Below are 60,958 nucleotides of genomic sequence, written 5' to 3' on the forward strand. Positions count from 1 at the left end.
CTTGAATGTCAGATTTCGTTGGACAACTATCTGCCGTAGGTAGAACTGAATTATGCCATTTCCGCCATAACTGGCCACTTCGAAAGCCTGGATGTGAAAGCCCAGGCGTCAACGCGGAAAGCAGGTTTTTGTTCTCAGACAAAGATGCCTTTGCTATGTACATCTTACATCACGTCCCTAGTTAACACTGTCATAAACGAATAGCTTCCACTTTTTTGCAGAGCTTTGTATCCTGCAAAGCATAGTCCGTCTGCTGGCACCCTTCTATTTTCTAGTGCCTCGACTCGAGAATGTTAGGACTCAAGAAGCTGGTACTGCGGCTACCAATTCAAACGGCGTAACGGGACCTGGTTAATTGAAGTTACTCGACACTTCGAAAACAGAAGGTTCACGCTGACGCAACTGCAGTGACCTTCAAGTATCAAATAAGCTACGGCACCTAAGGCACTATAGATGGCATTCGCAAATGCGCGAAGGTGGGAGCTTGTAGCTTTGGCAAGTAATAACTTGGTTTCACATCTGGGGAGTGAAAACAACCGAGAGCATACCATTTCATTCGACGCAGTTTCGCCATCATGCCTAAGGAGCTCGGGCATACCTTCTTTCCCCGCAATGCGATGCTCCCACAACCGTTGACCTACGCAGACCGAGCTGCATTTGCCGCCCAAAGCTTCTAGCTTACAGTGCGCTGTTTTTCTAGGCTCCAAATTCCCTGAGGTGTGCGCCGCCTTGGGTTTAACGGTGTCGGCTGAATCGGCTTGGTTCCTGCAGATTGCCGTCCAACGCGACACGTGCCCTATTAACTCGTGCCGTGTTTTGAAATCGTCATCTCATCTGGTACAATCAGCAGTTCAGCGGTCCTGTTACTGTTCGTCGCTTGCAGCACCCTCTAGTCAGCTGTCTTGTATAAAAGGATCATCTACGCCGGCCGAGCGGGATTTGCAGCCGAAAGCTTCGAGCTAACAGTGTGCTGCTTTTCTAGGTGCGTGCTTCGTGATGGGCCGCTTTAAGGTCTTGAATCGCTAGCTGGCTGCAATTCCCCAGTGTGTCCACTGTCATTGACGTACTAGTTATGGGTATTTATTTGTGCACTTACCGCGCCCGCATCCGCTCTTTCGTTCAACCGAGAAAAATTGCGGAGCCATGTAGCCTTGTGTGGCTCCGGTCGTTTTCGTTTGGTAGGCGTTACTTCGTGGGTGGACGCCTACTACTTGTACTTTTTCCTCTTGCTGAATTATTGATCAGTGCGGGAGACGTTAAGGTTAATCCGGGTCCGCATAACGTTCACCAGCTTGTGACATTATTGAAGTAACATACAATGTCGAATGAGCGATTTCACAAATAAACTTAGATATTCACACAACTGTCAAAGACGTCAAAAGGCGACTCTCGGAAATTGAAGTACGACTTGAGACTGTGGACAACTTGAGAGAAAGCGTTACTGCTGTCAGTTCTCTTCTTCAAGAATCTCAAGTTCAGTTGAAGAACATAGAGCAGAAACCGATTCAACAGGCAAACATCATGTTGAATGAACTGAATATTCCAATGAGATGAAAAACTCTCGTATTCAAGGGTATTCCTGAACAAGCTGCTGAAAAGTGGAGTGATACGGAACACCTTATTTCTTAATTTGTCAGGGCAAACCTGGGTAATGAACCAGGTGAAATAAAGCGAGCCCATTGAGTCGGTCAACGTAAACCTGATCACACTTGGCCCACTGTAGTTATATTTCTGAAATTCAAAGACAAAAGCAATACCATGAAAAACAATTTCAAACTAAAAGACCTCGCAGTCCATCGCGTCTGGATCGAGCAAGATTTTTCACTGAGGATACAAGTGATCAGAAAAGCGCTCCGTGATTTCGCACGCGCGAAGCGCCAGCAGAACGGGAAATATAAATTGCAATTTGACAAGCTGATGGGCAATGGAACTTTCACAATCGACCCTCAAAGCAATGAAGTGGTCGCCATCCCTAGACACGACGCTCCCGCGAATGGCAATTAACATTTCAATGCAGATTACAAATAACTCTATATTACTGTGGCAAATTTTACAAGTCTTTTTAGAAAACAGAATCACCTTTGTTCATTTGTCGAGTCCTGCTGAGCTGATATAATACTGGGAAAAGAGACATGGCTGTCCTGCGATGCGTCCGACAATGAATTACCTCTTTCTAGAAAACTTCATTTTGTTTCGAAGAGACAGGATAGTAACACAAGGCATGGTGTATAGATTCCAGTATAGAAAAAAAATTCAAAGCAAGCCTACTTGACAAGGGTTCCTGTGTTGAAATTTTGTTGATCATGCTTCAGCTTTCATGTGTCTCTTGTGCTGTTGGTGTTTGTTACCGTCCTCGAGACACGCAAGACACGTTCATTAAATGCCTAAATAATTTGCTAGCCTTTCTATCTAACAAATTTCGCGGCTCACCTGTTGTTCTTGCTGGTGACTTTAATTACTCTGGAATTGACTTGTGGACAATTACAGCTGAAGGCGGCCCAAGGAAAGCTGAATGTAAGGAGTTTCTTGACGTCATTTCTTCTAACGGATTAGGTCAAATAGTTTCCTTACCAACACGGGGGGATGCTATCTTCGATCTTGTGCTGACCACTCAACCTGTCAACGTGTCCATGTGTTAGATTGCATTAGTCACCACTACGTCTTTCATTGTAAATACAATATAAAGCGCAAAACAAGTGTACAAGGAAAGAAAACAATTTATGATTACGCGCGAGCAAATGTTGAAATGATCATCAGCGAGCTCTCGGCTTTATGTGTAGAATTCTTGAGAGGCATGCATCATCATGATAGCAATTATAACTGGATGGTTGTAACAAGCTGACTGAACATAAAGAAAAGTACATTCCAAAAATACAAATAACTCTGTCTACTGGAAGAGCGTGGTTCACCACTCACGAAAGGCGCTGTATTAATAAAAAAAGTGCGCTTCTTCACAAGCTACAATTTCTATATCTGATGATGCCTGGAAATGCTATCGGGAACAATCTAAGTTATGAAAACCGAAAGTGAAGCAGCTAAAGACAAATTTTTCTACTTTGATATTTCCAACATGTACGCAAACAAAAAAATTCTGGAAATTAATAAACACCTAACCGTCATCATCAGGCTGCATTTCCATAAAGAAAGACAATGAGTTCCTTTCATCATCAGAGGTCGCTACTGCATTAAATTCTTTAATATTTTCTGCTTTCACAAGGGATCTTCTCGTTCTCACTAACATTTAATTCTGTTCTGTTACCTCCATCATGAATGATATCATAATCGCCCGAAAGGTCAGCGAAGCTGCTACTGATCGTCTATCTAACAGCTCGGCTCGCGGTGCAGACGCAATCTGTCCAAAACTACTAAAAATAACTGAAGCAGTGATATCCCGCATTTTCGCTGCGCTTGTTCAACAACATGTAAACTATTAGAACACATTATACCACCACCAATTAGGAAATACCTAACCGAGCACAATCTTCTCTTCATTAACCAACACGGTTTCCAACAGGGTTGCTCATGCGAGACCCAGTTATTCGAGCTATTCTCTGATCTGCACCAAGCTATTGACTCCTCACAAATATAAGCCATATTTATTGATTTTGCCAAGGCTTTGATACGGTAGCTCGTAACAGTTTATTATTGAAACCTCACAATTTTAATATGAATATTAGGATTACGAATTGGATTACAAAATTTTAACTAACCGGTACCAATTTGTAACTACTAATGAATTTTCTTCTCCACGACCACTTTTAAGATCCGGAGTGCCGCAGGGCTTTGTATTGGGACCAATTTTATTCCTGCTATAGGTCAACGACATCAGCAGTAACATTACATCTACAATAAGACTATTTGCAGATGATTGCGTAATTTATAGAAGAATAATTAACTCTTTCGACAATGACATTTTGCAATCTGACCTCGCGAAAATTACCGACTGGTGTAAACAGTGGCAAATGGAAATAAATGTTTCAAAAACTAAGGCTACAGCTTTCACTATATCTAGTAACTCAAGGCTTACGCAGCACTCGATGAACGGCATTAGTATTGATCATGCACAAGCAATAAAATACTTGGGAATTCATTTATCTCCAGACGTTTCATGGAATCATCACATCAAAGCGTATACCAGCAGCGCATGTAAAACACTTGGCTACATTAGGCGTAACCTTTACTCGGCCAACAAGTCCACCAAATTATTAACCTATACGACACTGGTTCGTTCGAAAATGGAGTACGCATCTTTTATTTGGAACCCACACCAGTCCTACCTCATAAACAAGCTCGAATCAGTCCAAAACAAACAGCCTGCTTCATCGCGAAAAATTACTGACCAACGTCTAGCATCACTAACATAAAGATATATCAATATGTCCCCTCGCTAGAAAATCGAAGGCTGATAGGACTTCTTCCCCATTTGCAGAAGCTATATCACTGCGGGTCGTCTTTCAGCGCACGCCACATCAGGCCCGCCCATCGTATCTTCCCGCGTCTCGATCATTCCTTCAAAGTGCAGCCCGTTCTTGGGCGCACTAACTTTTGAGACACTCGCCCCTCTTTCTCACGATATATAATTGGAATATGTTACCAAATGAAATCGTATCAGCTCTATATCAAGATGATGTCCTAGCAAAACTAAGACAGTATTTTAACCTACTAACAGAGTATTATCTTGCTCATTTGTTATAGGTATCACTGTGTTACTGCACGCTTTTTTCTTATTTTACTCTTATCTAAAATTTTTTTCCTCACATATTTTGACGTTCCTTGCGCAAATGGTTTTGTTTTAGCTTAGCACAGAGTCACTTATACTGCATAAAATGTTCTCTGAATGTGCTTTTCATTGTTTATTGCAGTATCTGCTCGTATGTGTACCTTTTTAGCAAGCATCTTGCCTGGTATGAAGTGACCAAGTTACGTTGATTTTGTGTAACACCCATTTTAATTCTACAGTTGTCTTCACGTATAGGACGTGTCGTTGTATTGTTCTTACTGTAGTTTTCTTTTCCTGTTTTTACGCTTGTGTTATTTTTATTTTAGCATGCATTAACTGTTGAAATGCGTATACTGTATATATCACAAATTATTGCAACACCCCTATGTAATGCCCGTATGGGTCAGTAGGGTACTTGATTAAAAAAAAAAAGATTACTTTTATCCGAGCGACGAACGATGATAGCCTACCTACTGGATAGAAAAGGCGTACGGTTTTCTGAAGGACACGACTCTTGGCTTTCTCCTGTTTTTCGAGAATCTGCAAAAGCGATTCCATGTTTTGAATAGGCTTCAGCGATGTGATAAGGCGTTTCGATCAGGCTCTTGAATGCCTATATGAGGAAAAAAAACGCCTTTCGTGCATCACTACTGATCGCCAGTCTAGTGCTCTCTAAGCAAGCATTTTGATCATGTACACGTTCATCGCGGCTCTTTTCCTGATAATTTTTTCACAGACGTTCCTCCGCGTGCCTGTGACGAGGCATCAAAGAACACAGTTAGCCAAGTCGTCAAGGATGACTCTCTTGGCGATGCACTTCTTTAGAACGATCATCAAATTCATGCTGCCCGAGTAATTTGTCGTACTGTTGAAGGAGCTCCTTGTTACTGCCGTATCGCCGCAATAAGCCTTGAAGGCGTAGACCGCAATGCTTCGGTCATCTGCTAGATTTCTCTCGGCAGGCTTTCATGGAAGCGCTACTTCGTAGCTCCCATTCTTGAATGCTATTTTCTCCATGAATTCTGGGACCATTTCAGTACCGTCCTCGTCGTTGGAAGAAGGGTCAGAAATGTTTTTTTTTTCTTTCTAGATCCTAAAAGTACTGTAGCACTTGAGGCACCCATGGTAGAGTGTATAAGCGCGAATGAAAGAGGACGTAAAAAGAAACAGATAGACAGACACAGCGCTTGTCTATGTATCTGTTTCTTTCAACGTCCTCGGTCAGTTGCGCTTATAGACTCTACTATGGATTCTAACCAACTAGCCCTCCAATGTGTTTTATAACCAACTTGACGCACGTCAGCCTCTTTGGACATCGGGTGAAAAAAAAAGTGTGTGCGCATGGTTCTTTTAAAAATGCGGCCATCGGATGGTACAGATCTTTGATATGTCCTGCCAAACTTAGCGTTGGTCACAGCTAGTGTGGTCAGTTTGTCGTTCGACCAAACGTCGTTTAGCACGAGATGTCACAATTGAAAAGCTTCTATAAACAAGCTTATGCGACCTTATCTCTTTAGGTCAGGAAGCCATATAAAGACATATTAGTAAACTTCTCAGTGGTCAGCTTCTGCACAAACCTCTATGACTGAGGAAGCTCAATCAACTGCTCGGAAATAAAGCGACCCTCTGCAGCCTCGATTTCACTTGAGTTCAGTTCAGTTTATTATTATTCAAACGCAATGAATTGGTAAGAGACAATATACAGACCAGGGTCCCAAAGTCAAAGGGTGCAACGGGACCCTCGGTTAATAATAACAATGTAGAGATGTAATAAAGAAGAGCAAGCTAACTAAAAGAAACACGCACAATCGCGAAAATACAACATAGAAAGAAAGATCAATGAAAACAAATTCAATGTCAAAAAGCCTACAGTGCAAAACAAAAAACTGTCAATACACACAATTGATAAATGTAGTGTAATGAATGACGTAAACTTAGTTACACATATAAAACAACTTAACGGCATGACTAAATGTATGAGAGGACAAAGATTTAATGCTGACGGGTAAACCATTCCACAGTTTTGTAGCAGCGAATGATGATGATGTCATTTTTCCATAGTTAGAATGAACCACAGGTAGTTGAAAATTGGAGTTACGCGCAAACCTGGTATTACTGTTATTGATGAGGTGCCTGGAATCGACAAATCGGTCTCAGAGCTGTTTAGTAAGTAATTTATAAAAACTAATTATTAGATAATAGTTGAACAAGTTCACTACAACAAAGATGTTATTTTCACGAAGTAGATTAGTAGCACTCGTGAAAAACCCACTCTTAGTGATAATGCGTATTGCTTGGTTTTGTAAGTGCTGAATAGACGAGATATGATAGTTATATGTGTTTCCCCAGGAAACAATGCCATAATTAATATGACTGTGAATGAAGGCAAAGTATAATGCCAGTAATTCGTCTTTAGAGAAATATGTTCTTCACTTCATTATTGTTCTAATACCGAAGGCACACTTTGGCTCAATGAAGGCAATGTGTTGAGCAAACTGATAAAAATGATACACAGTCAGAGACGGGAATGTGATGACTATCTAGATTTATCTCAGGCAAGCTAGGTAATATTGTTTGGCTAGAACAGAAAAATCTTAGAGTTTTTGAAGGATTGATAATTAAATGACTGGACGAACACCAAGCAACAATATGGTCAAACTCATTGTTTAGTTGAATTAAGGCAGTTAAAGAATTTTCACGCATCGATATAGTAGTATCCTCTGCATATAGTACACAGTGTGCCGACTTAAGACACGTGGGTAAATCATTAATATAAATAGACAATAGCAAGGGACCTAATATGGATCCTTGTGGTACACCTTGGTTAATAACTTTAGTATCAGAAAAACCACCCCCAAAATGAACTCTTTGTTCACTATCACGTAGGTAACATTTTAGGGGTTTTAGTACTGGACCGGTAATTCCAAGGGCTTCTAGCTTAGTAAGAAGAATGTTAGGATTATTTGTATCGAAAGATTTGGTGAAGTCCAAGAATACCGAACCAACGAAGTTGCCCATATCAATCGAGTGACGAATGTAGGCGGTTAGGGATATTAAAGTCAAGTTAGTCGAACTGCCAGCTCGAAAACGAAATTGAGAAGATTGCAACAAATTAACTTCGTTTAAGTAATTATTTAGGCGCTTACAAAATAACTTCTCAACAACTTTACTAATCGATGATAGAATAGAAATAGGCCGATAGTTAAATACCTCCGTTTTATCACCTTTCTTATGTACAGGAATAATCTTAGCCCTTTTAAGCGAAGTGGGAAAAATACTACATTTAAAAATATTATTAATTATAATACAAAGTATCAGAAATAACCGGTGCAACAAGTTATAAATGAAATACAGCAATGTTATCTAAGCCAGGGCTAGTGTTCTTTAGAGCTAATATCATGAAACATACCTCATCTGCAGTTACGGGAAAGAGAAAAAAAGAATGATTGCAGCGATAAATGGGATAAGTAGTAGTCATAAGACGACTGTTGTATATATTATACAAGTAGTCACTGAAACTGTTTGCTATGCTAGAAGAATCAGTATGGGTTTTATTGTTGTAGTTTATGTTATCAATAGTATTACCGGACTTAGGTAAGTTCACGAATTCATTAAGAAGTTGACATTGTTTTTTCGGATTGTTCTTGTGTTTTGTAAATTCATTTTCGTAATACTGTCGTTCAGACTTCTTTAGTAAGTTATTCAGTATGTTACAATAATTTTTATAGCGTGCCGCTAACCGTACCTTAAAAAGTTTCTTTTTAGTCTTTTTGTATAGGTTTTCTTTTTTCTTTTTTTCTCATACTAGTCAGTAAACCTCTCGTTACCCAAGAGTTACCGGGAAATTTAAAATGTTTCTCGCATCTGAGAGTAGTGGTGTTAGCGCGAACGGCTTGTAAAAAGATGACAAAAAAATTTTCAGAGCTCCATCGGGTTCGTGCAGGGAGTTAATTACAGACCAATCAGTATTTGTCACATTGTTAACAAAACTGTCTCGGTCAAACTAGGAGAAAAAGTAGCAAGGCTCGGACTGCGGTATTTTGCCCTGAAAGAAGACGAAAATTGAGAACTGGTCTGTGATATGAGTACATATGACAACAGAGTTGGGAGTTGGTGCAATGTTAGTTAGAGCATGGTAACGAAGTGTGTTGGTACCACGGGCTGAACACCTAGTAGTAGAGACGATTAATGATGCCAGTCCGAAACCAGCAAGACAGTCTGTATAAGCTGTAACACTTCAGTTGTCGACGCCAAGTAAGTTGATGTTAATGTCACCGACAATTAGGACTTGCTTATTTTCAAGAGAAATTTGTTTCAAAACTATGGAGAGTTCACGCAGAAAATCAGGTAGAGATGAAGAAGGGTAACGGTATACGCAACCAACAATAAAACGGTTGCGATTATGAGAATTCATCTGTAAGTCAGCTTCAATCCATACCGATTCACAGTGAATTACATTAAAGACAAGATCAAGCCTACATTTGTATTTAATATGAGGTGAAACAAATATAGCAGAACCACCGTATCGATCCGAAATACGATGGCAGTGTTCTGCTTGGTATGGACAAAAAGCGTATAAATTGCCATCCGCATTATCAAGCCACGTTTCCGAAACGCAAATAAATGAAAACGAATGGTCAAGTCAGTAAATGCAGAAATGGTATCATAGTTTTTGCGCAAGCTTCGCGCATTGATATAAAAAACAGAGATAATAGATGTAAGCAATGGTTTGACTTCGGCAGGTGATAGCAAAGACATGATGGAAAGTATTCGGGGACGTGTGTGCAATCAGTCCGTACGACAGGAAATGTAGCATTCTCCGTGCTTGCGCAAAGATGCGAAAGTAAGCCTCCGAGTATATTCGGAAGACCCTGCTATCGGTTGATTTACGGGCTTTAATCTGGCAATTTTCAGTCCATAAAAACTGCCACCTGTTCTCTTTCATTTAGTGCAAGGACCTTGCTGAACAAACGTTTGTTATCGACTGTGAGGTGTTCATTATAGTAAATGGGACTATCTGTACTACTAAAAAAGTCAATCTGGGAGCATCGCAGACGAGCTTTGCGACCCTCGCGAAGAGATTCATTCTTCTTTTCATGGGAACGAAAACGAACAATGATGTTCCTGTCCGACATCTTGCCAGCCACGCGATGAACTATGTCAATGTATCCAGAAGAAATTGGGCACTCAATTGCATCGGCAACCTTCTTGAAGGTCGCGGAGAATTCGTCTCCTTGTTATGATCGAATGCCTTTAATTTCGATGTTATTCATTCTGCTGTATTGCTCCATGTCTGCAATTCTCTTTGTTAATGCTTGATTCTGAGAAGTTAACGCTTTGTTAGTAGTTACAAGTTCATTGAATGTCACTTTGAACGTGTCGTACTTATCACTCATGAAACGCATGAGTGAACAGTACGACAGCTAGAGCTAGAGAAGCAAGGTTGCCAATTCCCTGATTGTCAAACCTCTTCCCAATCTTGGCAGCCAGAGTGTAGACAAGCTAATCAAGCTTATCGTTAAGCAGCAATTCGAGATGCTCATAGCGAGTTCAGCGTTGGTGGGCATCGCAGAAAACAGACCAAAAACAAGAGACACACTTGTGAGCAGCAGCCGCAACAATAACATAGGACGCAGTGAAAAGTTTAAAAACTAACCTGCGGTAAAAATATTGAGTGCTTAGATTGCGTCCTGTTTCGTTGCAGCCGCTGCTCAGTAGTGAAGCTGGTGCCAGGATGGGCTGCTATATATGCTTCTTAAGTCCAGCAAGCGCAGGCGCCGTAGGTCTGAATCCAGGAAGGCACAGTCAGCCTGATGAGAGTGCGCAGAATAGTTCTTCTAGATAGCTGGCAGGATGAGGCCGTCTGCTGCGTCAGAGGGGAGGCACGGAGATATGGCCTGCGGTAAAAATATTGAGTTCTTAGATTGCGTCCTGTTTCGTTGCAGCCGCTGCTCAGTAGTGAAGCTGGTGCCAGGATGGGCAGCTATATATGCTTCTCCAGTCCAGCAAGCGCAGGCGCCGTAGGTCCGAGTCCGCGAAGGCACAGTCAGCCTGATGAGAGTGCGCAGTATACTTCTAGATAGCTGACATGATGAGGCCGTCTGCTGCGTCAGAGGGAAGGCACGGAGATATTGCCTGCGGTAAAAATATCGAGTGCTTAGATGGCGTCCTGTTTCGTTGCAGCCGCAGCTCAGTGCGCGTATCTGTCAAACTGTTTCATCTGTCACCCTAACCAAGGTGAGCTGCTTTTTTGGCGCGCCACTCGGACAAGCAAACTGTTTGACTCAAACGTCTACCTTCTTCAGAGTTTGCAGGCTCATTTTTCTGGCTATATTTTCTCTGATGAAAGTCCGCTGGCTCCCCTTGTCTAATACCCCTGCTATGTAGCAAAAATGTAGTCAGTTAAACCCCATATTCGCAGTGTCTGCCGTAATATGTCATTTCCAAGTGAATTTTCCCTAGATGCACCGCAACATGCAAGCTCGTTGTTTGGCGTTCGCTTAATGTCTTCGTACTAGCGTAGTTGCGGTCGAAAACAGCTGCTCTGTGCTTGCGGATACATATAGTGGAGCGGAGGTTGCATAGGCAATCTTTCGCGCGGTGGCCTAATATTCTTCACTTGAAACGTCTACCCGATTTGGCCAGGCGGCTCTCCTCATGCAGACTGAGTGTACAAGTGCACGTTTCCGCAGCATGTGTGGATGAAAGACCGAAAACGAAAGTAGCTTTCATCTTCCTAGCTGTGTTGTGCAACACAGAGGCGCTTGGTGTTCCTTTGGACCTCCTATCACGCGTTTATTTAACGCAAATCTCATGTTGCTTGCTGTTCTCACGGGCTTCGACCTACAGTGGTATATATTGCAATAGTTGCCGTAGCTCCGTCTATGAGGACTAGGTTTAGTCGGGGTTTTCTCTTGTAGTGTTTCACTACAATGTCAGTGAGGATCACTTTCGGTATAATCACGACTAGCCTCGCAGCATATGAAAGGTCTGACTATCGAAGAGCCTTGAGTCCTCTCTCGTTAATGTGTATGGTATCCAGGAGAATCCTCACGGCAGTCGCGTTAGTAAACAACCTCACCGGCCTGAGTATTCGAATATTCTCCTAGTACTTCTGCTCGATGATCCACTTGTTGCAAAATCGGTAAGTTAGAATTTTGATGAGCTCTGCATATGATGGGCCCGTCACCAAAATTTTCTCGATCGCTTTCGATGCTGGTCTAGCCAGAGGGTTTCCAAGTATCGGAAGCAATAGATGTTTGTTAAACTGACATTTTGGTGGATGTCATCCTTCATCATGTCCCAGAAAGGCTGCCACTGTTGCGCTCTTCCGATGAAGTGAACCAAGTCGAGCTTTGCAATTCTAGAATCACCGGCAACCGGTCTTGATGTATCGCCCAGTGCATGATGTCCTGAGGTTGTACCTGAAGCAGAGGCGTCGTTGGATGTAGGCAGGACACGGTCCGTGGTCGTAGGAGGCTGAAGCTGTTCGATGTGCTTATGGAGAAGGGCTAACGTAGCTGCGTCGTCTTCATATTCCACGACGAGATGAAGTCTTCGCATGCTTGCTCTTCCGTGACGTAGTTGAGCACTATCAGCCCGTCGTTGTTTTTCAACTGTCATGCATTACTCAAAGCGCTAAACTGGCTCGATTCTGAGTTGGCTAACTTGTTTTGGACTCGCGTGTACAAAGCTCGTTACGTCATTCGCTTGCCCTTGATCCGGTGCATCTTCGTTCTTGGCAATGTCTTTTCGTGGTCGGGTCACCTGGATTAGAGAGTGCGGGGTTTATCGGCACCAAGAAGTGTGAAAATATTAATTCTTCGCAATTGAAGGGTGGAAAAGTGGGCGTTTACTCCCCGTAGAATAATGGCAACGCGTCCATACTGGACCTCGGAATGAGTGAAGAAGCCTAGGAACACGAGCGCACCGCTTGCACTGAAACAACTAGCCCGTCGCCGACCTCTTCATTGAAAATTTAACACTAATATGCAGCTCATAGGTTCTCCTTCCTGCATTTCGGGTTGGCCTCGTCATTCGGCATATCCAGGTGAGCGGGCACAGCGAAGGACGAAAGAGCGAACGCAGAGTGCCGCAAGGGGGAAAGCGGAAGAGGAGGCTGTACCGGAACAATAAGGTGGAAAGCGAAGGAGGAGGTCATGGCGAAAGCGTAGAAGAAAACCGTGGTTTCACGCAAGACAGTCTCAGCGGCGACGACTGCTATAAGATGGCACCAAGGTAGTGTGCCATCCTCTGTTCACCGATGGCATGCGGCGAGCGCGTGTACCGATGCCGTATATGGTAAAATGGCCTTGAGAGAGACGACGTCTCCCTACAGCGCCTTACTGTGAATCGCGAACACACGTCACCCATGCACTGCCTCTCGCTATCCCTCAATTAGTGAGGCAGTCGCGCCAGACTCCGCTCTGTTGCAATGTACCGCACGAGACACAGGCCAGGCCAGCCACGCTACTCACCGCAGATGAAGAACTGTGTGCCGCAAAGTTGGACAACGGTTGCTGGTAGCGGCAGTGTACTGCTCGCCTACCGCACTTAATAAAGACGTCGTGCACTTCCTGCGCCTTGCTTTAATCTCACATCGATCCTAACCGATGGTAGTAGTGGGAGACTTCAATGCAGATATAAAGACAAACAAGAACTTCCTGTCAGAACGCCAGAAGACCCCGTTAATCTCCCTCGTAACTCCACCGACTGCTATGCAGCTGGACCACGCATTGGTACAGCACGTCGAACGTATTTTGCAGCTGTTTATTAATGGTACGCAAAGAGTGAGAGGTCGAAGCTGATGCAGTCAAAATTCTACGAGCATTTAGAACCAGCCCCGTGCGTAAAGCGCTGGAGGTGCGCCTGACTGACCGGCCTTTTTTCGCTGTATATAATATGATGGAGATGCGCCTGACCAATTGGTGGGCCTTCTTTGGTACATTTGTCCCCCTGGAAAAAAAGACGCCATTCTGGCGACCTAAGCATATGGTAGCATAGAGGAATTGTAGAAGGGCTTGAGCCGATCTACGTGAACAGTTTTGCGACAGCGACGGAGCTTATGAGAAGAAGGCGACAGAGGCTCTAGGACAGTTCACGGGGGAAGCTTGTGCCGTCGCACGGCAATGACCACGCTATATTAGGAGCAGGATCAATTGTAAAACGGACGCCGACCAAAAACATTAAAATCAAAGAGAGCAAGACGTTTCAGCTCCCATACGGGGTCCTTATTCACAATGACAGTAAGCGGAAATAACCCTTGACTATGAGCAATCCTGAACAGACAAGTTTTCGTTGAACTCTTGATTTCATTTTGGGAGCAGTTCAGGTGAAAGCAGGAAGCTAAAGGTAGGGCACACAGCCGAATCATAGAATTGGAAGGGAAACTTGGGGCGTAAAAGCCACCTCGACGATGCTTCTGGGGTATCTGATCTCCGGTTGTAAGATGGCGGGCGAGTTTTCTGCATTGTGCAGCATGCTCCACAGCATGATATACGGGAACACATTCCGATGAATCTGATACAGCACAGCGCGTGGTGGAACATAACTACAAGGAATGGGCGGCCGTATAAATAAGGTGAAAGCTTTGTAATTGCCCCCAGTATAGCTTAACAACTCTTTTATGTCGCAGAGTAGTTTAGCTCTGACTTTGTAAGCGTGCGGATAGAAGCATAAGCAGTGACGTATTCCTCAAGACCATGGGCGAGAACCGCGCCAATGGCGACTCCACTAGCATCTGCATGGGCTTCAGTTGGGGCCGAGAGCTGAAACTGTCGGAGAACAGGAGGAGGGGTGAGCAGAGGGCGTATGGTTGTGAACGCGTGATCGCATGCTTTCCACCACGGGTTGTCTCCAGGCAGCATTTGAGTCAAAGAGCGATGATCATAGTTTTACGTAGCAGCGACGGTGAAGAGCACAGCAGCGAAAATATGAGTGACGAGGCGCTTTTTATTGCGCGAACATTGCCTATATAAAGAGGAATTCAGGGAGAGGGGATACTCCGCGAAAACTGGCAACAGGAAATACGTCACGCTAGTAGAGAGTTGTAATGTGGGACCAGCGGTGCCAACGAGCCAGCCTAGACGCCACTGCGCATGCGTAGTTTTACGGAGCGCGTAGCTCGCTCGCTGATATGCTCCCCTCAGCGGAGCGCGCGCAGCAGACCAGCGTTTTTGCCAAGCGCATGGCGACTATGTGCACGAACAGCAGTGGCATTTTATCGGCGTCTTCTTCGGACGCTGTGCTGGCTCACCTGCAGGGGATGGTGGTGGTACAAGCTTTATTTAGTGTAGGTCAAGAAAAAGAAAAGAAAATGAAGATGCCGCCGTTCCGTGGGTGGCGTTCCTGCTGCCAGTCGTGGCCACTAGAACATGCCTGGCGGCGACTTCTGCTGCCCAGATCGTTAGCCGCAGCTGGACATCCGGCTCCGACCTGGCCAAAGCAGCCTCCAACAGCTGCGGACTAGATACATGCCAAGTGGAAGGGGGAGAGTGTTTCGGGCATGAGTACAGAATATGAGCATAGTCTGCTCGTGGGTGTCTTCAGAGCGTGCATTCGGGTGAGAAGGCACCGGGGTGAATAAGGGCAAGTCGGGCAGGAGAAAGGAAGGTGTGGGCCTGTAAATGGCGCCACGTGCTCTGTTGCAGCTTAGACAGGGATGCGTGAGGGGGAGGGAGGGATAGGCGAGAGTTGCAGTAATGAAGGGTGATGTCATGGAAGGTGAGGAGGGAGTCACGCGTGTCATTCTCGGAGTGGAGGGGGCCAGCTCGGTGTGTCATCTCGCGAGCGATGGAATTTTCCGCCTCGTTGCCAGGGTACCCCGCGTGAGCCGGAACCCAGAGCAGTTGGATACGACGAGAAGTGGGAGGGGAGTGCTCAAGGATGCTGAGCGCGGAGGAGATGCGACGCTTCGCAAAGTTGTGGACTGCAGCTTTGGAGTTGCTAAATATGAAACGGGTCGGGGCAGTGGCAATGGCGAGATGGCGAGTGCAATAGCTGCTTGCTCTGCTGCCGTGGAGGTGCGGGCAGGTACAGCGGCAACGGTCAGGGGAGAAAGTGTATGGGAAGTGGTGGCAAGGGCGTAGGCGGGGTGGGCATTGCATGACGCCGCATCGACCTACATAGCGTTAGACTGTGTGCCGTACTGGCGCCAGAGGGTGTAGGCACGGGCAGAGCGGCGGGTGCGTGATGCTCAGGGTGCATGTTCTTGGGAAAAGGTTTGACAGTGAGCGTGGAAGATACAGAGGAGGGTAAGGGGTGGGTTACACAGGCAGGGGACACAGGGGTCAAGTGGACGGAAGAGAGAAGGGCTCTACCGGATGGGCTGCGAGAGAGGCGTTCGAGTTGTGCCGTGCGATGGGGCTCCACAAGTTCTGAAAGAGTATTGTAGACGCCCATTGCCAGCAGACGAGAAGTGGAGGTGTAGGTGGGGAGTGCAAGGGCCAACTTGTAGGTTTGGCGGATCACACAGTTCACCTTGTCTTCCTCGGCGCGACAAACAGATAGGGGAGGGAGTAGACAAAGCGGCTGCGAAGGAAGGCCTGGACAAGAGGACGGAGGTCGTGCTCACACATGCCGTGGTGCCGGTTAGGGACACGTCCAATACGTCGGACGGTCTGGTGGACGCTGGTAGTTAGGCGCGAAAGTACGGCAGTGGAAGAAACCCTCGGAGGTGTATCCCCTCAGAAGAGGACCTCTGTACCCTGCGACAAGCTTCAGGAATGCGGCGAGGATTTGCAGTGGATGACTGCAATCAAGAACCTGAAGCGAGCGTACTGATGTTTAAATAAGCAACTCCAACCTTGATCGACAAATTGCGCAGCAAAGTGCTACGACCCACCGAGCGAGGGATCGCTGGCCTAAGCCTCTTTCCTACGGCGCTCCGCTACCGTATCCAGACGCCCCATGGACTCAGTTACCTGTACACCCACTGAGCACTCTCTACGCCACACGTTAGCGGCCTTGGGGTGTCGGAAAAACAATCTGATGCCAACAGACATTGCGGTTTTTAACGTTAAAACTCAAAAGCTTTGCGTATAAATAAACTTCCACGTTCGGCTTCTTTTTCTTGCGTAACCTAGCGACAGGCCAATGCGACGCCAGACACGCCCCCGAAGGTAGTGACGGCGGTTGTGCTATGCCCGTTTGGCGACCCGTCTCTCTTTTTTAAAGCGAAAGCTTTACTGGCAGCGAACTTGCGATTTCGCCGTGGCGGTGCTCCGAGGAGGCGGGACGCTAGGTGGCGGCGTGACGTGCGGAAGTGTCTGCATCAGCTCCGCCAACCGAAGTTCACCTACTTGCTCCAATGTACTTTTTCCTTACAATTTCTACTGGAACGACTCCGGGAAGTTACGAGGAGCAATTGGATGCCGCATCTGTCACGGTAGGTTCAATGAAACCCTTTTTGTGGGTGCTTTCTGCGACACCAAGGGTTAAGCCTATGTCGGCTTAGCACGACTCGGCTCCGCCGTAGCGCGGGAAGGCGGGAAGGCGCGGCCGCTCACTTGGCCTACCTGCAAGAACGTTCTACAACATTCCGTCATGCCTTACGAGGCAATGGTAAAGGGCGAGCTAATCTCCAAAGAAGACGCCGGGTCCAACGGCTGGATTACCGCTCATAGAAAGCGGAACGCGGAAAAAACCTGCGTGGAGAACGAGACGCACAAGGCAAAGCTAAAAGGCGCCCGCGTTTGCGCCAAACAAGCCGGCGAGCTAAGAAAGGTTGCCGCAGACTGCAGGCTACCACGCCAACCTAAATCCCCCTTTCGAGTTGCCGTCCACCCGGGGGGGGGGGGGAGTGGAGGGAGGGCTGTACGTGAGAAAATGCCGTCAGATCAAAGTCACGAACGCTATTTTAACGGCGGCCAAGCTGCACCAGGCGGCAGCCGCGGAGAACATCATGTGTCCGAATGCAATGCAGGATATCTTTGCTAAAATGACATCCTCCGAATCGAACGCCAATGCATACTCCAAAGTACGGGAGATTACCTTGGCGGATAAATGGCATGTAGTGAAGAGCAATGCCCGACGCCGCAGCCACATCGCCAGTCGCCAGGGAGGCGCGAGCTCGAGATTGCCTGAGCTGCTGTGGTTTAGACACGCTGCCTGCTGCTCTCTTGTGCTGTATTCCTGTTAGATTCGGGCGGAGGTGCTACGGTTTTTCCCAAGCTGGAATTACGCACCCGAACTCTCCCATCCGTCATGCCTGACGACCCGAGCCCCACATCCCCACCGGTTACTCCAGCCATCGTATGGGTGCCCAGCGTCAGCGGGATCCTAATATCGCGAGCGGCACCGATGAGAAACACGTTGAAGATTGACTGGAATCGTATGAAAGCGCCAGCAACACCAACAAATGGGACGATCCTCTAAAGCTCGGCAGCGCGATCTTCTATTTATCGGGCGTGGCCAAGCTGTGGTTCAAAAACCACGGAGCCGATCTCCGCTCGTGGGCTAGCTTCAAAACCGGCATCGCAGAAGTTTTCGGCCGCCCTCGCGTGCGCTAACTTCGCGCTCAACAACGCCTACGAAGCCGATCCCAGCAAACTGGCGAAACGTTCACCAGCCACGTAGAGGACATCGTCCACCTCTGCCGGCGGGTCCTCCCGACGATGGCGGAGGCGGACAACGTACGTCACATCATGAAGGCCATTTCCGACGATGCCTTTAATGTGCTCCTCTCCAAAAACCCAGGCACTGTCTCTCAGGTCATTGAGCTTTTCCAGAACTTCGACGAGCTCTGCAAACAGCGCCTTCTCAGGCGGCGCCCCCCTGCGTCCGACGAAACCCTCGCGAGCATGACCGCGGCTCCTGAGATGGACTCCCTGCTTGGCTAGATAAAAGAGTTCGTGCGTGCAGATGTCGCTCGTCAGCTTTCGCTGCTGTCCTCAGCCACACCACCATCTTCGCCTTTGCCGGCCAACCTTCGCCAGGTCATCCAGGAGCAACTGTACACAGCTGTCCCTTCTTCCCGCAAGACTCCGCCTGTGCCGACTCCAGTTGCTTTTCCCGTGGTGACTGCACCTCTAAGCTATGCCGATGCTCTCGCGCGTCCACCACCTCCGAACTTTGCGCCATCCCCATCGGTAATGCCACTGCCTCCAGCTCCTCACTCCGTTCAGCAGTGGACAATGGCGCACTCATGACAACCGGCCAGTATGTTTTGCATGTGGTGTACCTGGCCACGTTGCACGATTTCGTCGCCACCGTGCAACGTCCTACCGCCTTAGCTTCGACGCCGTACCATACATTTCCCTATACCCGTCATTTTCCGCGTCTCAGGACCCCGGTCCGATGTCTTCCTACTCGGACCGCCGCCCTCTTGTTGACCGCCGTTCGCCATCGCCTCGACGCCGCTCGCTTTCGCCGATGCGCCGTCGTCCTTCTTCGCCGTTACGGGAAAACTAATCGTCACAGTTCCAGAGGCAAGAACTACGTCACCCACGAACAGACGAAGGCCTCAGCCTTCTCCGACTAATTTATTGACCTATATGTGGACGGCATCGCAGCACTCGCCTTTGCTGACACTGGTGCCGCAGTTTCAGTTATTAGTGCCAAACTTTGCCGTTCGCTCAGAAAAGTTACGACGCCACTGTTCAACGTGTCACTTCGTACTGCCAGCGCAGACCGCATCACGCCTGCAGCTGCGCGTACTGCTCGCGTTGTGATCAACGGCCTCCTCTACATCGTCGAATTTTTGGTGCTGTCTTCTTGTTCCCACGGTCTTATTTTGGGCTGGGACTTCTCTTCCGCTAATAAGGCCGTCATCGACTGTTCTCGTGCTGAAGTGGAACTTCAAACGCTGTGTAATGCCCCACTCCTTGACGCTCGTGAACCTGAAGATAAAGTATTTGTTGCCGAAGACGTTACAATTCCACCGCACTCATCTGCCCTTGCCACAATGTCATGCAACATTGTTGCTGATGCCACCACACTTTTTACGCAACTGAAATTTTCGCTCGTCGCAAATCTTCGACGCTGCCATTCGCTGCGTTGGACGTTCATGCCGGCGTCAGCAGATTGCTCGTCGCCAACCGATTATCCTGTCCTCTCACTTTGCTTCGTGGGGAGTGCGTTGGCCGTGCCCAGTGTGTCGACCCTGCTGCCGTCATTGACATGCCAACTGGTCCCATCGCCACTCATGAGGTCGCCGGAGTGACCTGTAACCCCGCGCAGGAGCCGACTTCACCCGATGTTTTACATAGCTCCATCGCCGACACTTTGACTGTTTCTAAACGCGCCCAGCTTCTACGCCTTCTCGACAAGTTCCATTCGTCTTTCGACTGCCAGCATGTTCCCTTGGGCCGCACGTCAAGTGTTTGGCATCGCATCGACACGGGTACCAATGCGCCACTGCGACAAAGACCATATCGCGTATCCGCGACAGAGCGCCGTGTTAGCGACGACCAAGTAGCTGACATGCTCAAGCGCGGCGTCATTCAGCCTTCGGACAGCCCCTGGGCATCTCCCGTTGTTCTTGTTAAGAAGAAGGATGCATCCATACGATTCTGTGTCGATTGCCGTTGTCTTAACAGAATACCTCGCAAAGATGTTTACCCTCTTCCGTGAATTGACGACGCCCTTGACTGTTTCCAAGGCGCGGAGTTCTTTTCTATCGGCTTACGCAGCGGCTATTGGCAAGTCCCCATGGGACCCGAAGACCAACCTAAAACGGCCTTTGTAACACCAGATCGCCTGTATGAAATTCGTGTCATGCCTTTGGGCTTTGCAACGCCCCCGCAACATTTGAGCGTATGATGCACAATGTTTTGCGTGGTCTCAAGTGGAAAACATGCCTCCGCTACTTAGACGACGTGGTCATTTTTTCGCCCGATTTTCCCACCAACATCTGTAGGCTGGAGAAATTGTTTAGAACGACAGAAAGCTGAGCTAGTTGGTAAGGATGCCTACCTGCCGCCGGCCTTCAGCCCAATCTGAAGAAATGCCACTTTGGCGCAAGTCAGCTCACCCTCCTTGGCCATGTAGTATCTAAACATGGTATTCTTCCTGAAGCCACCAACCTCCGTGCACTTGCTGATTTTCCCAAACATTCCTCCGTAAGAGAACTTCGCAGCTTCGTTGGCCTGTGTTCTTACTTTCGCCGCTTCATTCGGAATTGTGCGTCTATCACCGCTCCCTTGAATCAGGTTCTACGGAGCGACTTGAATGACTACGCCTCGTCGTCCGCTTGTGACGATGCATTGCAATAGTTGCGTTGTCTACTGACCTCGCGGCCTATACTGCGTCAGTTCTACGCGAGAGCTCCGACCGAAGTACACACCGACGCCAGCAAGGTTGGACTCGGCGCTGTGCTCGCGCAGCGCAAATCTGGATTTGACGAGTACGTCGTTGCATACGCAAGCCACACCCTCACCACAGCCGAGAAGAATTATTCCGTTACGAAGAAAGAATGTTTGGCCATAATCGGGCACTTGGTAAATTTCGACCCTACTTCTATGGCCGCCCTTCGACGTGATTACAGACCACCATTAGTTGGGTGGGCTTTGCTGTTGCAAGATTTCAACGTACCCATTGTCTACAGGTCTGGCCGCCGCCACACCGATGCCGACGCGCTTTCTTGTTCACCCGTATCAACCGAAGCGATGCTTGCCTCTCTGCCGTTGACCAAGTGCTTTCGTTCCCAGCACCCTGCGACATGGCTTCGGAGCAAGGCAAGGATGCCTGGATCCGCTTCCTTTCAAATCCGTCGACTGTGCCTATACCTTCTCGAGCTTTGCGCCGTCAAGCATCTCACATCGAAATTCGGGATGGTCTTCCCTATCGCCGGAATTACGTCTCTGACATCCGCAAGTGCTTGCTGGTCATACCTTGACACCTTCGTGGTGAAATATGTTCTGCCTTCCACACTGACCCGCAGTGTGCACATGCGGGTGTCTTCAAGACGTACACCCGGCTTCGCTCCAGGTTTTATTGGCATGGCATGCACACCTTTGTGTGCAAGTACATTCAGTCGTGCTCTCAGTGCCAATGCCACAAGGTTCCTGCTCAGCATGTCTCTGGTCCACTCCAACCAATCCCGTGTCCTGCCAGGCCCTTCGATCGCATTGGCATTGACCTGTATGGACCCCTTCCGAGCACGGCTTCCGGTAACCGCTGGATAGTCATCACCATCGACCATTTGACGTGATACGAAGAAACAGCCGCTCTACCTGCTGCCACCTCTCGCAACATAGCATCCTTCCTCCTGAAAAACTTTATTCTCCGTCACGGTGCACCTCGCGAACTCTTAAGTGATAGAAGACGTGTATTCCTCTCCGAAGTCGTAAATGCGCTCCTTTCTAAATGTCGCATCGTTCATCGCACCACCACCACCTACCAACCTCAAACTAATCGTCGGACGGAAAGATTTAACCGCACCCTTGGCGACATGCTCCCCAAATACGTCGCCACTGGTATCACTGATTGGGACCTCATTTTGCCAATCATCACGTTCGCCTACAACACTGCACCACAGGTGACCACAAATTTCTCCCCATTCTTCCTCTTGTATGGCGGCGAACCTTCGACTACCCTGGACAGCATTCTTCGGTACAGACCCGACTCATACGAATGTACGCCCCTCTCTGAAGCTGCCCGCCGCGCAGAGGAATGCCGTCAGCTCGCCCGTTCCTTTACAGCCGTCGACCAAGGGAAACAAAAATCTAGACTTGACGATGATCACCCGCATTGTCACTTTCTTCCGGACTCCCTAGTGTGGCTTTGGGTTCCCGCCTTTCCTGCTGGACTCTAATAGGAATACAACACAAGAGAGCAGCAGGCAGCGTGTCTCAACCAGAGCAGCTCAGGCAATCTCGAGCTCGCGCCTCCCGGGTGACTGCCGATGTGGCTGCGGCGCTGGGCATTCTTCTTCACTACAGGCACCCTTTCGCGGCTTACATTACGCCTCCGGGTAATACCTGTATAGGCTTGGTCAGAGGCGTCGATGCCGACCTGCCCGAAGCTGCACTGCAAAGCCTTTTTGACACACCCAGAAACCCGATGGTCCTCGGAGCCGACTACCGTGATCATACTGTTCAACGGCATGAAAGTTCCGAACTTTGTCCGCTGCAGCCCCAACATGGTCCGCTGCGCGCTGTACAATAGGCAAATAGACATTTGCCGCAACTGTGCACGAGTCGGTCACAGGCACGCCGTTTGCCGCAGACCCACCGAAAAAGTGTTTGAAAAGTGCGGAAGATTGCAAACCACAAACGAACACGAATGCGTGCAACCCAAGTGCGCTCTCTGCGGAGACGCTCACCTCACCGGCGACCGAACCTGCAAAAACAGGTATCAACTTCCTTATGCCGTGAGGAGATGCATTGCTAACATGTTTCGGTTCTTTACAAGCATCGGCACTGTCAGAACGCTTGATTTAACAAGGAACACCGTTTCTTCAGCGAATTGGTGAGACTCTGTGGTACCTGGACTTTTGGAAGTATGCGTGGTTATGAAGTACCGAGCCTGGTGTGTATTCGTCCTTTGGTCTAGAGTTGTGACTTTTGTCTGTTTTGATGGCACATTAAAATATGTCGTCATAGCATGCACCAGTGACTAAAGCAGTTGGTCCATTGTGCTTGGAGACATAGCTTGAATTTGTTTCTGGCACTCTCTTGTCATGCCGTGTGTAATGAGAGTGATAACTGACGATTCTGAAAGTTTCGGCTCGGCGGTACAAATGAAATGCCGCTTTTCCAACAAATACCTTCTGATGTTTATTGCTTTCTCTCTGTAAAATATGGTGTTAGTCCAAAGTTCCATTGAATTTTCTTTGAATGCGCGAGAGAAACTCTCCTTCCACCCATTCCATCGTTCATTCAACTGTGAACTTAACCAAAAGTCGTACCGTTTCCGTGAGTTGCCACGTAGAAATTCCCGCATGTTCTGTATGCGATCCGCGTCACTCAACCATTGGTGTGTGGAGCAAGCATAATCATAAAAATGAACCCAGGTATGTACACGGGACTAATTGCCATCAAATACGTCTGGTTTTAAGAAAGGCTGTTCTCTCTTGTTTCTGGATATTGACAGCGTAACAAGAAGATCTACCGGCTGCTGCTGTTGCTTCATCTGGCATTTCTGAAGGTCAAGCAGTGCATTCAGAACAGTTATATCATTTCTGGCGTCACTGCAACTAGCTGAGTTTCATGAGTTAAGATGGGTCCTTTAAAAGACGTTTCAGAGTCGTCTTGTTCATTGCAGGCAGGAACGCTACCTTTAGGGACGGTGTCGTCAGCCGTAAACCCGGAGGAACTTGCAACGCTCCTTAGAACATCAGGCGTGGTGACATCCTCCAGTGGCCCGGCATGTTGTTCGTTGTTCGTCACTTGCTTTGTAGCCTTCCATGGTGGTTGGTCCTTCATTGAACGCGACGGGTTGTGTCTTGCGGATATGTCCCAGACAGGCCAAAACGTGATTACACTGCTTACTCATGCGCATGTTCCCTTTGTCATGACGGCGTTCGGTGTTTTCGTTGGGAGCAAAAGCAGACTGGAGCGTTTGGAAAGAAGCAAGGAACTGTGCACGTTTTGCGTTTTCATGCAACGCGCTCACTTTCGACGACCTCGCCGCAATGGCCATGCGATGTGTAACATGTGGATTGAGCATGTCAAAATTTTGAAACTGTACATCAGATACCTTGTATGATTTACCCCAAACCTTTCCCCGCGCAGGAAATGGTATTTTGCTAATTCTAAAGTAACAACGCGGATCTGAGAGCGAAAGGAATTATTGCCATTTGTGGGAGCTTTCCAGCACCTGCTGGTCGACAAAGACATGAAGCACGTCTGCGTGATGTCGTGAAGTTCCGTAACATGACATAAAATATGGTACCAGGAGTAAGCTTTATCTCGGGATAAGAAAAAAAAACAGTGGGCCTACAAACCAAAGTTCGTGCGAAATATCAACCCTCGGTAGCCCACACGTCGCAAGTACTGGCGTCTCCGTGAGGGCAGAACTTGGACCGGACGCAAAAGGCCTCGACCGTCGGTCACGTGCACGACGATAGTGACAAGTCACACACAGTGAGAAAAGAAAATTGGCTACACGACAAGGTTGACTGGTTGTGCAAACACCCGCAACCAGCGTGCACATGTTAGCAGAGCAGCGCCGCTGACTTGGCGCAAAGCTCGACTGCAGCGCTCTCACAGTCCCTAGGAACAAGTCGCGCCCTGCTCGAGAGAAAGAATTGCAGGAATGAAAAAACTATGTATAAACCTCGGTCCGCAATGCGAAGCTTAATGACTGATAACCAAAGGTTGGAAATGACGTCATCTCCTCATGATAGAGGTATGCTATGTTGTTTACATCGCCGTCTGGTTCCTGTAACTTTGACGGCATGGGTAGTAGGGGCGTAGTATTTCTATGTTGTGCTAGTTACATGGCTTGTTTCAACAACGTTATTGACATTGCGTTTAAAAGTAAGGACAGCAACCTGCGGAGCAGCCGTATCAACCGGTCAAGGCCGCAAATTCTGTTCCAAATTCGCACTACATCGTCGTTTGGTTTGTGAATGTTAGAAGGTGTTTGTGTTTCTCAGTGGCGTAATCGACGACGGAATCGGTGTCGAGTGGTGTTATCTACACACTTTCTTCCGGGTGGTTGTGCACCGTTCTACGAATGTGTACCGTCCGTGAGTGGTGCCGTTTGTGCATCGGGGAATGCTGCCACGCCAGTTGGATTTGCTTTCTTGTAAGAACGTCCGTACCGTCTTTCGCGAGTGCTTTCGGAAACTGCTCGTGTTCTGAGTGTGTGTGCGCAAACCTCTGACATCCGTCGTTATTGTGCCAGCGCTTTGTAATCGTGTTTTTCATTTATTGACTGCGTGCATGAATGCCCGGATGTATTACGTGTTCGTTATTTAAAGACCCTTCTTCAATGTAGTGACAGGGACATTTTGGTTGTTTCGAAGTCAGCTCTCAAAGCATGGCAAGGCATTGCCTTGCGCTTAAGCATCATAGGCACACGGACTACTTTGTCATTTTTCCTTTGATTTCAAATTCATTTTCGCGTGGTATGTAGGTAGATAATCGTTATCAAGGTGTGATGCTAATCTCGTTTTTTGCGACGGCTGTAAACATATGAGGATTTTTTACTTGGTCAAGCTCTTTCAGCAAGTTGTGAAAGACTTAGTGCAAATAATTTTTATAGCAGTTATTGTGGACTGAGCGTATGACATTTTTAGCGATTGATGGTTATCTTATCTCAATATTTTATATTTATGTGCGATAAAGTGCAATGGATTTTGACTGCGTGTTCACTACCCATAGCACACTCTAGGGGTGTGAATATGAAAGCCCTCCGGCGGTATGGTGGTATCGCTTAACCTTGCGACAGCGCTATCGACTTCGACATCAGGTCGATGATTGCACCATGTTAATTCAGGAAGTCCATGCCGCGAATGACGTCTCGTGAATACTGTTGGACGATAACGAAGGTTTCAGGGTAAATCCGGTCATGAACGGTAATTCTTGCTGTGCAGATTCCAGTTCGTGTTATTAGGTGTCCTCCAGCTGTCGGGATTTGATGGTCTTCCCATGCAGCCTTAACTTTCTTCAACTGGGTCGAAAGAGGTCCGCTCATCATGAAGTATTCGGCTATTGTGTCCACTAAGGCAGTGACTGCATTGCCATCCAGAAGCACGTCGAGGTCGGTGGTTCGTTATCTTCCGCTGCAGTTAGGTCTCGGAGTCGGATCGCGGCTGCGTCGCACTGATGTGCGGCTGGTACTTCGCGGCTTATTGTCCTTGGTTGGTGCGTTCTTTGCTTCCAGGCTTCGTCGGGATGGCGGCGTGTCATTATGTAGTCGAAATTGCATTTTCGGCGTCTTCATCGGCGGCGCAGTATCTTCGTCATTTAGTCGAACACAAACCGCACCTCCATCGGTTGCTGCTTTTAGTTTTCCAGATGTGGGGTGGAAGACCGGCCCCGGTCATGGCCAGTGTATGGTCGGCGTGGCGGGTACCAGTAGCGGCCTGGCGACGGTGAGCGGGATGGTCATCGAGGGCTTCACTGTGTGACAGGGAGATAGTCGGCGATGTAGCGTTGGCGTTCACCTAGCTGTGGGTGCGGTGCGTTGATGGTGAACGCTCGCAGTCTCATCGCGCGGTAAGGGCATCGGCGGTAGATGTGCCCGACTTCTCCGCACTAATAGCAAAGCGGACGGTGGTCGGGGGCGCGCCAAACGCCAGTCTTCCTTGGTATGCTGCGCGGGGCGATGGGTTGCTGTGCTGGCGGGAGCGGTGGTGGACGTCAGAACTGTGGTGTGACTGGGCCCTGCCGCGCGCGCGGAGGGGGAATATGACGGCGGGCTACAGCGGTATACGCTATCGCTTGCGGCTGAAACTGCGGCAATTGAGGGGCTACTCCTAGTAATTCTTGGAGCTCCTCGCGTACGACGTCGGCATCGAAGCCACTTGAGGCTGTGATGGAGGGAATAGCTTCTGGAGCGCTTCCGGCACGACCGCTCTGATAGTCTTGCGCATGTCGTCGGTGGCCAGTGATTGCACTCCGGTGCAGTTTGACGAGTTGGTGTGGTGCTTGAATTTTTCGGTTCCGCATTTCCAGGCTTTTCTCGATGTTGGTTGCCTCGCGCTGGAACTCTGCGACGGTATTTGGTGGGCTTGGAATCCTTCCGCGGAAAAGTTGCTCCTTTACACCACGCATGAGTAGGCGGACTTTCTTCTCCTCGGACATTTCTGGGTCGGCGTGGCAAAAATAGATGGCTTATTTATTCTATAAATATGGCAGCGTTCTCGTTCGGTAGCTACAATCGGGCTTCCAATCGAATTTCGGTTATTTGTTTCCGGACGATGCTCGTGAAGGCCCGCAGCAAGTTACTTCGGAACAGCTCCAACATTGTGAAGGTGGACTCCCGGTTCTCGAAGCATGTTCAAGCGGCATCTTGCAAGGAGAAGTACTCATGGCGCACCTTGTCCTCAGAGGTCCAGCTGTTGAAGACCGAGATCCTTTCGAATGTTTTTAGCCAGGTTTCCGGATATTCCGACCAAGCTCCACGGAAAGTAGGGGGCTGCCTGTGATGTTGAAGCAAGATGGAAGACGCTGCGGCTGCCATTGTGGTTGTCGAGATGGCAGCAGTTTTCCTAGTCATATCAGGCAGAACTCCGTGCTCCGGGCCAGAGTTGCAGTCTTGGGCTAGCTCGCTGGTCTTGGGCAATGTTGGTATTCTCTTCGGGTTTCAGGCTTGAATCGCGGCTTTGCGGGGGCATTCTTTACATGATCGCAAAGCCCCTTCGCCAGATGTTACGTAATGGTGACGGTGAAGAAGGCGGCAAAACTGTGATTATTGGAACAAGCCTTTTGTTCCGCGAGCTTGTGTAATCAAAAGCAGGCTACGCTCAAAGTACAACGATAGCGGCGAACAGAGTCGGTGATTGTCGAAAAGTTGATCAGCGGTTCAAGCGCGTCAGCTTTTATACATGAGCCATCCGGGTGCCAGAGTAATCGCTGGTGCTCGCCTGTCTTTCCGAAAGTTTCACGCAACTCGCGTCGCACCTGCAATCAGACCACACAAGCTTCGGTGACAACATTTAGCTGCAAGAACCGTCGATAACACTCGAGCAATTTCCGATAAATGCGGGTGCGTCCCACGTTGAGCGATATTTTTTCACACTGTGAAAATGGTCACCCGAAAAAGATATGCAATTCACGTGTCAGTATGGTCATAGAACCTTCGAAGAGGACGAATTCCGCAAGAAAGGTCGGGTCCTTTCACTGAACGCGCACATGGCAGAGTGCGATTTGCATGCACCCAGATTAAAGGGCTGCGCAGAACTTAATTTGTGCATTGTTCTGCTCTAGAGATAATAGGGCCACGGAACCTGCCATAGATCTTGAACATGTAATTACCACGTTAATTTATTTCCTGTAACCCGTCTGGAACCTGAATGGTGTTCCTTTGTTCCGAATAAAATTCCTTACTCGTAATGATGCAGGGATTTTGTCGTTTCGTTTTCATCTTGAAAGCCCGGTAGCAGCTATGCCTTTTGGCTCAATGTCGTTTGAAGGTCGCCGACAACAGGAACTAGAAGCATGTCATGCTTAAATGTGACGAGCCTATGCGACGGAGACAATCTCCTTCGTGAAAACATACCAACTATGGACGTTTTTTCCGGTAATAAAGAATGTATAAAAATTTCAATTCGACACTTATATTCTCAGACCTCTAGGGAGTGATTAACGTGGATGGACCTCTAAGTAGCATCAAGTATATATGTTTCGTTGCTTATACCTGTAACATCTGTGAAGATATTGTGAAAGGTTTTAGGCACATCAATTTCTGTCTTTCTTGCAATAGCGGTCGTATTAAATTGATTCTTATATCAAAGCAGCTTTGTCTGAAGTCCAAGTTCAAGGTGACGAATCATGGTGTATGCTTTTGGATCGCTCTAATTCGGCGTCACATGTTCTTGTTCCAGGGCCCTAAGCGGACCGTCCCAATTCTAATGTAGTGCGCACGTTTGAAAAGTAAAGCGCGTCTTTTCAATCTAGCTGGCGATTTCGTGAGATTTCGTTTATATAGTTCCGTACACGGCCAGCCTTGGCTGCGATATAGTCAATATGGTCATTCTCGAAATTCATTCTTATACAAAACACGTAATTACTTAAAAGTTAATACCATAGGTAGGTTTTCGCCATTGAGAGAGCACGTAAAGTTTATAACATGGACGTTTTATAGGGAACTGGACAAATTCGTATTTGGAAAAATTGAGGGTCATGTTCCACATACTTCACCACAGCAACATAAAATCAAGGTTACTTTATAAGTGAATACCGTAATTAAGCTATTCATTTCACGCTAGCGACAAAATCATAAGCATACAATCTGAGACGAGTTGACACTTCTTCATACATATCATAAATAAATATGGAAAAAAGAAGAAGTCCGAGGACAGATCCTTGGGAACACCTGACAAGACTGTTTTATATAATGAACTCGTTCCATTAGGCGTAACACACTGTTCTCGGTCCGCAAGATAGGCCTCAATCCACGGCATTTTACCAGTATGCATAATAAGTGTGGAGTAATCACTGAAATTGAAGCAAAGTTCAGGCGAGACTGAGCTCGTCCCGCTGCCTGTCACAGCCCTGTGTTCCGTAAAGGCGTTTGGGACGAAGCTGTAATGGCAGCATGTCCAGGTAACTTTTCAACCGGCACCCAGCCGCACATTCTTGCCAGGCAGAGCGCGCCGTATCAGTAGCCGCCGCGACTGCCCGAGAAGAGGGTTCGTTATATCGACGGGCAGTTAATCGATTAATCAACTAAAATCACGGAAAACGACTATTCGCCATCTAGGCCCACCTTTCAATAAATCGATTTAATCGATGAGACATATTACATTAATCGTTTTCTGGAGTTTGACAGGAGTGGCGTGAAAATTGTGAAATTACACTACAATAGCGGAGCACCCTACGGCTGTGATAGAGTGTCGCCTGATTTTGCGAATCCCGGCTGATGTCGAGGTGGGCGCTTCCGCTGCCTTCCCCCACGCGCCACCCGAAGCCGCAAGCTGGAAACGCCCTCTCAATTCACGGCATAATATAGAAAGCCAGTCGTTGATCGTTGTATCACTCACAGCGCATGAAAGACTTAGTACAGCATTCTCGCCAGTTTGGGCGATCTATTCGAGATAACCTTAGAGGTCATGTCGATTCCAGCAAAATTATAACTTCCCAGTGTCTATTCTCGCATGCCGGTTGTATGGGCATTCAAAAATGGCCGTTTCACGCAAACATCCCGGCCCATTGACATTCCTTCACTCTGTAGAAAGAGCATGTGGTTTAAAACTCTAAACAATTTTCTTTTCCCCGATACATGTTCCGATTTCTTCCGCATTATCGTTGGACTGCACCTTTCAATTCTGCCTTTTTTATCATTTCTGTTTAATTGCACTGTACGGAGATTCACTATTGCCACGTATGTTGTTTGATTTGGCTGATATTGTCATTTTATAACCTATGTTCTTTATCTTTTCAAAGGCAGCTAGTGCCAACTACATTTATTCTTTCACAAATTATAGATTATTCTTTAAACAGCTTTATACACTTGTATTTCTAACTTCGTTCCACCTCTGAAACATTAAAACGGGTTCGTGCAAAAATAGATAAGCGCAATTCGGCCTTCTCAAAGTGCCCGACAGAAATTTCGAATCATCATATAATCGATAAAAAACTGCATCGAAAGCGATAAGTCAAAGGCTAAAACGATTACTAATTATTTGCTGATCAAATAAAACAAATTTATCAACCACACGTGCCCGAGAGATTCGGTTTCAAACTTTCAAACAGGGCAGGGTTTCTAACAGGGCATCTTGGTCTGATACGATAGGGGGTAGCCTTTTCTGCGCTCCCACGGCGTACGGTTGCGATGTTGGGGTCTTTTAGCTGTGCTACGGAAACTACGCTATAGGGTACGCTATTACTGTTCTGTCTTACCGTACCGCGTCGACAGAAAACGTTTTAGCTGTGCAGGGTGCTCGACACGGAACGGTAATATGACGATGATGATCGTGTCTCTTGCAAATTAAAAGTGCTGCGTGCCGAGACCAAGATACTTAGTTTATATATATATATATATATATATATATATATATATATATATATATATATATATATATATATATATATATATATATATATATATATATATATATGTATTTATATATATAAATACATATATATATATATATATATATATGTATTTATATATATAAATATATGCAAAACGTCTATAAACCTTTGAATAGCAGCATTTAATTTTGCTGTCAAGCCCAAGTCTTGTTTTATAGGTGCGTGCATGCGCGCGTGGTTAGCCGGTTGGCTGTTGGGTCACCGCGACGGCTCGCTCTATGCGGTTAGGCTTCTGCAGGACTCCGCTGCAAGTCTGCGTTGTTTGGGAGGTTTTCTCTTTGGTCACCACATAGGTAAAGTTCACTAAGTGCAAATGTCACATCACGGCTTGTTGAGCGCGATCTCCTAATGCACTTTCTGTCATGCAGAGAAATAGACATTTGTCTCCTACAATCGGAGCCAGCGCCACGCCTTTATTTATAGGACCGCGGTTTGCTGGCTGTGGAGGCGATGAACATCGACGAGTTTTACCACTTGTTTCGCTTTCGAAAGGTGAACTTGGCAGACCTCGCATCGGCTCTGCTGATTCCCGAAGAGGTCGTCAGCGCCCGGTGCGTCCGGGTTCCAGGCAACGAGGCGCTCTGTTCGGCGCCTGGCCTACCCCAATTGTTTGTGCGAGCTGGAGCTCTTGTTTAACAGGCACAGCTCTGTGCAGTCAAGCGTCGTGTCTTCAGTGCTGGCTCATATCGAGCACTACTTCGACCACCTGCTGGCTGACATGACTACGCACAAGTGGCTAAACTTGCTCGCCGTTGAGAAATTCTCCGAGGTGAGTCGGCCTAGTAAAACTCCTTCAGGCACGAATCACGATGGACTGTCGATAGATGAGTCACAGTAACGCAACTTCATTAAAAAAAGGACACTCCATAAACAGATGTGCATTAAGATGTTGGGCTGTGCATTGCCTAATCATTCATCATAATTACGGCATATCTACTGTGCATTCAGTAAAGTTGCTTTTCTGCATAACTTTCAACAGCTCGAAGTACATGCGCATGTTAAGCGTTACGAGAAATGAAATATCCGTCCAGCGCGGCACGTTGGGTGCGCCATGCGATACCTCGGCCTCACGGGCACTCGATCGAAATCAAGCCCAGTCTGCAACGAAATTCCCGAGTGAGATTCGCTTTCTTGCGTTACTCGCTGAATGGAGCCAGTCACAATCGAGAAACTTGCACTGCCATTGGCAGAATGGTTGCCTGTCGCAATATGCAGCACATGGAAGTTAAAGGATGGAGGTGGCTCATTACACCCAAAGTTCGATACACGTTGTTTTTTATTTTCTACCACTGCACATGTTGGGCAAAACAAATGGCGACATAATGTGCACACCATGTGTGAAGGAAAAAAATTAAGCTTATTTTCTTGAGGCCCTGGCTCTAATATGTCAGTTAAGCTGTTTCACCTTGTCTGTTTCCATTTTTAACACATCGGAGAAGATGTACGTCAAAGTGTGCTGGTTGCACATTAGAAAAATTGGGGAGGGAGGGAAGGGGGGGTTATGTTAGCATTGCAAGTGAGGAACTCACTTTTACAAAGTGTGCTCACATTAGCACCCTTAACTTTTATGCAACAACATATCTTTTCAACCTTCCTCCTGTGCTGAATCTTCAGCTGTTATTCTTTTTCTCAGGCAGTCCATGCAAAGGGTGCCCCACTTGATAATTGCTCGGCCTTCATCGATGGGACGGCACGTCAGATTTGTCGCCCAATGGTGGACCAGCAAGATCACTATTCAGGGCACAAGAGGCACCACGTGCAGAAATATCAAGCTGTGATGTGCCCAAATGGCATAGTTTGCCAACTGGATGGGCCTTTCAAGGGGCGACGTCATGATGCGGGTAAGTGCGTGCCATCCAAATGCTCGAGAAAACGTGCGCATGCAGGTGCAGAGGTAATGGAACCTCTGCGTTAATTTAGTTGCAGTGTGCTTTCAGGCATTGCTACCAAATTTGCCAATCTTTTTATTTAGTTTACGGCAAAGTAGCTGCTACCATTTATGATTACAAAAAGCTCTGAACTAAGTTTGTTACCATTTGATGAGCTCATTGGTTTTATTTCTGGTTTATACACATCAGGCTTGCTGTACAATGCCACAGAAGTGCATATCTTTGTGGTTTGAAACTTGACCCTTAGGTTGTTGGCCTTATATTTGAAATACGTGAAGAGATCATAAAACATGGCCACTTTTCAGCCCATGAGTCAAGAATAGTGCATCACTGTTACATGAGAATTAGTGTGGCAACCACTGGCTTGAGACAACTGTAATGAAGAAGAGTAGCCTGCCTGCGCCACAGCACCATCACTATGGGCATGAGCTCGTGGTTGCTGTCCTTCGCCGAACGCTTGTGACTGCTACCCGTTCGCGCCCGTTGCTGATAAATCTCTTAGCAAGTGGTGGACGTGCTGGGTTTTGACCACCCTGGAACTTCGGAGTCGCACTCTACCCCCATCATGCCCGAGGAAGCATGCACTCCTCCAGCTCCTCCAATGGCGCCGGCCACCTTGCTTTGTGCTGGTGCCTTGCGTCAGCGAGATCCCCCTATTTTCTCCGGCACAGATTACAAAGACGTTGAAGATTGGATCTCATCTTATGAGCGAGTGAGTGCCCATAACCAGTGGGACAATATTACCAAGTTAAGAAACGTCGCATTCTATCTTACGGACGTTGCGAAACTATGGTTTCTAAACCATGAAGCCGACCTCACTTCGTGGTTGGTCTTCAAGACCAACTTTACCCAAGTTTTTGGTCGGCCAGCAGTAAGAAAGCTTCGTGCAGAACAAAGTTTGCGCAAACGATCCCAAGAGGCCGGAGAGACCTTCACGAGCTACATTCAAGACATTGTTGACCTTTGCAAATGGGTGAATGCATTGGTGTCAGATGAGGAGGAGAAGATCAAACATATAATGAAGGGTATTCAGGACGACGCGTTTCAAATGTTATTATCGAAGAGTCCTCAAACTGTCGCTGAAGTGATAGAATTGTGCCAGAGTTACGACGAGTTGCGGAGGCAACGGCTTCACACCCGACGTCCCACCCCGCCCGCCGACTCTCTGTCAAGCCTTGGAGTCGACGACAACCATGCAGCTCTGTTCGTAAAAATCCAGGAATTCGTTCGCCCAGAGATCGCCCGCTAGCTATCTTTCATATCTTCTGTCCAGGAACCACCACCTCCTTTGCATCATACGATCCGCGACTTCATTCAAGAGCAAGTATCTCAAGCCGTTCCTCCAACCGCTGAGCAGACACCAGTCACGGCACCTCTCCCTTAAGCTGAAGCACTTTCCCGATCTCGTCCACGATCTCGTCTCTTTTCCTCTTAGTCTTCCAGCCTTCCTCCCTCTTCCTTTTCCCCTGACTGCCCAGACTCCTCTACTCGCCGATGACCATCTCCCCGTCGTCGCTCGATTTCTCCGATGCGGCGCCGTCCCGTGTCCACCGAGCAGGAAAACTGATGGCCAAAGTTCCCGAGACACGAACTGCGTCCACGTCGCAATGCACAAGTCCTCGTCCCTCTGCAGACAATGTAATTGAAGTCTCTGTCGAAGGAATCGCCATTCTGGCACTTGTAGATACAGGAGCCGCCATACTCCGCCCAACTCTGCCCCATACTACGAAAGGTTTCGACGCCTCTCTCCGACTTCTCCCTTTGAACCGCAAACCCTCAAATTATAACGCCTCTCGCTGCCTGTAGTGCTTGCATCTTCATTCAAGGTCTGCTGTATACCGTCGAATTTGTCGTGCTTCCATCGTGTTCCCATGACATTATATAAGGCTGGGACTTCCTTGCAAATAATAACGCCGTTATCGACTGTTTTGACGCCGAACTCGAACTATCGGCACTTCCAGGCCTTGAGACTGTCGAAAACGGCCCTTCTAGTGGTCAACTGTTTCCGAAGACAATTCCTTGCCTCCACGCTGTTCCCTGCTTGTGCCTGTGTCGTGCGCCGTTATTTCTGATGGCACTGTTCTCTCTACGCCCTCTGAGGTGTTCATTCGCCGCCGATGTTCTCAGCTGCGCTTTGCTCTTCTTACTCTTCGCAGTGGCGTCACGAAAATGGTCGTCGACAATCCCATGGACTGCCCTTTAGCTTTATTTCATGGTGAATGCCTAGGCCTTGTTCAACCGGTCGACACTTTTTGCATCTTTGAGGCTCCTGCCATTTCTACTTCTGCGGACCTTGGCGCACTTACTTGTGACCCTGCGGTTGATCAGTCACTCCTCGAAGCTTTCCACTGCTCCATCGACGATGGCACGTCATCTTCAGAACGAAGCCAGCTCATTGCTCTCCTGCAGAGGTTCAGAGCTTCTTTCGACAGCCATGCTTCCGCTTTGGGCCGCACATCCACCGGTTTTCCCCATATAGATATCGGAAGTCATGCACCTTTACGGCAGCGCCCTTGCTGACTATCCGCCTCTGAGTGCCGTGTCATTGACCACCAGGTTGATGACATGCTCAAGCGTGGCGTTGTGCAGCCTTCAAACATTCCCTGGGCATCACCGGTCGTCCTCGTTAAGAAAAAGGATGGCTCTATTCGATTCTGCGTCGACTACCGACGTCTGAACAAGATAACGCTCAAGGACGTTCAGCCGTTACCGCGTATCGACGAGCCCTCGACTGTTTGCAGGGAGCGGAGTTCATTTCTTCGCTGGATCTACGTTTGGGATACTGGCAAGTCCCTTTGGCGCCATCTGATCGACCTAAAACAGCATTTGTAACACCTGACGGATTATACGAATAAATCGTAATGGCTTTCAGCCTGTTTAACGCTCCAGCCACTTTTGAGAGAATGATGAATAATATTTTACGCGGCCTCAAATGGAATACATGTATATGCTACCTGGATGACGTAGTTGTTTTTGCCGCTGATTTGCGAACACATCACAGCCGTCTCGAGCAAGATCTGAAATGCGGGACTTCAACTTAACTTAAAGAAATGTCGTTTCGGCGCCCGAAAGCTCGCTATTCTTGGCGATGTTGTATCGCGAGACGGCGTCCTTCCAGATCCAGCCAAGCTCCGCGCTGTCACCGACTTTCCGCAACCAAAAAGTTAAAGGAGCTTCAAAGTTTCCTTTGTGTTTGCTCATACTTCCGACGTTTCATTTGAAATTTCGCTTCTATAAGTGCACCTCTGAGAGTCCTTCTAAGTGGCGACAAAGAACTTTCCGCTTGCTCCCCGCGCAGTGATGACGCCACCTACTAACTTCGCCACCTATCCTCCGCCACTTCAATCCTGCATCCCCCACAGAGGTCCACACCGATCCCAGCCGTGTCGGATTTGGCGCCGTGCTCGCGCAACGGAAACCGGGGTTTGATGAATATGTCGTTGCCTACGCGAGCCAAACTCTGACAAAGGCCGAGGCTAATTACTCTGTTACAGTGAAAGAGTGTTTAGCCATTGTTTGGGCCCTTGGAAAATTTCCTCCTTATTTGTATGGTCCCCCTTTCGATGTCACTGGCCATCACGCCCTTTGTTGGCTGTCTACCCTTAAAGACCCATCTGGCCGACTTGCTCGCTGGGCCCTTAAGCTACAGGAGTATGACATCTGCGTTCTCTACCGTTCCGGCCGCAAACAAGCGGACGCTGACGCTCTTTCTCGCTCACCGGTCTCCGCTGACTGCGCGTGCCTATTCGACCTTGAGTCCACACTTACATCTCATGCACTGCGCAGCGGGCCATCGGAACAGCGCAAGGATCCCTGGATCAATGCTCTCATCAGCATCTTTTCTTATCCATCCACCTCTTCACCATCTCGCGTTCTTCGCCGCCAGGCTACTCAGTTCTGCATTCGCGACGGCCTTCTTTATCGTCGTAATTACCTCTCTGACGACCCCAAGTGGCTTCTCGTGATACCCCGCCATCTCCGTGATCTTACCTGCGACGGTTTCCACGCAGACCCTCAGTGCGCGCATGCCGGCCTCTTCAAGACCTATGCTCGACTACGCATCCGATTTTATTGGCACGGCATGTATAACTACGTCCGAAAGTTCATTCGCTCCTGTGCTCAGTGCCAACGCCGAAAATCCCGGACAAGTCTACCCGTCACAACCCCTTCCCTGCCCTAGTCGGCCCTTTGATCGTGTTGGTATAGACATATACGGACCGCTACCCTCCACTCCAGCAGGCGACCGCTGGATTAATGTTGCAGTGGATCACTTGACCCGCTATGCTGAAACAGCTGCTCTGCCGACTGCCACCGCCCGAGACGTTGCATCATTTCTGCTACGACATTTCGTTCTTCGCCACGGTGCCCCTCGCGAACTTCTGAGCGATAGAGGCCGCGCCTTTCTTTCCGATGCTTTGAAGTCACTACTCGACGAATGCCGAATCGTCCACCGCACCAGTACAGCGTGCCATCCGCAAACTAACGGCATGACCGAGCCCTTCAACCGTACTCTTGGTGATATGCTCTCGATATCCGTCGCCTCTGATGATTCAATCTTTGACCAAGTTCTCCCTTTCGTGACGTATGCGTACAACACTGCGTCCCAAGCAACAACTGGTTTTTCCCCTTACTTTCTCCTATACGGACGAGAACCTTCTACTACGCTATATACCATTCTTTCATATACACCTGACGCATCCGACAGCACTCCGCTATCTCGCGGGATCGAATCCCGGCCACGGCGGCCGCATTTCGATGGGGGCGAAATGCGAAAACACCCGTGTGCTTAGATTTAGGTGCATGTTAAGGAAACCCAGGTGGTCAAAATTTCCGGAGTCCTCCACTACAGCGTGCCTCATAATAAGAAAGTGGTTTTGGCACGCAAAACCCCAATTATTATTATTACTCCGCTATCTGAAGCTGCTGGTCATGCCGAGGAATGCCGCCAGCTTGCCCGCTCTTTTTCTACTGAGGACCAGAGGTAGCAGCAATCCCGTCAACCTGCCGACCGTTCTGCACCAACTTTTTTGCCTGGCTCTCTCGTATGGCTTCGGGTACCCGCTACTACACCCGGCCTCTCCTCAAATCTTGTCGCAAAATACCTAAGACCCTACCGCGTTCTGGAGCAAACGTCCTCCGTCAATTACATCGTAGAGCACCTCACGCCATCGACGGACCTACGCCATCGACGGACCTACGCCATCGCGGCCGCGAACTTGTCCGCGTCTCTCGCATTAAGCCGTACTATGACCCAATAGTAGTCTATTCACCTTGAGCCGCCAGGATGGCACCTTCTTCTGCGGAGGGCGATTGTAATGAAGAAGAGTAGCCTGCCTGCACCACAGCACCATCGCTAACGGCATGAGCTCGTGGTTGCTGTCCTTCGCCGAACGCTTGTGACTGCGACCCCTTCGCTCCCGTTGCTAATACATCTCTTAGCACAACCTAAAATGTCAAGTGATAATAGAAAGAGGGAAAGGGGATCGGGTTGTGGAAAATTTAATGCAGGAAAAATTCTTGTCTGCACGTCTGTCCTGCTTTGGCTTTAGCAATAAAGCTATCGTACAGCACGGTGAAGCAATGGGACACTTTATTTCGGCAGGCAAAAACAGTTGTTGCAGTAACTGTGTGCTGACAGACCTGCAGATAGACCACTCAAGTATACATGCATCTTCTGCGTATTGAAATCTTGACAAGCACAACACTTGGTTTCTAAACAACAGACCTGGCAAAATGCCACGTGTGAACTGAAATGTGTCTTCCAATCAAATCAAAGAATGTTTATTAATTGCAAAGGTGGTACATATTGGGTGAAATATACGGGAGGAGGACTCATAGCTGCAAGGCGACCTCCTGTTTTGAGGTGCATGAAGTGAGTAAGCAACAGTGAATACAAATTAGCAATGACTAGTAAGCACAGCTAATAAACATAATTCATATACAACCAAATAGTAGCAGCAAACATGGGGACCATCAACTCAACCTTCTATTAGAAACTGGATTAGTTTTTCTTAAACGTAACGTAGCATCTGCATAGTTTTAAATCATTAGGCAGGTTATTCCAAAGTATTTCACCTGCAAATTGGGCTATGCTTTCCATAGTTGCTGAATACTTCTGGTACCAAATGTTGTTACTCAAAACATGTTACTGGAATCGTAAAGGCATACCTTTTCATATACATTATTTGAAATGAGGTTGTTTATATCCTTGAATGGCATGATAATTATGTTTATTGAATCATAAGTCATAGCCATAAGATTTAACCATAAGCATTCACAGAAAGATTTAATGTTCCCGAAGGAGTGCAAGGGTGCTGGCATGGAAAGAACTGAAGGTTATTAAGTAGATTAACCAGATGGGCACGCATTACACCAGGACGATACATAGTAAGTAAAATGACTGTGAATGAATGTGTAGTAGAATGATAGTAACGTAGGGCGAAAATAGTATTCTCGCGCTTTTATTAGACTTATTAACCAATAGGTCATTTCTTGGTTTGTGCTAAATCAGTATAGAATATTTTAAGTTGTAGACTAAAATAACACATTGGAAGCAGCACTTAAGAGCACATAATTTAAGTTGTTAGAATGGCATTGCTATAGAATAGGCTGAAGTTTTAAGGGCAGAGTAAAACACCATAAATGTAGTTTTAGATTTATTAATCTGGAGAGTTAAAATTTCACCATTCTGCCAAGTTGTTGAGGTCAATAAGGTATGTAGTTTGGGAAAGAATTGATGAGTCTATTCTTACTATTGTCCTGTCACCTGCATAGAGAATAGGTGTGGAGTTAAATGCAGTTGCCGATATCGCTAATGTAGATGAGAAAAATTCATGCAGAACTTCCTCAGGTAGCTCTCTAAGTGTGCGTAAACATTGTGCCACTTGCTTACCTCCACGGAGCCTGGTGTCATTATCAGTATTATGGAACTTCATCTGACCAGTAAACTCTTATCAACCTTCATTGAGTGTTCGCTGCACGTTTGATAGCGAACATGATAAGGCAGGTTTAATTAAGATAGAGTCCATAACAGCACCTAAACCCACGATCACTGGTGTTAATTACGCCACTAGGACCCTAAACTTTGGTGGGAGTAAAACCCATGGCCTTTGGTGTTAATTAACTTATTGTTAATTTAGCAAAGGGGTTGCAAAACCATGACTACATTTCCTGAGGGGGATATGCAATGTTCTATTGATGGTTTGGATGCTTGTTTTGAGCTTGTTCTTTATTGAAACATATGATGTTCTGTGTTGTATGGGTGATTTGAATGAATGCACGCACTGTCCGCCTCGCTTTGCTGAGTGCTTGTAGCCTCTGCCTTACATAGAAATGAGCCGTTGCATTTTTTGCTTGCTCATAGGGTATGACACATTGCTTAAGGGGGTATGGGCCATTCATCGCGTTATGTGACAAATTTCTCATTGGGTAAGCATAGAAATGCTTGTGCACTTAATAGAAGCGGTCCACTTGTAGAACTTTTAAGTAAGCCTTTTGTCGTAACTTTGCAGTTAGAGATTACTCCAGGAATAGAAACAGTTATACCCCTGTCAAGCGGGCAAGTTAAATGCACTTATAGGGACGGAACTTTGAGTGACACTTTAGGCTACGTGTTGCTAAACGAAAAAAACAGTGCGCACTCACGCTAAAAAAAAGCGACAGCCTAAGAGTGTGTTTTTTGAAAGAGTAGATGAAAAAAAATCTTCTAAGAAGTTACTGTTTTACATTGTGTTTCAGATACAACCCAAATTTTAATATTTTATTTGCAATATTGGATGGCCCAGTTTGATTTAATATCGGCCAAAAGGCTTTGTCGGCGCTCAATATTTCCTAAGCAGACGGGTTTCTGCTGAAGCCTGGAATCAACATAGGTCTACTTAATAATGAAATATTTGTTTTAGTATGTGAATGTAAAGTGCATCACCACTGTTTCTGCACCATCTTAAAACAACATTCTTGAATTTCAGGCATTCTCAAGGAAACCAAGCTTTACGAGAACCTCGAGAAAATCACAATGGGCAGGAAGTTTGTCATTTATGGTGACTCAGCCTACCCTTTGCTCCCACTCCTATGCAAGCCATTTGGAGGCACTTCCCTGCAGCCTAATGAAGCATTCTTTAACAAGTGCGTGAGCAGGATGCGACAAGCTGTGGAGTGGGGCTTTGCTAAGGTTGCCACAGAGTTTGCTTTTGTGGACTTCCACAAAAATAAATAAATGTCACATCAGCGAGTGGGGCGCATGTACCGTGTGGCTACCCTTCTTGCCAACTGCCATACGTATTTGTATGGCAGTCAAGTGTCTGACTTTTTTTTTATTTTTGCCCCCCGTCACTTGACGAGTATCTGGTGCCACATTCCTATGAGATTTGACCACTGGAATCCACTTTAGAATACTTGAGCAAATGTCCTTAGCATTTAGTTGTGCAACAGAGCATCACTGAGAATGTTAAGGATGGCATGGTAAAGGGACACTAACGGCAAATACTAAGTCAGTGTGGACTGTTCAAATACCATTTCAGAAACCTTGCAACGCTTGTTTTGAGCCAAGAAAAGACTTAACTTACGAGAAAATTGCGTCTGAAGGGCCAGAATACCTTTTTCGAAATTAATATCTCCCATCACCCAACTGGGGGAGTGGCGACGTTCCATACGCCATCACCACCCTTTGCTGCCGTCGGTGAGTAAAACTGCACCCGGCAGACGCCGGCACTGAGCGAATGCAGTGCAGTGGATTTGCGACTGCAGCTGCTTTTTGGTCAAGTGGCGTAGAACATTCGGGAATCCTGCAAAATCATGTTGAAGGTGAATTCTCTGCTACTTGCATTTTGTGCGAGTTTCGCATGCCTGCAAAACCAGTGCAGCACTATGCGATAACGAAACTACTGAAACGAGAAAGTGTGGGCGGGGCAGAGTCGAGCGAAAACAAAACCATTCGACCCTTCCTCTAATTCTCTAGGCAATTTCATTCAGTTGTTTTTTTCTAAAAATGAAATAAAACTCTACAAGTAGCACTAATCTATCACTTTATATTGACTTAATACTTGCCTTTAGTGTCCATTTAAGTGCACGCAGACAGCGGATGTTTAGCTATGTTACATCATGTAACCTTCGAAGACCAGTTATGTCGTTGGCTGATTTTACGTTTGAAAGATGTTGCAGTGTGGTCTAATTATGCTGAATAATTCTTGTTCGATCGCTTAACCTTTCCTTCAACAGCACAATGGCCTCTGCGTAGCATGATTCGGACGTGGCCAAACCAGAGATCGCTGCTGCTGCATCAAATCGTTGAGGCAGATGGTCTGTTCACATTTTTCCCAGAAGCCTGTCCACCTATTGAGATCCCCCTTGAACGTTGTGAGAAGAGGTTTATTAGCGGCTTATGCAAAGGGCACAGCGACCTGAATTGGCGAGGCAGCCCGAAGCACCATCCAAAAAGGCGCCGCAACCAGCAACGCGAGCAGAGCCGAGCTGTGCGTTTTAGCAGGAGAATAGCGAACCAGCTGGGTCCTGTTCCTGCGTACAGCACCAGTGTCGGCGTTAACCCAGTAGGACCGAAGCTCATTAACTGGGGCTTGTACTGTCGCTTTGCACTTGAGGTCTGTCAACCAAGCATCCTCGTAGAATAGGTAGGTAACATAGAATTAGAATAGTAGAATAGTAGGTAGGAATAGGCAGGTAACAGACTCCGTGACGTCTGTCGAAGTCTTTGACGTTTTCGGTACTGTTCCTATAACTTCCGAAAGCTCTCTTGATCTGGCAGTTGGGGTGTCAGCTTGGTGGAGCTAAGAGGAAGCTTGGTTCTTAGCTGACGACCCATGAGTAGTTCCACAGGGCTATACCCATTCTTCAAAAGAGTTCGCCTGTAAGCTAGAAGGGGCAAGTAAGGGTCTTTCGTCTTTGTCATGGAAGTCTTTATATTTGTCGCAGCCTCAACAAGTCTATTGCTCTGAGGATCGTGAAGGGTAAAGGTAATTTGCTTGAAAGCGTAGTCCTGAGTGAAGAGTGAAAACTCAGTTGACGAAAACTGCGGGCCGTTGTCGGAAACCACTTCGTCAGAAATGCCGTGGCGTGCAAAAAATAACTTTCAGTGGTTGACCACAGCTGCGGACATAAGCTTCTCGAGCCGAGCCAGTTCAGAGTATGTTGAATAATAATCTTACAATAAGTTGTGCCACTTGTGCGGCTGGAAGAAGCTTTCTGTCTGGCCCATGTAACTGGCAAGGAGGAGCTGAGAGAAAAAGTCTGTCCTTGAGTTTAGGGATTGCTTGCTTCGGGAGGACAGTTTCGTCGGTGCAGGTGCCAATTTTTAAATCTACTGGTTGACCTTGAACCAAGACTTGCCTCTCACGTTACAGCATCCGACGTCTTGATTACTCCGAGAAATCTTGCTTCTGAATTGACTTCTTGCGTTTCGACACAATCAAGGCGCCGCAACATGCATACGGAGGCGTAATAACCCTTTTACCGGCAATTCCTTCAGACTTGCGAGCGTGCTGGGCACAGAGTACGAAGGTGACGCTCTTGACCGCACCAACGGCATGGTTTCTGCGTGCTGTTTTTACAGGAGGATGAAGATGGCTTGTTTGCCTCACGTGAGTAGCTGCCGCTTTTGTCCTGTTTCGAAGTACCCGAAGTGGATTGGGGACCGGACGCAACTTTGTTCTTTGCTTAAGTACCGAGGCGTGCGCATAGGAAGCAGCTCACCGGCAACGTTTCGTTGCTAGCATCGTTTACATGAAGGAGGACTAGGAGCCCATGTTCGCTGGTAGAATCTGTTCCTCTGACACCATGTTGTAGTCAGGAAGGAAGAGCGAAACGGCCAGACGAGGAGTCACATACACACATGTTTAATGGTATCATGGATATGTTCTAGCTCAAGAAGAACAAGAGCACGCGCTGCCAGATCACCGACCACGCACAGTCACGGGGAACTATGTTGCCCCGCTTTCAATAGATGGCAGCATCTACAACAGAATGAACTTCTGAAATGGTGCAGGAAATGAAGAAGGTTGACACGTTCGTCCTGTGTGATGGTATCGGTGATGGCACTCGAGAACACATCCCTGGAGGTCTCTTCAAGCACCGAAATCGCAGGTGGTTGACCGGAATCGACATCGAAAGTGTCTCTGGGGACGTCAGCCAAAGAGGAAGAGTCCAGGTTTTCCACGAAGCCAAGGCATTCATTAACGAGCAGCGTAATAGGTGCACAGAGGAGATTGTAAAAGTATATATTGCTGCAGCTGCCAGCGATCTCAAGCGCTGCGAAGGGTAGTGGTAGAGCTTTATGGTTCATGAACACGTCGGACGGCGTGAAGAGGACTGTTGCATCAGTGATGACATCGCAGGATATGGGTACGAGGGTGAAGGAGCCAGGCGGAATATCTATCGTCGCGCATGGTAGGTTTAGAAGGGCAATCACGAACTTCGTGCAATGGTGCGTCATACAGACGTGAAAATTCAACTTCAGTGCGTGCGCAGTCAATTACGGCTTTATGACAGGACAAGAAGTCCTATCCGAGGATGACGTCATGCGAGCAGGCAGGAATAAACTCGACGATATAAACAACGCCGTCAACAGCTACTGAGAATGGCAAGGTAGTCGAGGCGGTCCAAAAAGATGCCAGCAACCAGCAGCGCGCGCAGAACCAAGCCGTGCGTTCGCGATGTGGCTGTGTAGTATATATATATATATATATATATATACCTTTATTCATAAAAACAAGTGGTACAAAGTGCCAAGGCATTAGGAAAAAAATGTTGCTACAAAAGCAACTTGACTGGTCCTAATAACCAGAGGATCCAAAAGGCAGCAGACAGCAAGGAGCGAGAAAAAAGAAAAAAAAAGAAAAGAAGAAAATGAGAGGAAAAGAGGAAAAACGAAAATGGAGAAAGGAAAGAGTAATGGCATGTAGTACATAGGTCTCACTTAAATAATTTGCTGCGCACATGAAACAGCTCTGGAAAAACAAATATAGATATATAGTTACACAAAACTCTTAAAAAGAAAAACATTTGGTACATAGTTAAACCCAATTCTTAGGGCAATAGAAATTATACAGGTCTCGGGCAGAATATTTTGGTACATTGATGGACGCAGATCTGAGATTATTCAGCAGAGTGGGGAGAGTGTAACAAGTCACTTGGTTACCATAGGTAGAACGCACATGCGGCACATGCCAGTATTTCGGGGACCTGGTGTTATAACATGGGATGTTGTGTTTTAATCTAGCCAGAGATGAAAGAAGGCTTAAGTTCTGTTTCGTTTCTTTTAGGTATGCAAGAGCAACGCAGTAGTTAAACATATCACTGGCTTTAAGTACCCGAAGTTTTTTAAATAGGGGCTCAGATGGGGAGTCAGAGGGCATATCACTAATTACGCGAACAATTTTCTTTTGTATAACAAGTAAACGGTTAATATTTGTAACAGATGCGGTGCCCCAAATAAGGCAGCAATAATGAAAGTGGCTCGCAAACAAAGCATTATAAATTAACATTTTAATCTTCCGAGGCATGTAGCGAATAGAGAAAATGTGTCCAGTAATTTGGGAGAGTTTGACTGCAAGAAAATCAATATGATCGCTCCAGCTCATATTTTCATCAAAAAAGACCCCGAGTGTTTTCACAGAAGGGACGAGTTCAATTTAGGAGACCCTAACACCACGTCCCTATAAAGACAGGTATTCTTATTCCTCGGTTGAAATAAAATTGCCTTTGTTTTTTCAGCGTTGATCTTGAGACCATTTTCTAGAGACCATAGGTACATTTTTTCCAAACAAGAGTTAGCCACAGACACTAGCTCCGAAGCATCATTGGACGAAAACAGGACAGTAGTATCGTCGGCATATGTTATGAATTTGGCATCGGGATCTATATTAACGAGATCATTGACGTAAAGATTAAACAGAAGAGGCTCAAGGATACTGCCCTGGGGAACACCTGCCGTAACAGAAGAAATTTGAGTCTTCTTCATAGTTGAGACATACAGCTGCGGCTATCGGGGTCCTACAAATGCGTCTGGAGTCTCATGTCTGGTGGGCCTTACGGCTATGCCTAGGCATCGCACCCACTAGCAGCATAGGAGGCGACAGAGCGAGTCCTGGCAAGCATCAAAACATTGCAATGTCCTGCCATTGCGTAACCACTATCTGCATCATGATATCACGACTTTTATATACACTGCAAGCTGTAAGGAACCATGCTGGAAGTGTTGTACTGCAATAATTTTTCAATAATGTTCATTATTAGAGGATACAAGAAAAATTGAAATGCTGCATTGTCAGCACGTCACTGCCAGGAAGTAAGCCAAACTGACTCCTTAGCTGCAACTAGCATCTGCGGATGACGTTCCTTCCATGCCCTGTCTCCTGCCATAGCCCAAGCAATGTATTACTTCAGTGTTGCAAGCCTTGTGTCCCCTTCTGGCTTTGTATGCTTATGCTTACAGTTGCACGTTGACCGCCACAACTGTTAACCGCCAGAGCGGCATTGATGTGGTTCTGCGTTCATAAACACAGATAAATTAACTACCGTGTTCAAAGACTTCCAATGCTTATTAGCTGGAATAGGTCATTCAAGAAGTGCACCTCCGTCATCTGGCTTTTCTGCTGTGTTACTTAGTTTAGTTTGTATAGCGCAGTGTCAATAGTAGGTGTTTTGCAGGCTGCAATGAATGCTTGTATGCTTAAGCCTATAGGTATACAATCAAAGTTGCACTTTGAGCACAACTGCTGTCAGAGTGGTGTTGATGCGGTTATGGTGTGCATTCATAAACATAGTTCAATGAACTACCGTGTTTAAAGAGTACCAATGCTTATTTGCTGGAACAGGTCATTCAATATGTGCAGCTCCATCGTCTGGCTTTTCAGCTGTATTAGTTTAGTTTGTATAGCTTAGCACAGTGTTAAAGGGACCCTGAAACGATTTTGATAATTTTGTACAAACATACTGTGTTGCTTAGTAGGTCATCATGATCATTAATTGATGCATCTAAGTGCTCCACATAACGTCTGTAACTTATTATGAAGCTTTAATAATGTACATGGCTACCGATCGCAGCACGCCACTTGGCTGAATTTTCAGCCCCCCTGACCATTTGATGCAAGTTTTCTTAACGACTCTGCGAGCTATCCAAGTGGCTGCCCAGGGCGCGTCATCGATAATTTTTCCAACATTAAGGTGAAAAAATTCTCATTTTACTTGGAATGTTAGTTAATTTGTTTCTGTGAAAAGCAAGTAACCGAAACAGAATGCTCAAGGGCAGTTTCTCACTGCACTTAAAAGGGCTTCCGGCACAAAGCAAGTATTGTTTGCTTGTGTTACAACAGGCTCTGTGTCGACGAGAGCGCCGCCGTCAGAGTTGATCTCGATTTTTATTTTTGCAAGCAGCACGGCTCACCCTTGTTACATTGCCGCCCCCAAATGTAACGACTGACAATCTGTCAAGCTGCAAGGCAGCAGACGAGCGCAGTGACTACAGCACCATCGGGCTGTCGCTTGAGTTTATGCCTCCACCAATCCAATGAAATTCCCAGCTCACCTGTGGTTAGCGGAATACTGGAAACAGTCGGCGCTGCAACAGAATGCTTGCAATGCACACTGCTTCAATTGCTCTTGCTTGGGGTCGACTGTCATGCGGCTGGCAGAGTGGGTTCGCACGCGCGCTCCTAGACAACATGGCGTACCGTAATGAAGCAGAGCCAGTGAAGGCGGAGCTTAGCCCCGATCACTTGGTGACTGTGTTGAGGAGCAAATGCATAGCTATGGAGAAGGGTAGCTGGTGATCGTTCGTAGCTCTCCTAACGCGAGACGCTTCACACAAATCGTGGTACGAATAATTAACTTCAGCTGTATACTACATGTCTACAAAATATGTCCAAAATGTTTCAGGGGCCCTTTAATAGTGGGCCTTTTGCAGGCTGCAATGGTTGCTTGTGAGGAGTCAGCAGTTACGTAATAAAAGTTGCACCTTGAGCAGTATTGATTTGGTTGCTATATTGTGCCGTCATAAACACAGATGAGTGAACTACTTTATTCAAAGACTGCTTGTGTATTTGCTGCAAACGGTTCAAATGTGCATTTTTTGTCCCTTTTCTTCAAACCATCAGTTAAGTCTATCATTCTCTGCTAATGGACAGCCTTCTGAGTAACTGAGGTAGTTTAGAGCAACTGTTTTGGAAAGTTTGTCCCTGGTTTGATGTCTGGATCGGAATGAAGTTTGCAAGAAACCAGTATTGGGTTTCCCTTGTAGCTTCATGATACAGTCGAGTGGATAATTATTTTCATTAATATTTCTTTATTTGACTAAATAAATTGTTCAGCATATCCAGCTGCACTCGTTGATGCTGCATATAGGCTTGGCGCTCAGCAGCCATGAGGCGCCTCTCCTCTGCGAGGGCCTCTTGGTCAATTCGACGGCACTTTAATTCTTGGCGCCATTTGACACTCTTGCATCTCCATTTCCTTAAGCCGCTTGTTGTCGCTGTGCCGCTTTACCTGCAGCTCCAGCCTCCTTTACTCAAGCTGCAGGCGACGGGTGTCAACTTCACACTCCCGCTGCGACCGCCACTCAAGATATGCAAACGTTATATCATCGTGTCGTTGCACACCTGCAAAGACAAAGAAGCAATTCGCACGACTCAGCACCCAAATGATTACAGTTAAAGCGTAGTCGCGTGCCAGCGCCGACTTCTTCGTGCCACATTCGATAGCACGAACGATGTCTTTTTTATCCGAGATTCGGTATGACGCGAGTGCTTGTTTTCACGAAGGCACAACGCTCCTCTGGCATGGTGGCACGGAGCTGAAATGATGTTGATGTTGCTTCACGCGCGAATACACAAGGCGCTTGGAGGCCGTTCTTATCTCTAAGGCTTGTGGGTCTGCCAGGACACTCGATAGAGACGACGCACGACCATGTTTGCGTGACAAAAAGTGGAAACACTAGGTGTTAACCGATACATACGCAATAAGCTGGTACGGTTTACGCGAATACAAAACACATTATATTCAATGGCTGCTGAGTCGGGGATTTGATTTTACTACATTTAAAACCAAATTGCTGTTTAAGCAGGTACGGTTTAACGAGGTTTTACTGTAGTCCTCAAAGGCTTATGCGCTTCGTGCTGAACAAATGAGTGTTGTTCGTTGTGTTCCACAAAAGTCCGAGCACTTTGGGTGTACCAGATGAGGAATACACTGCCTTCTTTGCTAGTGCCACAGCGTGTGGTTATGTTGGAAGCTTGCCGATCCAACTGCAATGTTCATTGCCACTCGTCTTGACAAGTTCATCCTCGCATGAAGGTAGTAAACAAAAAAGTCCGAAAAACTGACTCGTCTCTCGGTGGACTACACTGTTTAGAGGACTGGCGTGTGAAATAACGCTGACTTCACTGTCAATCTTGCATACTGTGCTTCCTGAATTTTTAAAGGAAATGTTCTCAATCTCTTGTAGTTACACAGAGGGATCCTTGAAACAAATTAGCATCATCTAAAACCGAAGCAATTTTGACATAAAAGGTCGTTAAAATGCTATTCGTTTTCTTTTGTGCACGTATAGCCACAGACTTTAATGGTGCAGGTTAGCTTAGAACTTATACTCGATGATAAACCAGAATCATGTCAGCCATGCTTGTAGAAATGAAGAGACAAGAGGAGCATGAGACGGTCCTGTAATTGTATTCCGTCAAACATGTGGTAGCACTGAAGCTACTGTGTAGTAAGAATGAACTGGATATTATAGTTAAGCTCTCAAAAATACAGATTTATGTAACAGCTGTCAAACAAACGTGTCCATCTTTGGGAATATTAAATATTTAGCTTAACAAATTGATGTTTCGCGCATTAAGTGGCATATGTAGTCCTGGCTGCTAAGTTAATGTCAGTGCGCAATGATGGTAACATCAGCTGAGGTGTGATAAACAGAAGTAGATATCGCCTGAGGGAGACAAAGACAAGTGCAGAAGGGAAGACGTGTTGGCTATATCAGGCATCAGTGAATGTGCGAAAGGTATGGTCGAGTGCCAACACATGACTGGGTTTCAGTGCAACTGTCCCTACTTTCGTCAGACACTTAAATCTGTGAGATTCGCTTGTGCATTCCTTAGCAGTGCCTGGTGTGAGGCAGTCATGTCAGCTGAGTAAGCACGATGAGCTCAAGTAACATACCCTTTCCAAAAAGCTCTGCATTATTCCTTGTATATACCAGTGCTGTATGCTATTTGTAGTTTGTTCTCTTTACATTAGAATATATGTTCCTGTGCCATGTATGTCACCGTTTCTTCCTTGTGGCCTAAGAAGCACCTCTGACTCTCAAGATCTTGCTTCCCGAGGCGTTTAATAACACAAGCTACTGTGTCATAGTAACATGTTTGGTCTTACCCCTTATTGGGGTCCGTCTGTTGTATTGTGGGGCTGGGTAGTCCCTACGGACACGATCCGAATAGGAGGGGGATCTTGTACTCTGGCTGGTTGGGTCCAGCTGATTTTCCATTACTGGCAGCTCTTGAGGGAAAAATAGTGCCACTTGCTAGTTAGGATGGCAGTACATTACTTAAAGATTACACTGTACTGACGATTTAATATGTAGGCTGGGCAAGGTAAGGTAAGTTCGGCCAGGCATGTCGGGTGACAATTTGTATTTTCAATCAAAACTCTATATTTAGCTGCAAAGTGGCAAGACAATACTCAATGTTAGTTTTGCGCCAAAAAGCTATGGAAGCTCCCAGTCAGACATAAGCGCCACCTGCAAGTTTCACTTAGCTGGCAATGAAGTTTTTGTGGCTATGGCTCTAAAATATGAGTCAATACAATTGATTCTTACTAATTATTGCAGTGTACGACTGCTGTGATGGGGGGAAAATCACGAACTTGAAACATTGCAAAACTTTGCTGAGTAAATTATTTGACTGACAAACAGGGTCCACATTTGCTCGTGGTTACAGGTTATGTCCTTTTGCGAGACCAGATTACTCCAGGATAGTCACTCTTGAAAAAAAACACATTTTAGGGTGAATACACTTGGCACATATAAAGGAATTTCAAAAGCCTGTGGGTTAACAAATAGCATTTCTAGAACATCTCTGGTCTCTTGTTTCTGCTGTGGCAATAAGGCCAGGAACCGCTCCACAAAGGTGCCTGCGCGGGTGCTCTTGGGCTAGGTTGCCAGACAAGAAGCATGAATTGGGACAAACAGGAGCATTTCTGGGACATCTGTCTCGGCTATACAATCATATGGAATAGTCAAAATTCAATGGCAATTCAAATAGTCAATGGCAGGCACGCATTGCTCTCGCATCCCTCCCACTGTATTTCAAATGAACTGAACACAGGGCATCCTCTTAAGACTTGATATGAAGAGCAAAAGCTCCAAGCCATGTGACAATGCCCCACCCCTCTGTCGCAATACCCATGCAGATTTTGCTATTCCTGAACATCATTCTGGTACACTTGACATGTTGTATATTTATATTGAACGGGCCGTGTTAGTACGAAAAAGTAGTGGCATGTTATTCTTTAACCATTTACTTGCCTATGACGAGATAACTTACCACCACAAGGAGCATATTCTGACGCTGATGCTGAGTTAACTTGTGAACTATTGCAATTTAGGCAGAAAAGGCTAGTAAAAAATTTGCAGAACTTTCAGGAAGAGCACAATATATGCAGGTCTTTAAAAATATTACATTCTTCTACAAGCATTTCTTGAAATTTGTCACGGCATTGGGGGTTTTTATTCCTTTTAGACGAATACACTTGTATGAAGTATTTAATCTTGTGTGCGGATTAAAAATGTGCAGTTATATTTTTTCTAAGCTTATCTACACAAAGTGCAAATTTGGGAAAATATGCGGCTTTAACAGACAGACCTAAGGTTAGGTAGGAATATTCCTGTACGTTCAATAGGTCCTACGTTGATTTTAAATGTCTGTATTTATTTTAGCTAAAGGTAGGAACTTGTATAGCACAATTTTGCAAATGTGCCTTTTAGTAGATTTCTACAAGATTTCTAAAGGTTGCACTGTGCTGAGGCACTGTATTTTGTTAGCATGCACTTTCTGACTCACTGAGTGACTGAAACGGGCAAAATAAAACCGAGTGAATAGAATGAGTAGTAAGGACACAATGCCAACCCCAAAATTAGAGAAAAAGCCAAAAACACAACGAAGAGTGCACAAATGTACATTTCACACTACAAAACACTCTAGCGTTCTTTTGAAGCAGCGTTAGGGTTCATTTTTGGCTTCAAAGATGCTCCTTCATATGAGATAAGATGCCTTGGCTATGGCGAAGAGTTCTGGATGGGCCATTTATTGTGGTCCTTAAGGGTAAAGCTGAACATTTCGTAGGATAAATACATTGTTGTATTCCTCTACGACACACCCTTTTGGGCTAATTTTTTGCCAGCAGGTACTCCATGATATGTAGATTAGTAATCATATTCAGTTTTTTTCGGTCTCCAAGATCGATATCCTTAAGACTGATGGCAGTAGCATTTCTTGAAGTTTCTAAACAAAATATCTGATCACAGATATATAGGCAATTCCAAAGAGAGGTGCCACCTTCAAGGCATTCTTACCTATATTATGTTTTCGTCCAAGTTTCTACAAAACGGCAGGCTAAGGGCTGTGCTTCATGAACGCATTCATATTTGAGCAGCCTTTGAATAGCACCACAACATATTACGCAGGAACTTAGTAGTAAGCATACGTGACACAGATCCAAGAACTACGCATGGACTTGGATCCTCCTGTCGTGTGTGGTGACCCAGAAACTTATCCTCAGTGGTCCAGGTTCTGTGTAATTTCATGCAAGCAGTAATTGCGGAACTCGAACTTTGACAAGTTAAAGAATTTTTTATGCATCTGCTTTTATAAAACCTAACTTCATGAACACATTTGATTTATACCTACACTGTTGGAAACTACATTTGTTTACATGGTAATAAAATTTTGTTGCAGTTCGTCGTAAAATAACCCTGTGACAGAAGGTTTATTTAGAACATTGTTCACTTACCTTTGAGTGGTGGCCGTGTGGTCGTGCATTGCCGAGCATTCTCTCTATTGTCTGTCGTGACTGCCCGGTCAGGAACTATAAAAGATTACTATCGTTAGTGCACAAATGATATGATTTGCATGTTGTATTGTTATATGTTTAAACTACCATTCTCCCACAAAAATAGCCAAGGGAATGCCAAATGTCTCGGAATCTCTCTTTGTAAAGAGGTTGCTGCTGCTCCTTGTTAAGAAGTGTCAGCTTGTATGAAGCAAAATGGGAAACTATGTTCTCCTTATGAGCATTACAAGTTGTGTGCCAACTTAAGCTGGTAGTTGAATAGGAAGGAGCAGCGCCAACTAAGACGATCACAAGTGGGGACAATGACACAGGAAAAGCACTGTTCCTTCCTATTCAAGTATGCACCATCTAGCCCAAATGAATGTTGTCCTGAATTAAGCTGTTAGCTCACTTTTTTGCAACAGCATGTAAAATGCACTACTGAGTCCCCTTGAGTCCTAGACCTACGATACTCTACCTTCCAAAAAACAAAAACTAAAGCACCTGCAAATCCCTTGTTCTTCTCACAGATTACATCAGAAAGGCCTATATTTTGGCAGTCTTGGTGCTGTGAGGTAGCATACAAAGTTTTATTGTCAAGTTGTCTTTTCCTAAGCTGTTTCTCGCAATAAGTACTGTATTCAATATGTAGTGGTGATACGTTCAATGCAAACTATAAATCTGTTATGACTGAATTTTACTGAAAGGCTTTATAAAGATTTAAAAAAAAACAAGAACTGTAAAGTCATCAGACAAGTGAGCCGAGAGAATTTTGGGTGCATGTAGGAAAATGAACATTGTGTGTCCAATTTGCTTACGAGAGCCAAATCAGTCTTGTCAACTGACGTGATGAGCCCCAAGTGCGTGGCTGCCAAGAAAGTGTACTAAAGAGGCGCAAGTGTCATTATCATCATCATCAGCCTGGCTACGCCCACTGCAGGGCAAAGGCGTCTCCCATTCTTCTCCAACTACCCCGGTCATGTGCCAATTGTGGCCATATTGTCCCAGCAAACTCCTTAATCTCATCCGTCCTCCTAACTTTCTGCCGCCCCCTACTACGCTTCCCTTCCCTTGGAATCCAGTCCGTAACCCTTAATGACCATCGGTTATCTTCCCACCTCGTTACATGTCCTGCCCATGCCCATTTCTTTTTCTTGATTTCAACTAAGATGTCATTAACACACGTTTGTTACCTCACCCAATCTCCTCTTTTTTATCCCTTAACGTTACACCCATCATTCTACTTTCCATAGCTCGTTGCGTCGTCCTCAATTTAGGTAGAACCCTTTTCGTAAGCCTCCAGGTCTCTGGCCCGTACGTGAGTACTCGTAAGACACAGCTGTTATACACTTTTCGTTTGAGGGATAATGGCAACCTGCTTTCCGTAGTCCGAGAATGCCTGCCAAACGCACCCCAGCCCATTCTTATCCTTCTCTAATTATTTCAGTCTCATGATCCGGATCCGCGGTCATTATCTCACCTAAGTAGATGTATTCCCTTACCACTTCCAGTGCATCGCTACCTATCGTAAAATACTGTTTTTTCGACACTGTTAATCATTACTTTAGTTTTCTACAGATTAATTTTTAAACCCACCCTTCTGCTCTGCCTCTCCAGGTCAGTGAGCACGCATTGCAATTCGTCCCCTGAGTTACTAAGCAAGGCAATATCATCAGCGATTCGCAAGTTACTAAGGTATTCTTCATTACCTCTTTTCTAAATTCTCCCCCCCCCCCAATCCAGGTCCCTGAATACCTTCTGTAAACGCGCTGTGAATAGCATTGCAGAGGTCGTATCTCCCTGCCTGACGCCTTTATATATTGAGATTTTCTTGATTTCTGTATGGAGGACTACCGTGGCTGTGGAGCCGTTATACATGCATTTCAGTATTTTTACGTACGGCTCGTCTAACCCTGATTCCGTAATGCCTCCATGACTGCTGAGGCTTCGACTGAATCAAACGCTTGGGCGTAATCAATGAAAGCTATATATAAGGTTTGGTTATATCGCGCACATTTCTCTGTCACCTGATTGATAATGTGAATATGGTGTATTATTGAGTAACGTTAACGGAATCCTGCTTGGTCCTTCGGTTGACAAGTCTAAGGTGTTCCTGATTCTATTTGCTATTACCTTGGTAAATACTCTGTAGGCTACGGACAGTAAGCTGATCGGTCTATAATTTTTCAAGTCTTTGGCGTCCCCTTCCTTATGGATTAGGATTATGTTGGCATTCTTGAAAGATTCCGGTAGGCTCGAGGTAATGGGGCATTGCGTATACAGGGTGGCCAGTTTTTCTAGAACAATCTGCTTACCATCCTTCAACAAATCTGCTGTTACCTGATCCTCCCCAGCTGCATTCCCCCTTTGCGAAGCTCCCAAGGCTTTCTTTACTTTTTTCGGCGTTACTTGTGGGATTTCAAATTATACTAGACTATTCTCTCTTCCATAATCGTCGTGGATGCCGCTGGTACTGTATAAATCTCTATAAAACTCCTCAGCCACTCGAACTATCTCATCCATATTAGTGGTGATATTGCAGGCTTTGTCTCTTAACGCATACATCTGATTCTCGCCTATTCCTAGTTTCTTCACTGCTTTTAGGCTTCCTGCGTTCCTGAGAGCATGTTCAATTCTAACCATATTATACTGCCTTATCTCAGCTGTCTTATGCTTGTTAATTAACTTGGAAAGTTCTACCAGTTCTATTCAAGCTGTAGGGTTAGAGGGCTTCCCTACATTGGCGTTTCATGATCAGATGTATCGTCCCCGGCGATAGGTTACTGGTATCCTGTCTAACGGAGTTACTACCGACTTCTATTGCACACTACCTAATGATGTCCATAAGATTGTCGTTCATTGCTTCAACACTAAGGTCCTCTTCCTGAGTTAAAGCCAAATACCTGTTCTGTAGATTGATCCGGAACTCCTTTATCTCCCTCTTACCGCTTAATCACTGATCGGCTTCTTATGTACCAGTTTCTGTTCCCTCCTCAAGTCTAGGCTAATTCGAGTTCTTAGTATCCTATGGTCATTGCAGCGCACCTTGCCGAGCACGTCCACATCTTGTATGAAGCCGAGGTTAGCGCAGAGTATAAAGTCTATTTCATTTATAGCTTCGCCATTCGGGCTCCTCGACGTCCACTTTCGGCTATCCCGCTTGCAGAAGAAGGTATTCATTATCCGATTATAATTCTGTTCTGCAAACTCTACTATTAACTCACCCCTGCCATTCTTAGAGCCTATGCCGTATTCCCCCACTGACTTGTCTCCAACCTGCTTCTTGCCTACCCTGGCATTGAAGTCGTTCATCAGTATAGTGTATTTTGGTTTGAATTTACCCATTTCCGACTCCACGTCTTCATAGAAACTTCCGAATTCCTGGTCATCACGACAGGATGTAGGGGCGTAGGCCTGTACGGCTTTCAATTTGTACCAATTATTAAGTTTCACTACAAGACATGCCACCCTCTTGTTAATGCTATAGAATTCTTGTATGTTACCAGCTATATCCTTATTAATCAGGAATCCGACTCCTAGTTCTCGTCCCTTCACTAAGCCCACGTAGTACAGTACGTGTCAGCTTTTTAGCAATGTATATGCTTCTTTTGTCCTCCTAACTTCACTCAGTCCTGTTAGATCCCATTTACTGCCCTCTAACTTCTCCAAAAGCAGTGCTCGACTCACCTCACTAGATAACGTTCTAGCGTTAAACGTTTCCAGGTTCAGATTCCAATGGCGGCCAAGTGTAAGCAAATGTAAAAGCATGCGCGTATCGCAGCGTACTAGCAGTACTAATCTGCGTACATATTTCCTCAATATTCGCCCTCTCTCAGTTGTCTCATCGTACAATTACCTTGGACTAAACAACACCAGCAACCTTTTTTGGCACATGCATGTCGACATATTATGTAGCAATGCCAATCGCATGTTGGGCTGTTTGCGCCGAAACTTCTCATCTGCACCATCGTAACTGAAACTAACTCTCTAAAAAACATTAGTTCGCTCCATTATAGAATACACATGCGCCACTTGGAAACCAGCTAACATTACACTCATAAACAGCAAAGAAGCCATTCAGAATCGTGCAGCGCGTTTTATCTTATCAAACTACTCCCGATATGTTGGCGTTACCTCAACGAAAACACTTAACTTGCCAGAACTACCTTTGCGTCGTAGATGCTTTCGCTCTTTAATAAAATCTACCACCACAATCCTTTGTTGAAAGAACAGCTTATCACCCAACCGTCATACATATCATCTTGCTCTGACCATAGTTTCCAAGTTGGTGCGCCGTCTTCACGTGCTATACTTTGTAGTAATGCAGTCATCCCTAGCACAAGTGCAGATTGGAACCACCTTCCCGCCTCCGTTGTAGCCACCCTGGATATTGACACCTTCAAAACCACCATTCATGAAACGCCATGTTGAATATGTCTTTGTATCTTGCACAATGCTTTGTGTTATGCTCACCCACAGGATTCTGTAATGCCTTCGGGCCTTGAAAGTATATTAAATAAATAAATAATATAAATACAGAAGTGGACTGAAGCTAGTAAGAGAAGCATAGAAAAAGTAAGTTGGTGAGTTTTGCCACTTCAAATAATGCAACAGTTGTATGAAAAGGGACAGTTTAAAGGCTCTTTGAAATAGTCTTTGTCTTGGTTAAGAATACTGCCTAGACACAAAAGTAGATCTCAAGGCATGCATTCTTACAAAAATGTTTTGCCAGTGCATTGCAATAAACAACTACAAATGGTTAAACAATACACTTCTGTAAAGCGATGGCATTACCCCTCTACTTTTACATCGTGTGGCCATCAGTATGTCTCACCTACTTGGGCACACCACCATGTGGTGATGCAAGTGTAGCCTACTTCCAGTTTTATTGTTACTGTGGTGAAGGCTACCTTAAAATGAAGTTCATCTGCTGTTCTCACGTCCTCTACAGTGCGCAGTTGTGGCAGTTTACTGCGTGCGCACACCCAGAGTGCAAGACGATTGCGGTAGAGAGAGAGAGAGAGATATAGCAAGGAGAGAAAAGGCAGGGAGGTCAAACAGACGTCCGGTTCGCTGCCCTACACTGGGGGTGAAGGAAAGGGAAATGAAAGAAGAAAAAAGAAAAAAAGTGACGACTGTGTGCACTGAAGCACAATGACAACGAAGTGGAGTTCTATAGCTGGCGATCTGCATTGATCACATCTGGGACAACTAAAGGGCCAGTGGTCGTTGTGCGAACAGGAGGCTGCGGGTGAGTATGGGGCTTACTCAAGAGTTGCAAGGACTGTATTAACAGCATCCAGTACTTCCACTGCACTTCGCGCTGAGAGAGTATTCAAATTACTGAAACGTACATGAAGGGTAGTTATAAGGGACCAAAGCATCACAACCGCTTGCCGGTCTTCTTCGGTCAATTTATCGGGAGTCGGCGCTGTGGACTCTACCGTGGTGGGCTGCATTTTTGTTATGTCATTGAGGCTCCGGCTGTGGCACTGGCATTGGTAACATTCATTTGTTCTGCTGCCAAAGACATCTCTGCAACTATTTTAATGTGAGAATCATTCCGCGCCCCATTGGCTCCTTCTTAAGTCACATAGTTTCTCACCCTCACCTTCCGTCTAGCTTCACAAAATTTTCCAAATCCCTGCTCTTTGAAAGAAACTCATTATTTTGCTTCTCTTATACCTATGCCACACGCGCACCCACAAACTCCTTTAGTATAAGGGAGCACTAGACTTTTTAAGGGAGTTTGATCTCACGGAAATTGTGGTTGTGTCACCAGGTCAAAAACGAGTTTTTTTAAAAGTAGCCACCAGAGGCACATTCAGCTCTGTTTGGTTTTTCTACAAGTACAAGAATGTAAGTTCTAACTACGCTTGTAGCTATTATAATTATTGCTCCTTCCATAATATTCTTCAATATATTTGATGCAAAAACATACACCTCAGTAAGAATCAAAGCGTGCTTGCTAAACATAGCAGTGCTGACAGCGACGGTAGCCACCCTGTGCTTGTGTATGTTTTCCTGCTGAATTATTGAGCAGTGCGGTGAAAGCTATGTTAGCGTGTATTTTCATCTGGCAACCTTGTAGGTCACACGAAGTAGAAAGTCGACGCCACCATAGCAGACTACAGGAATGTAATTATAAAGTTTACGCCACTATGACGCATTACAGAAATGTAGTTGATGAGGAAAACGAGAATAAGTTGAAAGCAGGAGCCAACGCTTCCATACATTTTTGAACGACAACATTGGCTCCTGCTTTCACCTTGTTCTCGTTTAGCTCATCGCCTTAAATTTCCATATCCCACTTTCCCTGTGTTTTCCCAGGAATGTATCACGGCAGAAAGCTGGGCTAGTTGGTGTGTCATCATTATTCAAAAGGCTAGCGCAAAAGAGCAGGCACAAAGACAGAGAATACGACAGGACGAGCGCTAATTAGCGCTTGTCCTGTCGTATTCTCTGTCTTTGTCCCTGCTATTTCGCACTAGTCTTTTGAATAATGACCCAGGAATGTAGTTGGTGTCTTGCCTCACGATACTGGAGTGCAGCAGTTACAGCAATGTGTTGAATGTATGCAGTAGCATTCGCATGGTGCTAAACAGCAGCAAAAAAAGCCCTAAAAGTATGCACCAATTCCCGCGGAAGGTGAACTAGAAATCAGAACTTACTCTGGATAACACTCCTCGTCATGCACGTGGAATTCTGCCAGGATGTGGCTAGCATGGCCAGCCACTTATCGAGAATAGGGGCACAAGCGCACGCGCCATCGTCGCTTTTTCAGAGGCTTTCGCGATGATACAGCTGACACCATGGCAGAGCACATCAGCACAGTGATGATGACTTCCTCTTTGCTCGAATCAAATTCCATAGCTTTTGCCGGAACACAAAACCAGCGAAGTTTGCGCGAACTGCGCAGATCCCTATAGAGTTTTCGCTGAGGACAATAATCTCCCGGAAGGCGACTTGCAGGTCACGCTCAGCCGGGCTTGCCGGTGTGAGCATCGGTCGGATTCCGTCATTTTTTTGTCGCGAATTGCAAATGGTCGCACAACCCCTTCAAGTTGCCTGTGTGATTGCACCTTAACTTGAATTTGCTTCGTTTGGGTAGAAGGACACTCCCAAATGTGAAGGCAAGGAAGGTGATAGGTTTCAATGGTTGACACAAGTGCAAAATATTTTGCTCGACATGTGCCTAGTGTTTCACACCTCGCAGTTAGACAACTGCACAAATTTTTGTAGCATGGCGGCATAGCAAAGTATAGCACATAAAATGATATCTTAAACCATACCTGCAATTGTGGATTCATTCATACTACTTAGACCCACAAAAGATGCTTGAGGGCTGTTACTGCCACAGGTACCATACCCACAAATGGCGCTATGACTTGTTTCATTAATTTGTGGGTCAGCTGTGTCAGCAACAGCACTCAAACTGCTGTCCGGTATAGATGGTATGAGTTTCTCCAAGTGTGCATGGATGCCTGGGTCGTCATTTTCATCAGCATACATCCCATGCAGCATTTATGCTGCAGGCGACGCTCTATGTGTGTCACCATCTGCATAAGCGAGAAGAAAGGGGGTTAACCGAGGGGCCCGATCATTATTAGTCATATCATAAAAAGCCAACAAACACTGACACCAAGGACAAC

At 46.2% G+C, this 60,958-nt stretch overlaps 1 pseudogene; it reads left to right on the forward strand.

Moving 5' to 3' along the window:
• Nucleotides 1-14,421: 14,421 nt before the first annotated feature.
• Nucleotides 14,422-41,646, forward strand: LOC142586088 (uncharacterized; annotated as a pseudogene).
• Nucleotides 41,647-60,958: the final 19,312 nt, after the last annotated feature.

The sequence above is a fragment of the Dermacentor variabilis genome, chromosome 6, assembly GCF_050947875.1.
Source record: "Dermacentor variabilis isolate Ectoservices chromosome 6, ASM5094787v1, whole genome shotgun sequence".
In the NCBI taxonomy this organism is placed as follows: Eukaryota; Metazoa; Arthropoda; class Arachnida; order Ixodida; family Ixodidae; genus Dermacentor; species Dermacentor variabilis.